Source organism: Rousettus aegyptiacus, unplaced genomic scaffold, assembly GCF_014176215.1.
Source record: "Rousettus aegyptiacus isolate mRouAeg1 unplaced genomic scaffold, mRouAeg1.p scaffold_m13_p_12, whole genome shotgun sequence".
Taxonomy (NCBI): Eukaryota; Metazoa; Chordata; class Mammalia; order Chiroptera; family Pteropodidae; genus Rousettus; species Rousettus aegyptiacus.
Genome location: NW_023416287.1, coordinates 1,643,220 through 1,713,406, shown reverse-complemented (window position 1 = coordinate 1,713,406; position 70,187 = coordinate 1,643,220).

Here is a 70,187-nt window from a genome sequence, read left to right as displayed (position 1 = left end):
CGCTTCCTTCCTCCCCGGTGGGGCCCACGCTCAGGTAATTAAGCCGCATTGTGGAGAAGATGCTTGATCCATCGGCTTCTCTGGGGTTTGACAATGTGATTGAAAGCACTGGGCTCCCCTTGACACTCGGCTGCCGCGGGCATCACCATTGCTTCGGCATCCGCAGTCATGTGAGCGACAGCGGCACCCTGCAGCCCGGAGGGCGGGCGAGCCGTGTCCCGGGCCACCCGCGGCAGCACCGGCTCGCGCCGCATCCCAGCACAGCCGACCCCACGAGCGCGGCGGACGCCGTGGCCCGTTTCCACGGCCGGGACGGCCCCGGGCCCTTCGCCGTGTTATTTTTCCGCACCTCGTCAGGCAGCGTGTCAGAATTCACCACGCCGGTCTTCATCTTTATAGCTGTTGTTTTTAATTCTTCAGTTCCTGGCTTCGATGGCAACTTTTCTGAACTTAAGAATTCAGTTACGTAGAAAAATGAGGCCGTCTTTTTGGACAGCCTTGGGCCGGTTTTCCTCTTCTTCATGGACAGGGACAGACGGCCTGTCCGTCTTCACCTAGTACGAACGGCGTCCGCTGGGCAGAACGCTTGCTCCGGCCGCTCGCTGTCGCCGGCCGGATTAAAGGGTTTCTCTTCGCTTCAGCCGTTTGGCCCCTATCCAGTCATTTCTGGCAAGGATAGTAAGAAAGGAAGAGGAAGGGAGGGAGGGAGGGAGGGAAAGAGACAGAGAAGGAGGCAACGTCGCCCGCTGTCCGCGGCAGTTACCCGCGCAGGCCGCGGCCGCGTCATCCCCGAGGGGCGGGTGGGCGGGCGGACGCTCAGACCCTCACTTGAGGTTTCCTCGCTCAGAGGAAGCAGGTGCGTAGTGACTGAAACGCCCATCGGTCCAGGTGTGACTGACCCCGAGGGGCCGCTCGCTCTCTGGAAGCAGCAAGACAAGGCGGCCACGTTTCTCAAGGGCCTCGTGGGGAGAGACCCGCCGTGCAGAGGAAGGACAGCCCTCGGAGCCCTCCCTCCCGCGCAGCCCCGGGCACCCGCGGGGCTCGGCCCCGGCCTCCACGCCGGCGGCTCGGGTCCCAGACGCATCCGCGTCCGCCTGGTGTTGCCGAAAGCGTGTTTTGCCCTGTAAAGAATTCAAGTTTGGGATTGAATCGTGGGCGAGGAGGCCGGCGGAATGCTAAGTCATCATTCTTACACTCACGCTTCAGAACCAGCAGCTGTTTTTCTTTATTTTATTTTATTTTATTTTATTTTATTTTATTTTATTTTATTTTATTTTATTTTATTTTATTTTTTGCCAACGAGTTTCCCGTGACTTTCGCCGGCGTCTCATTTCTGACCACTTGCCGTGCGCGGTGTCCCCACCCGCGTGACTACAGGACTCGCCGTTGGAAGTGGAGAGTCATTCTCCTCCCTCGGACGTCCTGCCCGTGAAATCGGAGATTGTCTTTCCTTTTCCGCGTCTCCTCTTCCTTTGTTGAGTCAAATGATGCTGTAATGTCAAAGGCAGCAGAACCAGGGCACGACATTGAAGTACGTACGGAACGCGGGCAGCGGCCCCGTGTCTGTGCCTTCGCGCCCCGCGCCTTCGGTCACCCGTGATCAGTCGGGGTCCGGAAAACATTAAATGGAAAACTCCGAAAAGAGCCGGTCCGTAGGCTGTGAGTTGCAGGCCACCTGAGGAGTGTGGTGACACCTGGTGCTGCCCGCTCCGTCCCCACCGGGGCGTGAGGCATCCGTTTGTCCGGCTCCCATGCGTCACTTAGTGGCCTCTGGGCTCCCAGGCAGACGGCCGAGGCATGGCTGGGCTTCTGCTCAGGCCACCCTTACTGTATGCAACGCTGGCCCCGGAGAGCCAGGCCCTTCAGCCTTCATCACAGGTGTGTGTGTGTGTGTGTGCGCGCGCGCGCGTTTGTATGTGCATGCGCACGTTTGTGTGTGTGCACGTGCGTGTGTGTGCGTGCATGTGTGTCCATGTGGGTGCATGTATGCGTGTGCATCGTGTGTGCACGTGCATCATGTGTGTTTGCGTGTGTGCATTTGTGTGTGTGCGCGCGTGTGTGCATGTGCACCGCGTGTGCACGCGTGCGTGTTTGCATGCATCGTCGGCGCAGGGTTTGGTGCCTTCTATGCCTCGGGCATCGGCTGAGGTCGTGGGACGCATCCTCTGTGAACTACAGTCATTTTTTAAGTGTAAGTAAGATCTTTCTTTTATGTGAGATAATGCTTCCAATTGGTTCTGCTTGCAAAGGAGCCCCCTTTAGTCTCCTGCTTCTTCTCTCCTTAGGGAAAGGGCTGCCGTCTCACTGGCTTCCTGGTCCCTTAAGTCTAAACCTACCTGGGTCATGTTGTTTGGCGTCTCTGGTTGTCAGATGGCCAGGCCGTGGGAAGACTTCAAATTAGAATGCAGATGTGAGCTGGTTGCCTGTGGAAACTTATCAAATCTTTATTAAGTTGAAAATGGGGGGAAAGAGCCGTTTACTTCGGAACGATACGGTCTTGATGGTCGGGCGCGTGTCCCTGGGCGGGCTCGGCACGGGCACCGCGTGCTCACGGCGCTGGGTTCTCCTGCATTCCGGTCGATCCCCCCACCCCTCTGCCAGAAACAGACAAACGTCTGTTGAAAGCGTCCCGTGGAAAAGAAGGCCGTGGCTTCCTCTGACTGGCCGGACATCCGTCCGTGCGGTAGGCGCGCTGCTGGGCGTGTAGGAACCGCCGATTGCACCCGGGGGACCGCGCAGAGCGCGCTCCGTGGTTCGGCAGTAACGGCTTCCCGAGGCTCAGGTCCTCCTCGCTTCCCTCCGCTCCGCTCTCGGTTTCTCCTCCCGCTTCTAACTCCCCACAGCCCCTGAGGTCAGAGCGAGCCCGCGGTGGGGAAGGGCGCACGCCCCCAGCATGCGCGCGGGGCTTCACGCGTGAGCCTCCCAACGCCCGCTTCACGCGTGGCTTAAGCCGCGTCCAAACACAGGCCGGGGAATCGCTGGGGCCGTGTTTACCCTCCCCCTCTGAGGGCAGCTGACCGTGATGCCCCTTCTGCGAAAGGTGTGGGGGCCACAGCAGGCCGTCAATAACTGTGCATTGATCTGCGGAAGGAAGAGAAATAGCGCATTTTCAAAGGTGGCTAATGAAACCTGGAGGCCTCGATATGCGTGTGTAGATCAAGCTCTCGTCTTCAGAAGCAAATTGGGAGAGCAGAGTGGGTGTCGCAGGCGCCGAGCCGTGCGGCATTTCTGGGGGTCTCCCTGCGCCTCCGAATGCCCCGCTTCACAGACGGTGACCGAGCCCCGGGTCAGGTGCTCTCCCCCATCCGTGGGTCCACCTGACTCCTGTCCGCTGAGCATCTGCTCTGGGCCACCACGCAGGAGCGGGAGCCAGGCCGCAGCCACAGGTCAGCCCAGCGCGGCCTGCAGGACGCGTCCGGCCCCCGGCGATTCCCCAACGCGGACACCGCTCCACGCCTGTCTCCTGTCACCGTCACCCAACCCCCTTGTTGGGGGACCTCGTGTCACGGAAGCACGCAGCGGGACTGTTTTGGCCTACGGCCATGTCATTACGTGCATCTCAATGGTTTGTACATTCTATTGCAATACCTTAAAATATAGAGTTCTTTACTCTTCTTTTGATGGATAATTGGGTTGCTTCTATATTTTGTCTGTTGCAAATAATGCTGCTATAAACTCTTGACAGATTTTTAGTTTACAGAAACGTGCCTTTCTGTTAAGCGCGTCCCTAGGAAGCAAACTGTTTTGTCATAGATTACGTGCATGTTCAGGCAGTGTGGACACTTCCAAGGGATTTTCCAAGTGGCTTGCAACATTTAATCTCCCACGGGCAGTACACGAGATCGCAATTTTGCTCCACACTGTCACCATTATTTGGTATTTTCTGTCTTTTTCGTTGTAGCCATTCTGGTCGCGGCAGCTTCTGAACGGGGCCCCACGGGTTCCATCCCGCGTCTCTCTGCTCTAAGCCGCTGCCCTGCAGCCGGAGCAGAAACCCGGGAGTTCCTGCCACACATAGCACGCACTTCGGGAAATCTAACGCTGTCGCCACGCGCCCTTCAAACAGGATGCCCAGTTTGCCAGCCGAGTCCACCGTGGCTACGCCCGTGAAGGGCTGATGTCTAAGTGGAACCGCAGGTTGACCCCGAGGCAGGGGCTTGGCGGGCTTCCAGCCCTGCCTCTCGGGTCTGTGAGAACACTTCGTCTGCCTTCGTTCACGGGAAGTACACTTGCAGCTCACATCAAAGTGACACAAAAAAGCCCCAGTAGCTTAACGGAAGCTGGCAGGATAAAGACAGGTGACCGACCGTCGTCGAGATTTCAAATACGCTGCGGACTCAGTTAATAACGGTCTCCGCCCGCTTTCCTCTGAAGCAGGATTCGACGCGAAGCCGCATGCACCTGGCGGCTGGGCCCGGCCACGGGGCGCGGCGCCGGCTCCTCGCGCTGGCTCGGGTCAGACGGGGAAGCTCTCCACGCGCGTGTGCACGTGCGTGTGTTTGGATGTGAGTTTGTGTGTGTGCACGTGTACATGTGTGTGCATGTTTGTGTGTGACTGCATGTTTGTGTGTGCGTGTGTGTACATGTGTGCATGTTTGTGTGTGCATGTGTGTGCATGTTTGTGTGTGCACGTGTACATGTGTGTGCATGTTTGTGTGTGCAACTGCATGTTTGTGTGTGCGTGTGTGCATGTGTGTGCATGTTTGTGCGCGCGCGCATGTGTGCGTGTTTGTGTGCACTCACACGTGTGTGTGTGCGTGCGGTGCGGCAAGGGTTTAAGCCACCGAGGTTAAAGGCATCCGTTAGCGCACGGGCGAGCAGCCCGCCGGCCGGCTCCGCCAGCGCGGGGAGCCTCCAGGAGCGGCCCCGCCCCGGCCCTCCGCGCCGAGCGGGAGGCGCGTGAGCCCGGCCTCGAGTCTGCCGGCCCCACGTGCGCGCCAGGGCGGGCTCACGGTCTCGGCGTTTGCTCCGGACTCACAAGTTCACGAGGAGGCCAGTGGGCTGGAAAGAAGCCTCCGGAGCTGGAGGAAGGCCCCGCGTGGCGCGACCAGAATGATGAGCCCTCCGGGGCGGCGCGTGTCCGCCCGCTGGGCCCCCCGCCGCCCCCCTGCCCGTGGAGGGCGTGTGCCCCGGGCTCTCGTTGCTGCGGCAGGTCCCCGCCGACCTCCGGGGGCCTGGCTGGGCTTGGCCCGGAGCGACACTAGGGGTCTGTCTCAGATCCTTTCGCTGTCCCCATGTGCGGAATTCGACTCGAGGCACCGACCGGCTCAGGCGCGCCCGGCTGCGTGGCCGCGTTCGTGTGACTCAGGCCGGTTGCCGGGACTTCGTGCTCTCAGCCCCCGCCGCTGGCCAGGAGCGGCCGAGGAGCCCTTCTCCTTTCCTCGCGTTTTCTCTCTGGTGTGTAGCGGGGGGCTCTGGCTCGGGCCCGGCTTGCATGCCGCTCGGACGCTGCTCGGTGGTCGCCGCGTGCGGGCTCAGCCGGCGGCCGCGGCTCAAGCCCCGCCCCGCCGTCCGCCCCAGCGCGTGCCCCGCTCCGGGCGCCCCGGCCTCTCGGGGCTCGCGTGGCCTTTCCTGTCCCACGGCCTCTGCTCCAGCTGCTCCCTCGGCTTCGGGCCGGCCAGCTTTCCCCCGGTCAGCTTCGGATGACCCTCCACGCCTCGGCAGCAGCGGCCCGTGCTCCGAGGCCCTCACGACGCCGCTCGCTTTCTCACGACGCTGAGCCTGACCGAGGGTTGTCTGCGGCCAGCTGGTTTCCCGCCCCAGACTCGTTGAGTTGGGTCGTCTTCTCATCCGCATCCTCAGAGCCTCGCCACGGGCCGCCCGGCCCGGATGCTGACGACCTCGAGTGCTCAGTGTGTCCCTTCCGCCCCTCTGCCCCCCTCCCGCCGCAAGGTGCTTGACCGAGCAGGCGGAGCGCCGTGAGGACTCGGCCACTCGTCACCGCCGGGGCCAGGGGTGCGATTGCGGCTGCTCTTCCTTTCGGAGAGAGCACGGGTCGGTCGGCTGCCCACGTGCCGGCGACCGGGCGCGGCGTCCGGCCCCGTCGCAGCTCGGCCGCTGTTAAAACCGAGGCCGTCGTGGCGTTCGCTTCCCACCCCCCCCCCCGCCCCGGCCCCCCCGCCGGTCCTACTGCCTCCTCCTTCTCCGGGCCGCTCTCCGGAGTTATTCTTTACACGCAGCGAAGGGCGCCAAGGTCACGCTGCAGTTTGATGAGTTTTACCAAGTGCGTTTCAACCACGAGCGTCACGTAGGTATGAAACGTTGTGTCGCCTCCCAGCGTCACCCTGTCCCTTTGCGGGAAGCCCCTCCTCGCCCCGGGGCCCTGGCAGCTGCAGATCTGCTTTTATTACCGCGGCGCTGCCTATTTCTGGACTTTCACAGGAACAGAGGCAAACAGTGTGGGATCTCCTGTGCCCGGCGACTGCCACTTAACCGAGTGTTTGTTCGGACTCCCCCGCGATGCTGTGATCTCGGCAGTTCGGTTTCTTCTTAGCGCTCAGCTGTGCGGATGAGCCGGTTTGTTCATTCAGTGGTCCATGGGCCTTTAGGCTATTTTCAGCCTTTCGCTATCATAAAACAAGTTTCCACGGACATTCGCCTGCAAACTTTCGTGTGCATATCCGGTTTCACGTCTCTTGGACAAATACCTGGGCGTGGAACCGCTGGGACACGCGATTGTTTACGAGAAACGGCCGGACGTGTCCCGGGCCGCTGCGCAGCTGCTTCCCAGCGGCGTGCGGCGCCCCGGCCCCCCACGGCCTTGCCAGCGCTCACGGCCTCAGCCGCGTCAGCCTGTGGGCGGGTGCGAGGCGCCGCCTCCCTGTGGTTCTAACGCGTTTGCCGGTGAGCGCTGAGTGGCGTGTTCCCCTTCGCCCATTCGCCGCCCGCGTAGTGTGTGCGCTGAACTGTGTGCTGAAGAGTTTTGCTCGTCAAAAAAAAAAAAAGTTGTCCATTAAAGTTTAAGTCCACTTTACGTATTCTGTATCCAAGCTCTTCGATATGCGTATTTTTTTCCCATTTTTTTCTGATCACTGGCTCGCATTTTAATTTTCTTTACAGTGGCTTTGAAGAGCTAAAGTTCTAAGTTTTGTTGAGGTCCAAATTATCACTTTTTTTTCTTTTTTATAATTGGCGTTTTCTTGTGTTCAGTTGAAGAAATCTTTGCGGAAGGCAAGTTCAGTACGACTTTCCTCTATGTTTTCTATTTCTATAAAAGTTTTATACTTTCAGCTCCCATATTGCAGCCTGTAATCTGTGTGGAGGTAATTTTTACACGGAGCATGAGGTCACGTTCGCGGTTCAAGTCCAGCTCTCCCAGCACCGTTTGTTGAAAAAGTCCATCAATTTTCCATCTCATTTTCCTCCTTCCTGCCTTCCCTCCCTCGTGTTAATTGATTATTGTCGTAATTCAATTAGCGTGGGCACCACTTTCCTAACGGGCTTCTCTAGGGCTCACGGGATGCGTATGTGAACTTGAGGTCCACGTTTAAGCCTCTCAGCCCGCACCGCGTGCATTAAAGGGGTTTCCATGCCAACGCCCCCCCACCCCCACCCCCACCCCCGCCCACTCCCCTTTACCTGTACTTTAAATGCTGGATTACGCTGTGGTTCTTTCTAAGTCAAACGGTCCCCTCTGAGGGCGCTTAAGCCCGGATGCAGAGCATCTTCGTCCGCTCCCACTCTCACGGGGGCGGGGGGCGGGGGGGGTGCATTCCCCCTGGGCTCTCCCCTTCTCCGCGAGGGTTTCTGCACCATTCCTCGTAGCGCCGGCATCTTCGCATCGCGTCCGCTTGGCTCCGGCTCGGAAAGGCTCGTTCCGCCTTCGGTCGTGGGCGACGTTTCTGACGACGCGGAATTTCTGGGATGGGCCGCTTCTCGGCGAGTTCGCGGCGACTCGCATCTGCGGCGTTTCCCGCGGGCCGCCCCGCCCGCGCCCGCCCCCTGCCTCGCCGCGGCCTGCGGGGCGGCCTGGCGTGGCTCCTGGCGACCCGTCTGCGCGGGGCTCGCTGAGTCCTGGCATCTGTGGCTGTGCCGCTGTTACTAAACCTGGCGGCGTTTTGGCCACCGTCCCCGCGGGCCGTTCTGGACTCGGGCCGCGCCCCCGTGCGCCCTGCTGGCCGGCTCCTCCGTCCACGGTTTACCCTTTCTTGACGCTTCACACTTCATCCTGGACGGTGTCTGCTGCCGGGACACCAGGCTCACTCACCTTCTGGCGTCGCACGAGCTGCTGTCATTCCCAATTGCTTTTTTAATCTAAAAGCCTGAATGTTTTTTGAACTTGTCTTCACTTCTCTCCTCGTCCCGCACAGGCCTCTGAGCAGCCGCGCTGCCACAGCGCCGGGCGACCTTGCCGGCCCTCCCCGGCGCGCTCCGCCTTTAGAAGCCGCCTCTGCGGAGTCCTCCTTTTTCTCAGCTTTTTTTTTTTTTTTCCCGCACGCCCGATCATTTCTGATTGAATGCCAGACTTCACGTATTTTACTTTTTTTGGTGATGGGATGTTTTTGTATTTCTTTAAACATCATTGGGCTCCGCTCTGGCGTAGGGTTGAATTTGCCTGTTCTGGGGCTTGTCATAGATGCCACTAGGGTGAGTCCAGAGCAGCCCGAGGTCTAGCAGGAATAATTCCCACCGTCGCTCAAGCTGCAGCTTCTGAACACACAAGCCGGTGTCTCCTGTTGCTGCCTGGGGGCGCTGCCCCCGGCCTGGGCGGGTCCTCACGTGAGGGGCCCTCTGAAGGGTGTGTGCGCCCGCGCTCCCTGCCCCCCCTTCTCTCTCTCTCCTGCTTCATTCCCTCACCTTCCAGAACTCCGCCTCGCCAACTGCGATCCCCTGGATGTCTGCAAACTCGGAAACCAGTCTCCCCCAGGCAGTGGGGCGCCAGGCTCTGTTTCAGGCCCCGTCCCAGGCAGCGGCGTGGGACACTCGCGAGGGGGACCTTGCCGCCCCCCTTGACGAGGCCGCTGTCCTGCACTCTGGCGTCCAGCGTGTGATCAGAGCCGTCTCGCGTTAGCTTCCCGTGTCCGCCAGCTGCTCCAGAGGAGAGGCTCGGCCTCGCCCCTGGTCCGCCGCGAGTGGGAGGGGAAGCGCCGTCTCACGTCGCTGCCTCGATTATACGGGAACGCGGTGTCGTTTCGGCTAATGGCAAAGCGTAATGATGTCCGTTGAGGAAACGGTGGTTGACAAGGTTCTAGTCGTAACTTTCGGATTCAATTATAATCTTTCTTTTTTATTTGTCTTTTAAAAAAAAAACTTTTAATCCAAGAAGAATGCTGATGTTTTCAAAACTCGATTTCTTTCTATGAATATGTTGACTGAGCATGAATCTTTGCCTTAAAACTTGAGTTAAATTGAATAAATAGAGGCCCACATATATATGCATACATATGTGTGTGTATACACACACATACACATGGACATACATAGATTTCTAGTTTACTAGGCAGCACTTATAATAAGATAACTTACCGACATGTGTAAAGTAATTGGTCATACACAGATTAAATTATCTCTAAAACACACGATAACATTACAATATTAAAATAAAATTACCTAAGGAATAAGGTGCTTTTAAAATTTCTAAATAAAAATGAACTCTTTTTGAAAAAGTGTTCTATTTTCTGAAACTAAAACATAATGATTTATATGAATTATGTAAACTCTCACTTCACTGGAAATGTTTTTTAGATATTTCTAGAATATCTAGGGAGATAGGCTGAGAATTTCTTTGGCAAAATTTTACAATTAACTGTGCCTTTCCTTACCCATCTATCTACTATGTCTGGCTTCCAATTCTTAATTTTTACTGCAGATTAATTGCCTGGTCATCTACTAAAAAAATCATCAACAGTATTAACACCTTGTAATTCATTTTTATTAGACATGGCGTCATATTTAAAAGGCTAATGCAACAGCAAAATAAATAAACCAGAATTTTGAAGGTTCAACTAATAGAGCATGATAATCTCTAAATTTCCCATTTCTTTCAGTTATACAGAAATAAGCCATGGGGGGTGGGGAGGGGAAGTATTTTTAATTTGAAAACATAATTCTCGGGAGAAAAACAGTTCCCCAGAAAAGTGAGGAGACGTCCCTGGAAATCTGCTTTCTGCAAACCGTCGGGATGTAGGGATGAGCTGCGGTGCTGAAGTCCCCGCGTTTGGGCAGCTACATCTTATCTGGCACTTGAAATCCGCAGGATAAATGGAGCTGGGTCTGCCGACTTATCTTCTGCTCTGGAAGCAACTGCCCATCCCCGCGGAGCCCGGTTCTGACCGGCACTGCAAGTCAGATGTAGCGATGAACATTTTTTCAAATAAATATGCGCTCCCTCTCCCTCAGAGAATTTATCTAAAAAGCCTGAGTTTGCACTGAGAAATGTAAAAATTTTTATTAAAGTACCCGAAACCACTCCTAGCCAGGAATGTGCTCGTCAGCTTTGAGTAGAAGTTTTAGATGTTCGAGTCCCTGCGATAACGAGAACCGACGCCCCTCCCCCAGCCTCTAACGCCCCTCCCACTTCTGGTCAGGAGGGCTTTGGTGGTGCCCGGGAATCTGAATGTTTATGTCCATGAGCGTTTTGGGGACCACTGTTTTGGGGACTTGCTCTTACTTGGGCAGGGACCTCATTGAGATTCTGCCTGGGTCCCAAAACGTGCACGTGAGTCACTCAGGGGCTCAGGGAACGGTCAGCGCAGCCTCGGCTCCCGGCTCAGGGCTCCCCCGGATCAGCCGGACCAAAGTCTGCATCTATTGGGCGAAACCATCTTTATTTTGGCTCCCGTCCTGGTTGAGAGCACCTGTCCGAGCCACTCCCTTGAAGGTACTTTGGTTCCCTCCAAGTGGCCACTGTGTGTCGCGGAAGCCCAGGGCTCCGCGGGGTGCAGCCCCTTTTCCTCGTGGGGCCAGCGGGTCCCAAAGGCAAGGCCTGGCCCCCGACGACTCTGGCCGCAACGCATGTTCCTTCCGAGCGCCGCTTCGTGGCAGTGGAGAATTTGACGTCGACGTTGACTCACCTTCCTTAGTGAGACACAGCGCGGCCCAGGTTAAGGAACATTTCCACGTTCCAGGTATCGTAAGAAACAGACCCTCGGAACGCGGTCCGCATTCCGGAAGAGGGCGAGGATGTGCGATGACCGGCCGGCGAGGCCAGGATGTGCTGGTCAGGCTCATCCGGGAAAACATCAGAGGGCCGGGCTCCTCCTCGGCTTTAGAACTCGGCCCAAGGAGATTCCTGAACATGCGTTTTAATAACTTACTTTTTTGCTTGTGTGACCCAGTAGGCAGAATTTTGTAGTTTTCGTAATGCTCTCCGACGGTAATAAGCTCCTGCGGTGTTGGTGCGTCTCTAACGACGCACGACTGTAATTACTATAGCAGGGAATTTAATAAGCCGCAGAAAGTGGAATGAATGTGACATTGTGTTTTCTGAAAAATATTCATTTCCCTCCCTGCATCTCTGTGATTTGATTTTTTTGATCAGGAAAGGCTTTCTCCTGGGTCCCTTCGCCTGCAGAGGCGTGAGCCGCGATGGGGGGAGGCGTGCGAGCACCCCTTCCCCGTGGGGACAGTTCTGCTCTGTTGCATTCCGTCCGTCAGTGCAGAGCGGGTCACCCACGGGCCCCGCACCGCCCGGAGTCCTCCGAGGGGTCCTCGGGCTGACGGCAGGAGGCCCGGCATCTCTGTACTTTGGCGTAAACACGACGTAGTTTTCGCATTAATTTGGCCTGTTTCTTATTCACGTCCAGAAGCCGGAGCAGCCCAGCAAGACTTCGCCGTCGTGCTCTGGCCCGCGCCGCCGTCCGGGCCCGCGCCGCCGTCTGGGTCTGAGCCGCCGTCCGGGCCTGCGCCGCTGTCTGGGTCTGAGCCGCCCTCCGGGCCTGCGCCGTCCGGACCTGCGTCCTCCTCCGGGCCTGCGCCGTCCGGGCCTGAGCCACCCGCCGTCCCCGCTCGCTCGCCCGGCCCGCCTCGCTGGCGTGTCCTTAGTCTCCACGCCGGCGTTCCCTTCTCCGGCCCGCCTGGAAGTCACTAAAGCAGGGGACGTGTGGGGTTCTTGTCGTCACACCTTTGGGTGGGGGTTTGGGGGGCCAGTACCAGCATCCCGTGGGTGGAGGCTGGGGCTGGGTGCTGGACCCCCGGCCGAGCACAGGGCTGCCCGCAGCGTGAAGAAATATTCAGCCCTAGTCAGCGGTGCCAGGGGTGAGGACGTTGCCCCCGGGGGGACTCCCCGGGGCTCAGTCCTGCGCTCTCCCGTGTGTACCCCTGTCTGCCCCCTGCCCCGTCTCACTGCCCCCCATCTCACCTCTCCCCCGGCGGGACTGGCAGGGTCACCTGAGGACGGAAGGTGAGCGTTCGGATTGCCGCTGGAACACCAGGGGAGCTCCGTTTCCAGCTCGGGGTGCTGGCAGCCGGTCGTCTGGGGAACAGGGAATGCTGGCTCCTGGCGGAAGTGAAACAGAATGCGTTGGACCAGAGTTGGAGGCTGCGCTTCTGTTCCAGGCGGCGCGGTGGAGAGGGACCCCGCCGGCGGCAGTCGCCGCGGAGGAAGGCGCGGCTTTCACCCCTCGCCCCGGCTCAGGGCAGCGCAGGCAGATCGGGTGTCTCGGGAGCCTGTCTCGGGGCCGCCAGACACTGGCAGTCACCCCAGAAACAGATTAATGGGTGTCTGCGGAACAGAATAGTGTGCAGGAAACAAATGTGCATTTGCCCGTCTGCTTCCGCCACCGGGGAATGAACAGACCGGGGGAAATCAAGGCCACGTGCGTGCCGAGTGCCTGGCCCAGCTTTGCATTCGAGTCGGGCTTTGTTTTCTGCTGCTATTTGTACTTTTGACGAGGAGTAGTTCCTCATAACATGCAGTGCCGTGTCACTCCAATCCTTTATTTTAATGTCTCCATAATGAGTTTCATGGGCGAGTAGCTTTTACCGTTTTTAGAACGGCCCTTGATGGAGACCACGGTGCGCAGGAAGGACCATGTTATCTGAATGACGCCACATTCGAATGCGCGCGCCGAGTTTGTTTCCAACTCGATGTGAGGCGGGACATTTTTGTGCTTACTTCCTCCTAGATTCTTATGCCGATGCCCTAAAAAAATGCCTATTTTTCAAATTTGGAAAAGTAAGATCCTTAAACGAGGGCAAGACTGTGACGCTGTTGCTTATTTCATATATTTTCTTTTCCTTATTTTTTGTAAAAGCTTTAAGATTGTTTGCTTGACTTTCTTGCTAGAATCAGAAGCAGACTATCTGTATTATATGAACTGTTAGTGTTAAAACGGTGAGGGGGAGGCAGGATGAGAGGAGCGTGTGTCCCCACGACGTGGCCTCTGGTGCTGATCGGATCCCGTCTCAGAGGAGTCGGCACCATCGAACCGTTGGAGGAGCGTTTGGTTCTCTCGGTGTGGCCGCGAGCCGTTTCGAAAAACCACGGGAATATAATGCTGCACACGAACCTGACATACGAATTCAGGTTTCTGACTCCTCGAATGCTGGTGCGTTTGGCAGAATCGCATCTGCATCTCCCGGAAGCATCGGTAGCCAGGGGCGAGGCCACCGCCGGGGGAGCCTCGTGGTCCCGGGCCACGGCCCCCGTCACTCCCAGGACGAGGCCACGCGCTGGCCACCGCTCCTCTCGGGTTCGCGCCTGCTCTCCCTTCCCGTGAGGACGGATGGCGGTCCTCTTTGCTCTGCTGGCTCCGCGGGGCCAGCTCCCCGTCTGCTGGGCAAAACCCGGGGCCGGCCCCGCCGCTGCTCATTCTTACACATGTGTGTGCAGTTTCACACGCACTACATTCTCCTTTGAGAAAATTTGAACCCCCCCCCCCCCACACACACACACGCTACCCGTACTGCCACCTCGCTGGAGCTCAGCACGACCAATATTTTGGTGGCATTTGTGCTTATTTCACTATATATTGTTTCTTTTAACTTTTCAGAAGACTAAAAAGCAATTTTTTTTACTCGAAAATACACGTTTCGGAAGTTCCGCAACCCGAGCCTGTCGCGTTGCATGCATTTGAGTTCGCCAGCCCGCTCCCGCTCTCCCCGCTCCTTCCTGTTGCACACGAAGCCCAGGCGACAGCCCGTGTGCCCGCCGTGCGCGTGGCAGGGAGGAGCAGGGAGGAGCCCGGCCCGTGTCCCGCGCCTGGCGGCGGCGAGGTCTGAGTTTGAGGACGCCAGCTCTTCACCCCCTCTGCCCCAGCTCCCCACATTTGCAGCCTTGTGGTGACGAGCCGTCCTTCGCAGGGTGCATGAGCATTAAGCGGAATAACCCCAGGAAGAAATTTAACATAGGGCAAGTGCAGTAAATGTTTATCTGAACCAACGAGCAAAGAAGCCCGCGTTTAATTGCTGGACTAAAAGATATGTAGTATCCTAAGACTTTCGATAGACCCGTTGCCAGCTTATCTTCCAGGAGCATCTTGTCAATTCAGACTTTCAGATACTCTCCGGGCTGCATTTCAGCAGCTCTGGAAACTTTTTAAAATGTACATGTTTTCAGCGTGGCACTTTCGCAAACGCTATTCGTGGCTGTTTAAACTTAAATTCCTTTGATCATCGATGAGTTTGAACATGGCCCTCTATATGTATTACCTACTTCTAATTTTTCTTTTGTCATTGCTTATTCTAGCGAATGGCTTGTTATTCTGTTTTTGTGAGGATTAGTGAGTTAACTTTACACATAAAGAGATGGACGTTTTCTGTCTCGTACGGCAGTATTTTTGCCAATTGTATGGTATCCCTTCCACTCTCACGGCGTATTCTACATAGGAAGTGTTTTGTTTTCTTCTGCAGTTAAATCCGAGGTTGAGGACGTGATCGCTTCTCCTTGCTTTTATAGTCAGTGTCTCCTGGGACTGTGAGCTACACGTGGACATGTGGGATTCTCTTCGGTTTCGTTTTCAACATGAGCCGCGGTCCGGGGAGGTGCTGATGTCCCCTCTTCTTTGCGTATGTGTGTCGTTTTGCTTTGCTTCGTTCGTGCGCATAAGCCGAGAGGCCAGAACATGTGTTAATATTCCGAACGCCGATCGACAGCCTGGGCCCCGCGCGGCCCGGTCCCCGCGTCCCCTCTGAGCTGACTCAGCAGCCTCGCTGCACAGCTTCCGTACCGTCTTTAATTTTATCATTTACAAACAAAGTTTTCTCAGATTTTAATCTCCACACTTTTCTTATCCATTATTATCGACGCATTCTCTGACACGAATTTAAAAAGACTGCGTCTAATTGCAAAAGAAAAAAATCTTTCTTGCTGTTTATTATAATTCATTAAATGCATAAATTATCAGGGTAGAACGGGCATCTTGAGAGTATTGTGAATTCCTCTCCAGCAACGGCACTCATTTAATTATTTAGCCTAAAATCGAATTTATATTTAGCGTGATACTGATCCTAGAAACGCCTCACTCAGTTGGTTTCAAACGTGTTACGCTGTCGTGTTTGCTGTGAATGTGATCTTCCGGTCGCGTTTCTCGCTTGTTAGCTGAGACAGAGTAAAACCGACGACCTTGCTTTGTCGTTTCTGCGAGGCGACGCATCAGCGAACACTTGTTATCCTGATGCTTCCGGTCGATTTACCAGCCTTTCAAGGTGGACGATGTCACCGGGAAGACGAACTCGGTCTTCTGTTTTCTAACAATTATACCGTGTTAATTGTCCCTCGTTTTATCGCATGGGCTGCGTTTTCCGAGCGACGTGGCGCGATGGCCGTGGTCGCGGGGAACTCGCATCTTCTCCCTTCGCCTCTGAGACGCGCAGCTCGCCCTCCAGCTGTCGGACAAGCCGGCGGAGAAACGAAGTTCAGGGGGAGAGAAGGCATCAGCCGGCCGGGCTTCCGGACTTACGCGTGAACACGTTATTTCGATTTTATTTAAGGCGACTGCGTGGTGGAAATAGCCAACATATCGCATGAGTGTAGCTGCACGGGACTGTCGTGGAGCCACGAGACCGAACCTTCTGCAGTCGCTCCGGTGCTATCTCGGCGACCAGCACAGGAAAGACTCCTAAGCGCACGGCATGAAGCGCAGTGCCAGGTCACTGAAGCGTGAGTGCCGCGGCCCAGCCCAGCGCGCGCCGGCCCCGTGCGCGGGACCGTCCGCGTCGCCCTCCGGACTCGGTTCCCCTGCCCGTTCGGTGGGGGCCATCACGGCGAGCACGTTCTCGCGCCCACAGATCACGACGCGCCTCGTGCCTGGCACCGCCCGCCCCTCAGGAGACGCGAGTCAGTGTCGCAGGGTCGCCGGCGCCCAGAGGGGCACATCCGGCCCGTGTCGCGAAACAGCGACTGGGTATCAGCGCGCGTCTCCTGGTTCGCGGCATTTAGAGCGAATTAAATCTCGTTGCTTCCTACTCTCCTCAGCGCTTCCCACGGTGCAGGCGCGTGTTTTGAAACATAATCAGAAAAGCAACTAAATAAAACAAAAGCACGTTATTCTGACGAGTTAAGACGATCGTGGGGCCAGGCATGAGGACAGGATAGAGTGGTTTCCGCTCTGGAGAGGGGCGGGGACAGGAAGAGTGTGGCCAGGGGAGAGGGCGAGGGTTCGTCAGGATTCTCCAGAGGGAGGGTAAGCCGGAGGATGGAGGTGAGCGTGGTCGCGCACACGGTGCGTGAGGTGATGACCGGATGAGCGGTTCCGGGGGGGGGGGTCCTCTCCCCACCTGTGTCCTGCTCAGGCCCTCAGCAGTCGGGGGACAGACACCCTCCCACATGGGTGGGGGGTGACAGTCTCCTTCACCGAGTCCACTGGCTCAAATGCAAACCTTCTCCAGAAACACCCTCACGGAGAGAGGCAAAAACACAGCTAAGTCTGGATGCCCTGTGGCCAGGCACGGTGACACCTGAGATTAACTCCCAGAGCGGGGACCCCCCGTCTGGTGGAGGCGCCGGGGCGCGGGAGCTGGTGCGGACCCTGCTCACGGACCGCGGGCTCTGCGGCTGGGCTCGCGTGACCCCGCGGACGCAGGGATCAGGGAGCGGGCGGGGCCCCGGGGGATGGGGGCGCCACACGCGGCAGGGTCAGCCCCGGCGCTGGCAGCAGCACGCAGACGGGGCCGCAAGGGCAAGGGGGCGGCGTCCGCCCGGCCTGACCGCGCCGCGCGCCGCATCAGTCGGTGGTTCACGACTGCCTTGCGGCGGACGCTCCGGGCTTCTCCGAGAGGCGCCCCCCGCACCTTCGCTGTCTGCCTTTTTCTGCGCTTTTCTTTCCGTAGAGACTCTCCAGAGGTTTTATCTCCTCTAAGAGTCGTTCTGCCTTATTTTCGTGTTTCCCGCAGCGGCCGCCCACGCAGTGCCTGGAAGGCCGTTTTCCCTTCTTTCCGAGCGGCGTTGCTCCGACGCTGCGTTTATTTCTCGGTTTTGCAGAACTCTGTCACACTGACCCGTGGCCATGCTAAGCAGATCGGCGTGTATCCAGTGTTTATTCACGCCTCTTCCGTCGCGGCCGTTTGGGAGACAGGAAGGAAGAGCCGCGATGGGCGCGTCAGAGGCGTAGTTGGCGTCGTCGCACCTTATGGTTAAGGGTGAGAAATGAGCTGCTGTCGGTTACAGACCCGGCCGACACGCGCAATGTCGTATTGCTAAACGCTTCGTTGTTTTCATGGTAAAGAGAAGCATTTTTATTGAAGAAAGTTTATATTGCAAAGATAAGTAGGGAAAAGTCCCTGATTGTCCCAGCATTCAAATATTTTCACTTTGAATATTTTATAAATTTTTTTTTTAACAGCCCATTTATGTGTGCGTGTCTGTTTGCGATTTCGCATAATCCAAAGTCATCCACAGTCTGGAACGAGGTGTGTGTGCCCCGTGGAAAGTTTCACGTAGCGCTCAAGCCGCAGACGTTTCGGAAGATGACCCTGTTGGTTCAAGGACAGCCCACGTCCCCCTTTCCCTGAGCGGAGCCACGGTGGGCTAATGGTAGGCGCCCGGGAAGTGTTTGGTGAAGGAATAAATGAGTGAGCCGCGAGACTTGAATCAGCAAAAGCCGCCGGCGCCAGGCGTGATAGATCAGTGTCGGCGCCGCTTCGGAAAGAGAGGTGGCCCGCGGCCCTCGGCCTTCCCCTCGGGAGAGCCGCCCTGGAAGGCGGCGGGGCGGGGAAAGCCGCGCTGGGCCTCTCGCGGTGGGCGGGGCAGGGGACTTTGCTTCTGGCTCAGGGCACAGGGCCCGTGGGGCCCGCACGGGGGCGCAGCGCTCTGAGGTCTCACCGGCATCTTGGGACAGGGCGCGGGAGACCCGGAGGGCGAAACCCAAGGTGACCCCTCGGCAGAGCGTCCCGCCGCGAGCAGCGCTCCGAGCCGTTTGGGACTGTCACACGAGGCCGCAGGGGACGCGGGGACAGCACCGCCCCTGGACGTACGGACGGACGAGGCAGCGCGGTTTCCGGAGCCGGCGCCTCCGCCCGGTGCCGCCCCTGGCTGTCTGGGACTCCAGGGAGAATCCCCGGGCTCGCATGGACGAAGCCTGCCGAGCGAAGGCTCTGGGTCCGCAGGGCCGCTCGCAGTTGGGGCGCGAGACCCCGGGCTCGCCCCACGAGGCTGTCAGGCCCCGCCGTCCACCCCCCCACGAGCCCCCGGTGCACTCCTGGTGCAGTAGGGCTCAGGGTGGCCTGCGGCTTGTCGCACACGCAGCAAACTTTCCCAAGGACCAGTCTCCCTTCCCTCGAAGTCAACCGTGTCACTTCCCAGGTGGCGGCCTGACGGGGGACGATTCCTCCAGAGCTGTGCTTTGTGACTAAAGTCAGGGACTCTTGCGGGCCCCCCAGGACGGCCTGCAGAGGCCACGAGGCCGGGGCGGGCGGCCTCTCCGGGCACAGAGGAGAGAGGCGGGCGAGGCCCGACCCAGGGGCCCACGGTCAGTGCCAGCGATGGACGTCGCTCCAGGCCTTACTGGGTGGTTCTTTTTTGGAAGAACACACTTTGCTCTATCCTGAATTAAATCCACAGGTAACACACACTACCTGTCACATACAATTTCCAAAAGAATCCAGCATAAAGCACCAGCTATAACATGAGGGAGAAATAAAAGGAGCCGAATGTTAATAAAATAATAGGTATTAAGCATTTAAGTGCTCAGTGTGGTGACTCTAGAATTCAAAGTGCTTCCATTGATTTCAAAATCGCCTGTTAGGGACATCAAGGCCCCTAGGAACCTCTGATGTCAATTAAGGATAAACAGCAAAGGAGGCAGGAAACCCAGGCAGCTGGGGACAATCGGGGACAGCGAGAGCCATCACCGCAGCTGTTCCCAGGGGCCGGGCCCTCTCTGCTCAGTCACTTTGGTAGAGGACTTAGCGGGATCGGCCGTCCTCGCCCCGGAGCTGTGCGGACGGCAGGCGTGGAGGGGGCCGGGCACGTCTGGGGGTGTCATTTCAGAGTCACTGATCACTTGTGCTCCCCTGACCCAGGCTCGCGGAGCCCCCCATCTGCGAGGGGCAGGCACGGCACGTGGTCAGGACGCAGAGTCCGCTGGGGTAGGAGACAGCGCCCCATCTGTGACCCCGTAGGCTGGGCTGCAGAGCAGGCGGGGCGACGGCCCTCCCCGAAGCCCCCCGCACCCCGTGGGGCCACGTGGGCAGGCTGTTCCCTGGCCTTCTGTTTACCATCAACTTTGGGGGTATCTTTTAAGTCTTGCGTTGAATTTGTTTTTGGTTTTCAGTCAATTCACACATGTTTATTCAGGTTCCAGTGTTTATTGATTGTGTTGTACTCGGCAAATGTTTGCGGAGCGCTCATTCTGAAAGAATCGGCGAGCCAGGGTCCCACGCAAATGAGATGTTTTCTCACTTAAGGGGGCCGGGGAGGCAGGGAGCCCCGGGCGGGCGCACACGCGGTGCAGGAGGAGTCGGGGCAGCCGGGGCTGCCTGGGCACCGAGGGGCGTGGTCAGCGGTGGGCGCCCCCCACCTCGGGCGGGGTGCCGAGGCCTCTGACGCGGCCTGTCTTCCTTCTTCCCTCCCCTCCCTCCCTTCCTCCTTCCTCCTTCCTCCTGTAGTTTTTCTCCTTCAAAGCAGAGTTGAGTTCATGGGACCCTTCAGGTCTGAGCACCCCCCTTCATCCATCTCTAGAAGTCTCTTTCCTTATGTTATTTTCCCCGCCACCCAGGAGCCTGCCTTTCCCCTCCTCTCCCTCGGGCGCCCACCCCGGCATTGCGGGTGCCTGCCCGTGAACTCGGCGTGTGTCCCTATAAGCACGGCTGCGGCCTCGTGGCCTTGCGCTCTGCGTCTCCCGGGCTTCCCGCCCACACGGCGTCCTGCGGCCGCGCGCCCGGCCCCCGCCCGCGTCCTCCGCGTGACGCGCCCCGGAGCGGCGTCGCGGCCCCCGCAGCCCCGGGCCACGGCACTGCGCGCGGAGCGCCGCGGGCGCAGCATTAGAGCCGCGGTGCGGGGACCGCTCCGCCCCGAGCCGCCCCGGGCGCAGGCGCAGAGCGCGCGTCCTCCCCGCCGGGCGTGCGCGCTGCCGTGTCCCCCGTCCCCCGACAGGGAGCGAGCCACAGGGCTCGCCGGCGGCGGGCAGACGGGGCCTGTGCAGAGCTCCCCGAAGGGCCGGCGTCCGGCCCCCGTTCCGTTTCCGAGCCCTGAAAAGGGCACATGCGCCCGCCGCGCCCGTCCCGCCATCGCTCCTGGGTCCTCTCCCTCGGCGCATTTTACGGCGTTCTCCAGAGATCCCCCCACCCAGAAAGGCCGTCACCGCGATTTGTAAACTGAGGGCGCGTGACTCCCAGGACCAGGGGTCTGAGCCTGGTCTTCCTGCCCTGGACATGCACGGGGCGTCTGTCCGCGGTGGGGTGGACGTCCCCACGCCCTGCGGGAGGCGGAAGGGCGTGCCCACGGAGCTGTGCCGCCCACCGCGAGAGCAGAGAGGGCTCAGGGCGACAGTGGGCCAGCGCAGGCAGTGAGGAGAGGTGGGAGCCTGTGGAGAGGGGGCCCGGGGGCGCCCAGCAGTATGGGTGACAGGCGCTCCGAGGTGCGTGCCTGCTGGGAGCAGGTTAGCTTCACCCCACCTCTTCCCCCAAGCGACTGTGGGCACAGGCCCAGGACCTGCTGCCCGAGAGCCCTGAGAGCCACAGGGGGCTGGGGGCTCGGGCTCCCTGGGCGGCAGAAAGCCCCACACCCCCCTGAGCAGCTAGAATGAGGCTGACATCCGCGGCGATGGCCCAGGGGGAGCAGACACACCATGGTTAATCTGCCTGGGCCGGCCTGGGGAGACGCGTCTCAATGAGCCCCCTGGGTGGCCTGGTGCTCGTGGGTGACCCGAACCTCCTCCCGGGAAGGATGGGTTTGCGCTGTCTCCGGCCCCACCCCACGTTGCAGGGCCCCCAGTGATGGGTCCCACCGTGATCCACGTACAAGGTTCATGGCCCCCCAAGGATCTAGCGAACAATCGAAACCCCCAACTTCCACTCCAAATCTTTCTTATTTATTTGCTTCAGAAAAGTGGGCCCTAATTGGCCATTAAGAAAGTGTGGCATCATCTACCCGATCGGCCTCCGGGAGGTATCGAGCTGACCCTCCAGCTGAGTGGGGCGAGAGGTCTGATTCAACGTCTCGGGGCGAGAACTAACCGCTGCATTTCCACCCTGACCCGAAGGAACCGCCGTGTTTATTAAAGCGTTTGATCCTTCGGAGAGAGATGAATACGAAGCTCGTGTCAGGTCTGCATGATAAAACGCGTCAATAAACAGACGCGGATCTGCCGGGCCCGAGGCATAGGGCGCGATTGTGTCGTCACAGAGAGAAGGTGCCGAGGAGGAGCCACGCGGAGCCGTGTGCCTGCCGCCGGGTGGACACGCGAGCCTTCGGGTCGCTCAGTGTGAGTGTGAGTGTACGTGTGAGTGTGCGCGCGCGAGTGTGCGTGTGCGAGTGTATGCGTGACTGAGCGTGTGAGTGTGTGTGAGTATATGTGTGATTGTGTGTGAGAGTGTGTGACCATGTACATGTGCATGTGTGTGTGAGGCAGAGCATGTGAGAGCATGTGAGAGCATGTGAGAGCGTGTGAGAGCGTGTGTGTGTGAGTGTGTGTGAGTGTGTGAATGTGTGTGTGTTTGTGAGTGTGTGTCTTGTGTGTGTGATTGCGTGAGTGTCAGTGAGTGTGTGCCTGTGTGATTGTGATATTGTGTGAGTGTATGTGATTGTGAGTGTGTGTGATTGCCTGAGCGTGAGTGTATATGAGCGTGTGTGTGATTGTGGGAATGTGTGACTGTGAGTGTGTGACTGTGTGAGCGTGTGAGTGCGTGTGTGTGTGACTGTGTGTGACTGTGCGTGTGTGTGAGTGTGTGTGTGCATGTGCTTATGTGCGTATGGGAGGATATACACGCACACACACGGGTCCATGTCAGCGGCGGGACACTTGTCCTACTGGCCGTGGTCAGCAGGACACTTACACTTAGTAGGTCAAAGGGCAGACGCCCTCTCAGGCCAGACCCTCCCATGAGCAAGGCCCTCAGGGCGGGGCGCTGCATGCTGCGGCCGTCACAGCAGCGGCCGGTCCGGTCCTGCCTTCATGCCCACATGCTCAGATCGGCTTCATGACCGGCCTCAGCGACGCTGGGCTTCCTGCTCTGGGCCCCAGTTGCCTGACTCGGGGCTCGTCCCCCGTAGATCTGCGGGGCTCCCTGTTTCCCAGAGAGACGGGGGCCACCGTCCCTGGCGACCACTCAGGCACAGGGTGGCATTTGCAGCTTCAAAGTCGTGCGACCCCTGACTGATTTTTAACTAGGAGCAGCAGCCGACATTTTAATTTCTGTGCCTAAATCGAGACTTTCCTAATTGTTTAATGTTGCGTTATTTTAGGGTTGCATAACACATGCCAGCAAACATGGCCCCACTGAACAGGGCACGAAAACGCCTCCTTTGAGAGACGGCACACATATTTTAACGTGCGCCGAGATCCACATTGGTTTCTCTCTAGGCAGTTAGCTCGTTACCATGACAATTGCTTGGGAAAGTAAACAATAGAAAAAGAGCCGATGAGAACGCTGCTCTCGAGGAGATCTCGGAAGCCAGCGGTGCGCCGATGAACGGCCCGGATGCCGCCACGAGAGGCCGCGGAAGCCCTCGGGTCTTCCCCAGGGAGTTTCTTGGGACGAGTCGGCAGAGGGTCCCGCGCGCCCTGGAACGTCCACCTCTGTGGGCTGGCGCGTGCCGCGCAGCTCCCCACGGCCACTTCCGATTCGAGACTTCGGATAGCGGAGCTGGTGGGGCTCTCAGTCACGCCCCTGGCCCCGGGAGGTGAGGGCGCGTTACGTTAGGAACAGCGTGCGGTGGACGGTTTGTATGTGTCAGCGTGGATGGGCCATGACGTTTGGTCTATCATTATTCTGGATATTTCTATAAGGGCGTTTTTCGAGGAGACGAAGACTTAAATTGGTGGACTTGGAGTAAAGCAGATTACGCGCCAGTGTGGGTGGGCCGCGTTCAATCAGTCGAAGGCCTAGAACACTCTGGCCTGCCCTGAGCAGAAAGAAGTCCCGCCGGCAGACAGCCTTTGGACCCGAAATGCCACTCTCTCCCGAGGGTGCCGCCTGCCAGCCCGCCCTGCCCAGCTCAGACTCACCAAGCGTCTGGCGTCGCGTGAGCCAGGTTCTTAAACTCCGTCTCTCTCCCCGTCTCTCGCTCCGCCTGCCCCCCCGCCCCCCCTGTGCACACGCAACCTGTTGGTTCTGCTCTGCACGCGAGTGTGGAGGGTCGAGCGCGCACCGCGCTTTCTGGGGCGGGGTAGCCCCAGCTGCCTCTGCGACACCAGCATGTTCCTCGTCCATTCCGCGGCCGCCTCCTGAGCCCATCGGCCTCCTGGTGTGCGGGAGAGACATGGCCCGTGCTCCCTGGGGCACCCCGGGGAGGCGGCCAGAGGTCGCCTGGGGCTGGGGGGTGGAGGAGGGGCCGTTCGCGGGTGTGGGGCTTCCGTTGGGGGGTCAGCGCGTCGGGAACTGGGTAGACGGGGTGTCCGTACAGCACCGTGAAGGTGCCGAATGCCCAGTGGTCGGTTCCATGTTGTGTGCCTTTCACCACAATGGAGAAACAGGGGGTGTCGGTCTGAGGGCCGGGGCTGTCCTGTGTGTCCTCCTAAACAGGCAGCTTGCTTAACTCCATTTAGCTTTTATTTTATTTGCTTATGTAAAAACCCATCTGCGAACTCCAGGCATGTTTTTCTTGGAAAATGACTAATTTCAAATTTTATAAGTGCAGGATGAAAGCCGATGAGTCTCCGTGTGCCACTGGGCGCCCAGGACCGCGACACTGGTTTCCCCATACGCCGCGTGAAGGAGCCCCTGGGCGCACCGCTGACCTGAGGGGGCCCACGGGAGGGGTGCTTTCCGGTGCCGCGTCCGCCTGGCGTGGCGACCCCCCTCGCGCCGCGGGTGTGTCGCACACACGCTATCCACGCACACTTCGTGTAGCCCTGTGCCAGCCCCACTGCCCGGCCGTGAGGCGGGGAGAGCATCGTGTGGACATCCACACTCGTCCGTCTCGGGACGCACGGCCTATCTGTCAGTGGCTGGCGGCCGAGGTGGCACAGATACCTAATGCCATCTGAACAGTAACACCCACCCGCGCCGTGACTTGGCGGTGCTCGCTGGCGCTTCTGCCTTTCCAGCCAAATGACATTTGTCACACTCAAGTAGGAACAATTATTAATAATTTTCATTTCATTAGAGGCACTACAATAAAATGTCAACAGCCTTAAAAGTGCATCAGAAGTGTACAAATTAATTTTGATTTTCTGAAGTGTAATTACTTCTGTAAGTACTAGACTGTGTAATCACTCTGGGCGTTATTACTTGTGCAATCAATTATGCTTAAATGCACTTATCTGTTTTCAAACATGATTTTCAGAGGTCACCTGTTGGTGTTTCCTGCCATCATAATAGGAAGATGTTATAATTCATATCGGACATGCAGTAACCAAGGCATGGATAAGGTATTGATGAGATAAATCGCAAGGTAATAGCGAAACTTGTTCCAGCAAGGGGTCGCCTGCTCCCGCCTGTGGCCCGTGGGCTCGGTTTTCCCTGCGGCCCGGCTGGGGCTTCCGCAGCGGGAAGGCGAAGGCTGCAGCTCGTGGCCATCCCAGGGTGTGGTGCTGACCTTGGCGCCGAGACCGGACCTTCCAGCTTGCCAGCACCGCCGAGTCGCTGGCTCCACAGCTGTCCTTCGAAGTTCATCCACGCGTAACATGCAGGTGACGTGGCCCCGACGCCCCTGAAGCCACGGGCCTCTCATCTCTTCACGTTTACTGCACGGCCAGGTGCGGAGCGGATGCTGAGCGAACGCTTCTTGAACGAGCAGATCAATCAGCATCGTGATGAAAATTCCACGACCCAACGCAGACGTGCCCCTCAACCCTTAGAGAGTATCGTCATTGTGGATCATCAGACTCAATGCTGTTAGTGATGGCAATTTCAGTCTTGGAAAAATCTATCGATTTCGCTTATTTGGGCCAGGAAACAGAGCCAAACTCAATAAACCCATGAGAAGATTCTGCACATCACTAATAAATAAATGCAAAATAAAACATCGATGGAACGCCTTTACTGCCTGTAAAATAGCCAAAGAAAAGAGCGACAGCGTCCCCAGACGGCGGCGGGCGCACGGCGCCTTCCTGTCCTGCTGGGAGGAATGACGATGGGCTCGGCCGTTCCAAAGAGCAATTCGGATAAATACATCGAAATTCAGCATGCACACGGCCTTGTGACCGAGGAATTCTACTTTTGGTGTCCCAGTTAAATATTAAACAAAGGTCTTTACACAAAGGATTTTTTTTTTTTTTACTGTATTAAGCCTATAAAATGGATGTGTCATAAACATCCATCTACAGGGAGTATGTCAATGAGTTATGAAATGTCCATAGAACGAAAATCCTATGTGTCCATTAAGAAGAAGAATCTTTATGGATATGCATGAAGAATGTTCCACGTCATCATGTTAAGCGGTGCGGGCGAGCTGCGCACCTTTTGAAGACTGAACTAGACAGACAGCAGGAGCCCGAGAAGGAACCTGGAAGGCGAGGCGGATCGAAGTGGAGAATCACTGCCTCTTGGGGAACAGGCTCACACGGCTGCAGTCGTGACTTTTATCTCTTATCTCGCATATTTTAAGCGGTGGTATTACATATGATTTTAGTTTATTTTTGGATTGTGAGACACTTAAAATAACTTCATCGAATTTTTTTTAAAATAGTTTTAAATGCATGAGAACTCTCTTGGGGAGTAACCGAGCAAATCTATAAATGAAGGGCAGGCCCACCCCTCTGATTCGTCCCCAGGCCAGTTCGTTCCGGCCCTGTCCCCGGAGTGGCCACTTCGTTGGAGCTGAAAAGCGAGCGCACCGACAGAAGGGGGAGCCTCGTGAAAGGCGGGGGTCCGCCCCGGTCGCGCGCACGGGGACTCAGTCCCTTAAACTCAACATTCTCGGGCCCTGCCAGCCACGCAAAGTCACTCTGGACGTAGGCCCGGCCTCGGAACTTCCCAACATACGGACGAACTCACCACATCATGACCTGGTCCTCAAAATGCTTTTCTTCGCTGTTAGCTAGACGCTCGCAAAAAAAAAGTTAGACTGAGACGCGGGCGTTCGGCCTACCCGGATGGCATGGTGACTCCAGCCTCCGGGAGCCGGGCTGCCAGGGCGGCTTCCTGCACCTGCCGGAACCCGTCCGCCCGAACGAGGTGTCTCTGCCTCTCGTTTACCGTGTCGACTCTTAAGAAAGAATCACATTTTAAAACATGTTAGCAGGTAAAAGCGTAATTATAAGAAAAATGATGAAACCATAAAACAAGAAAGTCAGCCCTATTTTTAAAAATTAATCTCCTGATTTAAATAAAATAAAACCTTGCATTGACCTGAGAACTTGGTTAATGAGGCATTCGCCAAATTGTTTAGCTTTTCTGGCTTGCCGAGTGTGTAATTACTTTGCTTGGCACTTTCAGAAAACGTTATTATAAACTCTTCTTCCAAAGAAAATTATGCAACATAATTATTAACTCTAGAATTGCACGCATTTATCCGCGAGAGTTTGCTTTTATGCTTCAGCTGTCACTGACGCATCAGCCGCCTGAACCACGCACCTGTTCACAGCGAGGTTTTCGCAGCGTTTCTACTCATCTCCCATTTTCTTCTCGCCGGGAAGAGAAAGTAACAAAAACTGGGCTTCAGCAGGAAACCACCCCTCACGGCGCCGGACGCCCCAGGGACATTCGCTCGGAAGAGCGCCGGCCAGCCCTCGTCCATCAGGGCCTCGTTCACGGCCCGTGACATCCACCGTCCGTCCCGACCGGAAGCAGCAGCACGTGAGGCTCACACACACCGAGGCAGCGGGCCCGTGCCAGGCTTACGTTTCGTCCTCGCTCTCTCGCTGTCTCGCAAAAGAAAGAATGCTTTTTTTTTTTTTTTTTTTTTTTTTTAAATGAGCAGGAGAGAAAATGCACAAGGGGAAATGCTTCGTAAAAATCGAAGCCTTTGTTTCAAGGTGGCCTGATCCCAGATTTCATCTTCAATGTCCTTTATATGAGACGCCTGCAGTCCACTGCCCAGGAAGCGCCCGGGGGCAGGGCAGGGGCTCAGGACAGCCCCCCCTCCGCTTCTGCTCAAGCTCATGGTTCCCCAGGGGCTCGGAGGTTATTTATTAACTGGCCGAGTGACCCACCTCCTTTCACTTCGACTCCATGGTGAATCAACAGACACGGAGCTGCCACGGACCGGACCGCGTCCCCCACAGACTCGCTTGCTGAGGCGCCAGCCGCAGGACCTCAGACGGCTGTATCTGGAGGCGGGGCTTTTGAGGAGCTGGTTAAGGCTAGATGAGGTTGTGCGGGGAGGGCGCCTGATCCCCTACAACCGGTGTCTGTATAGGAAGAGGACACGGGGACTCACACACGCACAGAGGGGCGACGAGGGGAGAAGGGGGACACCCACAAGCCAAGCAGCTGGTCCTGCCGACCCCCGACCTTGGACTTCCGGCCTCTAGATCTGTAAGGAAATGAGTGCCCTTGCCGAATGCCCGCAGTCTGGGGTCCTGGTCAGGGCCACCCCCGCAGACTGGCGCGTCGCCCCGCCCAGCACAGAGCCCCGCGCGTAGCTGCGGGGGGGGGGGGGTGCGGACTGGTTCCAGAGTCCGCTTCCAACTGCAGGTCATTGTGGATTCAGCCATGGCGGCACGCCGGGGTCCGTCCGCAGGGAAGTCCCGGCTCCCGGCCGCCGTGTGGCTTCCGAGGCCCCGGCTCCCGCCGGCCGTGCCCGGGAGGCTGGCCCACGGAGCCGACGCAGGGCCGAGAGCGGCCGTCTGTGTGCGGGAGCGGCCCGCGCTCGGCTTCGCTCGGTCCCTGTTCCACGCACCTCCCGAAATGTTGGTCAAAGAGCCACTGAACCGTGCTGGGAGTTTCTCCTTCGGCACGCGGCAGGGAGTTCTACCCCCGCACAAGGCCGTGCACGACGCTGGCCTCCGGGCCCGGGCGGCGGCCTTGCCTCCCTGCAGACGGCCGGGCCCCAGGCGCCGGGGCGCCCTCCGCAGGGGACGCGACGGCGGTCAGACCCCGGCCAGGCCTCGCGAGTGCCCCGCACGCGGGACCCCGCTGGCGGAGAAGCCGGCTTCGTGCACGCGCATCGTTGTAGGACGCGTAAACACAGCGCCCAGAATTCCCGGGGTGCCACGTGGACTCGTTCCCACTTTGACTGACCCGCGCTTCCTGAATCGGTCGCTGCTTTTGCTTCCGATGCGGCAGTTAGGATCCACGTCCAGTTCTCTGGGGGCAAGACACACAAGCAAAGAAGCTCTGACAACGTGACCCTTTTCCCCGATGACCACCGAGCGTCCTCAGTGTGGACTCGCCAGGCCCGGACGCGCTGCGGGCTCCTGAGAGGTCCTTCTGCTTGTTTGCTGCACGCCTCCCTGGCTAATCCGAGATAGAGATCACACGCAAATCTGCATGATGCATTCTTAGAAAACATTTTTAGGTCCCATTTTAAGGAAAGAGTGAGACATATTTTCACTTTTACACCTTCTGTTCCCAAACGAAAACATTGACTTGAAAGCCAGGCTTGCAGACAGCTTTCTACTTCAACAATCAAACTGCAGAGAGACCCTTCCAGTGCAACCGAGTCATGTGGGAGGCATAAAATCCAGGTGCTCGAAACACACAGGACGTATGGAAATGTGCTAAAGAAAACCAGCGCAGCTCATTACTTTTTAATTCAAAATGATGTATTAAAGAGGATTATGAGCATTTTCCATTAGAATATTCACTTAGCATTTACAGAGACACCAAATTAAGCAAAAAGAAAAAAAGATGGTTCTGCCCGTTATCCATTTGGTGATGGAGGCAGATCGATGTCAGACGGGGATCCGGCCCCCGCCTTTGTCCCGGAAGGAGTCGCCCTCCTGAGGGAAGGTGGAGGTTGAGGTGGGCTATGCTGGCCCCCGGGAACAGGCAAGGCGGCCCGGGGCTGCTCAGAGGTCCGGCAGTGACTGCCAGCTACGACCTGGGTATCCATTTTACTTTGCCAAATGTGTTCGTTTTCTTCTAGTGGTTAACTGGGGGGCGGGGGGAAGAAAGATAAAGTCAGGCACATATTAATTTCCAAATTCAAATAAAGTGGTGCGACACTCTCCCTGGCCAGGCTCATTTTAATTTCCACTTGGTAAGAAAACATTCTCTAGACTCGTACTTACGGCTCTTTCTTATTACATCTCAGAAGCTCGCCCAGCGGCGGGGAGCTCACGCCGCTTATCAGACGGCGCTGCCCTGGCGCGAGCCCGGCCTCGGGGCTCTCTCGCATTAACGCTTCATAAAGCCCGTCGGCTTTTACCGTCTGACTCAAATCAGGGGCAAAACGACGCGCCAGTTCCTTCCGTCCGTACCTGGCGAATCTCCCCAGAAACCCGTCGTCTGCAGGGAACGTCGTGTCGATTACGTCGTGTGCGCATCGTTCTGGGAAAACCTTGTTTTTTAATCGGCATGATATGCTTCGGGTTATATCTGAAACGGATCGACGTTTGGTTGCAGGAGGGGCTCCCAGTGCGCACCCTGAAGTCTCCCCGATGCCCCGAGTCGCTCGGGGTCGCTCAGAGACCACGCAGTCCTCAGGTGGAGGCGACGGAGCCCAGCCTTTCGGGGCTTAAGTCACACTCCGCCAGCACGAGGGACGTTGGGTGTCCGGCTGGTTCTCTCTTCAGGGCACGACGTGCCGGATCACCCCCCCGGGGGGGCTCGCTGGCGGCCGGGCGGGCGGGGTGGAGACGCAGCGTGGGCATCGGTGACTCACGGGCAGTTCGTTTGGTGCATGGATCGCGACGAGGCTCTGCCCGAGGCCGGCTGCCGGCGTCTGGATCACCGATCAGAAAACGAGCCCGCGTGGCTTCTAAAATGCTCCACGACCTCCACAGATGGCTTTGAAATTGCTCAGCCTTGTAAGCGCAGTGAACTTGGTCACCTCTAAAAATACATCCGCCAGAAATTTATTTGGACAATTGACAGTTTGTCTTCAGCTCGTTCAAATCTAATATTTACTGTGGTGCGTAACCAGGTCAAAATAATTATATTTCTCACAAATTTATTTGCCCCGGCAAAATACAAAATCCAGCTTAAATATCTCCAAGCCGTGATTACTTTTAGAGTCTAAATATTCTCTCTGCTACGAAATCAGAACGAATCATCAGGGGTTGGTGAAAAATGCCACACGGCCGTGACGCGGGCTCCCAGGGTGACAGATGACCGCGCCTCCCGAGTGCTGCCGAGAGGTGTCGGGCGTCCACGCATGTCAGGAATCCGTCCGCCCGAGGCGGGGAGAGGCGCTTAAGCCTCCCCGCGAAGGCCGTGCGTCCCCGTCGCCTCACACGCTCACCCCGCGTGTACGGGGCCTCGCGTGACCCCCCGCCTCCGTGCACGTGGTTACGCCCGCCGCCCTGCTGTCTGAAGGTGCGCGCTCAGAGGAGAGCAGGGCACAAAGATGCCGAGCGACACGGTCGTCCCCACCCTGAAGCGATCTGTCCTTCAGCACTGTGGGGCACTCCACCCTCTCATAGACAGTTCGCGCACTTTGAGAGCTTCGAATTTAAAAATACTAGTTAGCTAAATTAACAACCCGAGTCATCGGAAGCCAGGATACTGACGTCCAGGGGCATCGTTCGGGGAGCCGGTGACTGTGGAGCAGGGGCAGACGCAAACCCAGCCCCTCGACGCGCTGGCCGTGGTCTGGGCGGCACCAGTGCACTGGCCTGGGGCAGCCCCTCCCCGCAGAGCGCAGGGGGGCCCGCTCCCGAGCAGGACCGGCTGACTCTGCCTGAGACGCCTCCCGGGCAGGAAGGCCTTGGGCGGCCCGAGCACCTCGGACATACGCGCCTTCACTGAGGCTCCCCGAGCGATGGGGTCCTCCGAGCCGGCCGCGTGTTCAGAAGGTGAGACCCAGCACGTGGGGACCGAGTGCCTCCGTGGAGCAGACGTCGCAGTTACACTATATATTTTTTTTTTAACAGAAGTGAACAGGTGGTGTTTTAAATCTATCCGGGATTAACCCATATTCAACATCCTAAGCACCCAGGCTGCTGTAAGAAACATTGTCTCATTACGTATTCTGGGGAGAGCTTTTTATGCTGGTTTTCAAATTGGAACTTGGATCCAACCAAGTTATCTGCGCCGCGCAGCTCTGGGTGTGAGGAAGTGGGGATCCAACTCTCAAGCATCACTGGGGTGACCTTGCTCCGAGGCCGCCCTGTGGCTGCCGTCAGGCGTCGTGTGGCGGGAGCCGTGAGTCACGGGGACTCGGAGTGGCTTCCGGCTGAGGGCTGGGTGCGCCCGGCCGCCTTTCTTGGGTTCAGGGTAGCGGTGGCGTTTGCTGTCCTGGGTCTCCCTAAACCCAGCTCACCCTCCGTGTCTGGTGGCGTTATTAGCGGTTTTGGCACCGTGCGGTGGGGTTCCGCCAGCTTCGAGTTTAACCGCGGGAGCCGTGCGCTGACCCCGCCGGCGTGGGAGGTGTAGAGCCTCCTCATTCCTGCTCAACAAGCGCGACGCGGTGCCTGGTCCCCCGCGCGGCTGACAACACGACGGAAGACGTGGGGTGACGCCGGGGGCGGCGGAGCAGGCGGCGGGGCAGGCGGCGGGGGCCAGGGGCGTCCCACTGGCCCCCACTGCCTCAGGCTCCTCGGCTCCAGCGCAGCCTGTGCCGTGCAACATTTCGAGTCCAGCTCATGAGCAGAGAATTTAGATAAAGCTTTTTCTTTCGTCTTTGCCGCTGTGGTGTTTTCACCGCCCGCCCCCCAATCTCCCGTACAAGGCGTCGCCCGGAGTCCGCATCAGGAGGGCAGCGGGGGAGTTGGGGGGCCTGCTGAGATCTCTTCCACGGTCTGACTCGGGGCCCCGCCCCGCCGCCTCTGCTCCCTGGGTCTGCGCACACGCTTCTGGAGTACCAGGCGCCGGCCACAGGTTGGGGTTCCGCGCCTTGCTTCTTGGGCTGCAGACGAAACCTCACATGGGCCGTGTGGCTGACGCCTCAGAAGCAAGCTGCAGAGTGGTTACTGGAAAGATAAAGACGTTCCGAGAGCAGAGAGCAAGGCTCAGATATCCTGACGCTCAGGCCGATCCAAATCCTCAGAAGAATCTAAATTCACTGCGGCAACGTCAGTGAAAATCGCTGCCTCAGCTCCAGCCGCCAAATAAAACTCCTTCCTGACCCGCATGCACCTCCGCACTGTGTCTTGGACTTAAGAATTTAAACGTGAGTCTCCGGGCCCTGGAGAAGCCAGCTGGCCGGCTCTGAACTCCGGCACCGCTGACGATGGCCGGAAATGCACGAAGCCCGCCGGAGCGCCGGGGTCTGCAGAATGCCAGCGGCCACGCCTCCTCCCCCTCCGAGCCGTTTGCGGCTCTCACCAGCACTCCGGCTGCCGGGTGTCTCCCAGCCTCCGCTGCACCCTCCGCGTGGCGTGGGCTGGCACGCCGGTCACCCACTCACTGGGTCGCTCTGGGCAAGCCACCGGCCCCACCCCCAGCCTGGGCTCCCCGGACCCTAACCAGCGGCAGTGACACCTGATAGGCGGAGGGGGCAGGTGTCCACTGGCCGGGGCGCTCGGACTCCGGGGCACTCGGACTGTCGTGAGGGACGGAGACTCGCAGAGCCGGGTCTCCCCGCTGCTGGGCCCCGCGTTTCCACTGCCCCGTCCTCCTGTGTGATGCCATCGTCCTCGCAAGCAGGGACAGTGCCGGTCTCTGCGAGGTTTCCATGCGGACAGCCACGTGCGGGACTGACCCTGCCTCCCCGAGAACACCGACCCTGCTCATCACCTGTCACGGGACGGCCCACGGAACGAGGCCCTCACTGGCCAAGGCCAGCCCCGGCGGCTCCTCTCCGTCCCCGGGGGTCGGGCGGAAGCCGAGTGCAGGTGGTCATCTCCCCCCACCCCGGGGGCCTGCTTGGGGGTGGCTGGCCCGTGGAGAGCACAGCTGGGACGTGGGGACAACAAGACCAAGCTGGGGACAGGCGTTGGGGTCGCTGCGCCTGCTGCGACCAGGCCTGAGCTGCACAGAGGTCTGAAGGCGAGAAGCCAGCGCCTCACCTCGCTCGTGAAAGAATAAACACTGAGACAACCGGACCAGGTGTGCAGGGGCCAGGTGCCCGGAGAGCGTGGGTGCAGCAGGGAGCACGGGGCAGAGCAGCGGCTCCCCCAGACGCAGGCGGGGGGTGGGGAGGGAGCCCCCAGCGGCGAGGCGCAGCCCGGGGCCGGCCTTGGGCCCGGCGCGGATGGGCGGGGCTTGCCTGGCTCCACGAAGCTCGGATCCAGGCCCCACACCCCCCGCCGCAGCTCGGACTCGACTCTCAGTAGCTGTGAACACGGCGGCACAAAGGCTACGTGACATCGAATCTAACCCTGATGACAGTTTTCCAGAAAAAGTACTGCTTTTTATCTCTATTGTACAGACCGCATGGAGTGATCAGCCGAGGTAGGATCTGACCCTGACATTCAGCTCCAGCAGGGACATCTGTGCACTCTGCACGTCTGCACTCGAGGACGTCGTGTCCCGGAGAAGTGGCATCAGGCGGTGAGCATGGGGGACCGTTCCGTCCTTTGGAGAGGACAGGCCGACGGGGACCCCCGTGCCCTGCGGGGGGAGGGAGGGGGCACAGAGGGGCCGATACTGAACACCACGCACAGCGGCTGGTCCTCCTTGCCCTCCCGAATTCACGGACCAAGATTCGTCCTCCCCGCACGGCACCCCTCGTAGCCACCGGAGTCGATTTCTGAGTGTGGCTGCTCGGTCGTCCACCCCTGCCACCCCGAAGCCCGCCAGGGAGGCACCTGTGCCCAGTGGCCTGGCTCCAGCCCTGGAACGTTTGTAAATCAAATCCGTAGCCAAAAGGTGTTTAAAAGGAGCTAGACTGTTGCAAGAAATGATTTGTAACTAATCCACTGTGACAGCTTCGGAAAGTGATAAATGCAACTGTTATAAAAATGTCCACCTTGTAAATACATAAAGTGCAGTTTCCTAAACACGTCTAGAAAGTGCTTAATAAACGGACTTGCCGAATGAACAAAAGCAGAAACAGGCGCTTTGGATTTTCTCATTCGGCTCCCTCACGGGGTTCCTCCACGTCCGCCAAGACGTTCGCATACGTGTTTTTTCAAATCTAATAAAAGTTCTTCATTACGTCTTAAGCGCCCGCGTCATCGTGGAAGCGGGATTCGCCGGCGCCTTAGGAAGACATGCTTCTTTGCAACAAAACGAGTCTCTCTACTCAGTGTGGACGTCGAGCGTTCATTCATTACGGCCCGAGGCAAAGGAACGAGGCAAGAAAACACACGTCTCTCTGCGGCTGACGCCGAGGACGCATCGGCGACCGTGACCCCCACTGCGCGTGGCGCTGGCGCTGGCTGCCGCGGCCGGACCTGGGGCGCGGGACGGAAGCCCGGGCGACCGTCCCTCACACCGCCGTGCGAGGAAGCGCTCCGCAGCGAGCTTCCGGCTCTTCTTGCAGACCGAAGGTTTGAGACCATGTCTCAGAATCGTGATGATGTCAGCCAGGCGGAGCCAAACTCACGTGCGCGTTCCGTTACCGTCGGAGCTGCGCTCGTCAACGTTTCCAGAGACGACGGGAGACGTGAACGGCGCCGTTTCCAGCAGCTGCGCGGACAGCGCGGCCTGCGCGGCCGACTCCGGGCGAAGCGTAGTGTGCGCCGCGTTCGGACAGCGTCCTGGGAGGGGAGAAGCTCGGCCTCAGGCCGCCTAAGCCGACCGCTGACACCTGGACCCACGGATGGCCGCGGCGGACACGCTGGGTCAGGCGACCCTTTGCGGGGGGCCGCCCTGTGCAGTGGGGGACACTCCGCGGCCTCCCCGAATGCCATCGACGAGATGCCGGCAGCCCGCGCGTGGCAGTCGTGACAGCCAGAACTGTCCCCGGGCGTCGCCGGACGCCCCCTGGGGGCAGGATCCTCCTCCTCCGTGGAGAGCGACGGGCAAGTGTTCTCTCCTGCCGAGTCCTGGCCTCACTGCACGGCAGGGCTCAGCGCTGGCTGTCCCCAGGTCCACGTGGCACTCGGCACCGGGTCGTTCTGCTCCAAAACCAACACCGTACAAACCGTGTGTCCATTTACGATCCAAGTGACTGGAACCGGAGAAAGCAGACACACGTGTAGTCTTCACGTTTCTAACATTCCCCTTATAATACGTGACATTCTGTTTTTATTTACTCCGATATTCTCTATTAACCTGCACTTAATAAAAGAGTAGCGTGTAAGGAAGGCACACGCGGGCGCGCATACCGCCGCCCCTTCCGCTGTTCGTCTCGAGCGATTCTTCTCATTAAAAGTAACTCTCCGCCTCCTCGCCGCCTCCGCCGCCGTTTCCGCTCCCGCCCCACGCGGGTGCGGGGGGCGGAGGGGGGGCGGGGGGCGGGGTGCGGAGAGGACAGGCGGGTGGGGGGGGGGAACCTGCCCGTTCAGTGAAAGGCGCTCAGGGCCTCGCAGACCGACGCAGCAGGCGCGCGCTCCCCATGCCGGCCCCGCACACGGCAGGCCGGGCACCCGGCGCTGGGGGCCGGGGGGCTCAGCGGGGGGCAGCGGGGGCGCAGCGTAAACCGCCCTTCGCGAGGCGTGAACCGGGTCGCACGTGTGAGGGACAGCTTACTGCCATGTGTGTGCCCCCCAGCCCAGCTGCCCAGTCACTGGAAAGCCCCCTAAAGGCACGCTGATGTTTTAACAGCGGTTACTTGCTGGGAACGAGGGAGGGTTGAGAGCCGAGGGCGAGGAAAGGACGCGGCTCGATCCTCTCTGTGTTTTGTACTGTTTGGATTTTCCTTGCTGAGTATCAGGGATTATCGTGTAAATTAAAAAATAAGTTTATAGCTGGCCAACGGTCTGTTACTAGTAATTCATAAAAGAAATGTTAAATTCCTTTCTTAAATACACAGAAATAATCTTTAACACCTCTGTAAAAATATATCAAGTATTATAGGTTAATATAGCATTTAAAAATATTATTATCCAGAGATTAAAAAGTGAGGTGTAAGTTCGAGGCCGTTGGTATAGGGAGAAGTATGCTGAATAATTACTTATGAAAATTTAAAGTGGTACAGTATTTCTGCTGAGCCACTTGGAAATTCAAATTAAAATCTTTAAAAATACTCATATCTTTGACCCAGAAATGTGCCTTCTAATATTAGAACCTAAGAACTAATTATAGTAATATAACTTACATACACAGATTTATGTTAAGAGATGTTCACTGCTTTGTTATTTATAACATAAACAAATGAGAGCGGCATGAATGTTCTTTATTAAGAAGCTGGTTAACTACGCTACAGCGTCATGATGAAACAGTCTATAAATCATTGGGAATAATGCAGCATAACAAATATGTATTACGCTGAAAATGGACATGGCAATTTACTTAGGAAAACTATGGACTATTTCTACGGGATGACGCATTCCGGCGTCAAGGTCCACGGTCACCCGCCAGGGATGAGGCTGGGGGCGCTTTTCATTCTACTCTTCGCTGTCTACGTAGAGCGAGAGCTTCACATTCCTGGGGAAAAACGGGCTCGAAGCAAACGTGGAGGTGTGCCCCGGCCTGCGTGGACCGCCCGGCAGGCTCCCGGCAGGAAGTGGGGGGCCGCATGGACCCGCACGCGGCGGTGACCGAACCGCGGCGTCACCGAGGGCTGGCCGCCTCCTCCTCTGCAGAGCGTGGGTGTCGTCGGCCGTGGGGGCCACGGCGGTCAGAGGCCGACGCCTTGAACGTTTGACGTGTGAAAAGCGGACCGACCGACAAATTAGCTAAGGGCTGGAGGGGAAGAAAGTCAAGTTCACATTCTCTGGGGTTTCGGGGAGGCGGGGAAGTAAAGATGGCGGAGTGAGGGGTGAGGGCCATGGGCCTTCACGGGACTCAGGTTCGAAAGTCCCCGAGACGGTGGCGGGCACGGGGGCGTCCCCCCACCCTGCACGGCCCACAGGTGGTGCTGCCCCTGAGCCAGCCTCAGCCCCGCGGCCCTCGGGCGGGAGACCCGGGCTGCCCCCTGCTCCTGCCCCCCGCCCCCACCTGTCGCAAGCCGCCTCTCTGAGCTTACGCCAGCAGCGTCTTCACTGTCCGCGATGACCGGCTTCCCTTCCCGTGTGTCCTCCCCGCGCGCCTGTCGACAGTCCTCAGACCCAGGGAGAGTGGGACGGGGGAGGCGTCCGCCCTCAGAACGGCGCCGCCGGGGCGGCCGGGGGTCTGGCTGCAGGGCGTCCGCTCTCCTCGCTCTCCGTGGGAGAGGCCGCGAGGTCGGCGTGACGGATGGTGTGGGGGGGCGGGGGGCGGGGGGCGGACGCCGCCGCCGCGCAGAGAGGAGGTGCCCAGCATCCTCCGGGATGGAAGCGGGTGAGACCTGAGCACCCATCCCGTTACCACAGCGCCCGCCGGGGGTCCACACGGGCTTCCCACGCCGCGGGCGACGCCCAGGCCGCTGGCCTCCGGGCAAGGGGGCTGCAGGAACCCGCCCGGGCCACGGAGCTTGAGATTCCGGCGCGAGGCCCGGTGGCATGGTGGCCTCTTCCTCCAGCGTCTGACCGGAGGGGACGTGGCCAGGTGAGCGCAGGGCCGGAGCAGCTGTCCCCGGTGCCCAGGAAGCCCGCAGAGAGCCCGCCTCAGCCGCGAAACGAGAATAAGTCGCCATCAACGAGAATGTCGTCCAACGGGGCCGGGTAGTGAGTGGCGTCCATTCGTGGATTCAGAAGCATTGTTTCCCAGCGGCCGGGAATACGGAATCAAGGCGGCCAGCCCAGCCCAGTCACCCAGCGGCGGCCCGGAGCAGGACCCGCTGGCTCCCACGTGGGCTTCCTTGCCCTTTATCGGCCGCGTGAGCATCACTCGTTCACGTGGGCTCGTGGGCACGTCTGCGCATGCCCGTCTCGCAGAGCGTGAGAAGCCGGGAGGACTCAGGCGTGACCCAGCTGTCCCTGTGTGGGCTTCACGTTCTCCCCTGAACCGCGCCACAGGGCGGCGACGATTCGGAGCTCAGACCATGCATCCTCGTCCGCGGCGGTGCCTGGCCGAGCACACGGACGGACCTGGCGCGTCCTCGCCCTCAGACGCTCAGCTGTTGCGGGTCCGATGGCCGTGCCTCCCCCGCGTCTCGCGGCCCTTGGGGGTCTCCAAAGCCTTGCCCAGGGGGACGAGAAGGCGGTAAATGTCTGAGCGCACCCCAGTTCTCCGCCTCCTTCCAACCGAGGAGGAGGCGACGGACCCCGGCCCACGGTGCCCGGGGAAGAGAGAGGAGGAACTTCTGAGAGTCTGTGTGTGCGCATGTGTGCGCACGCGTGTGCCTTTTAATTTACATATTTGCGTGCATACGTGCTCCTTATTTACATACATATTCATACGCGTACCTATATCTGTATCCAGTCAGCTGTGTTTAAGTTGCTAATGGTCACGGCCTGTCCTCAGCTTTTAGATGAAAAGTGGATATTAATTCCAGCCCACGCACGCGGTCTCTGGTAGCAAAGCGCGTCTGAGTGAGTCCGTCTTCAGGGCCTCCAGCTGTCCCAGTGTGACACCATTAATTATCGCGTAGGACAGAGTGCGGAGTCCTCGCCCGACCCTCGGTGCGTCGCCCATAAATCAGGGCTCTTCAGTGGAGGTCAAATTGATAACCGCCAGGAATCAATGTCAATGTCCTCTAGAGCTTACACTACACGAAATGTGATTATACCACCCAATGGCTGCCGCTTTACTGCACTTTCAGAGAAAATCGGTGCTTCGGACTCTCCTCGCGGCTCACTCGAAAGGCGTCGATGGCTATCATGTTCATCGTCAATGAACAAAGACCGCGCGCCCTCCGCGGTCACACTCCGCGCGCTGGGGAGCCAGCTCTTCGTGGAGCGGTCGCCCTGTGCTCACGCTCCGACCTTTCTCCTGGGTCCCCTTCTCGGTGGCTGCTGGTCTGGGGCCTGCCACGGTCACACTTTAAACACGGACCCCTCCCCACACCCCCCCAAGCTGGTTCCCCTTAAGGACGGACCTGCAACGGGCTCGGATCTCGGCTTTTTCCAGCGGAGGACGTCCCGGCTCGTCAGGGGCGCAGCCGGGAGTCGGCGTTCCTGACCTCGGCGTTCTCTCTGTGCAAAGGTGATCGGAGACCCCGCGGCGTTCCGGAGCTGTTCTGCTCAGCTCGCCTTTAACGTGGACAAAACGGGTCTGAGAGCGCAGCGGTCGGGTCAGCGAACGGCCGACTGCGATCCAGCCTCTTCCCCCCACAGCAGGCGCCGTCAGGCCCCGCCGGGAAGCCGCCGCGCGGCGCGGCCCTTCCCGTCCTTCGCCCCAGGGACTCGTGTCCTTCTGGAAATCAGTTCTTCAGGGCTGTGCGGCCTCTAGCGAGTGGCTGGAGAAGGCCACGCTCAAAGGAGCGTTGCTTTATGTGAATTCCAAGGCCTGCAAATAACCCCATGAGAAAGGAGGCCCCCCTTAAAGGAAAAGGAAGAGCGAGTTCTCGTATCTTTTGCCGCGAGGCTCCTGTCTTGGGGGGGGGTTCCTCTGATGAGCGTAATGACGACAGCGTGTAATCGTACCAGCCGTGGGGGGTGTTGGACTGTTCCCCGTTATCTCCCACCCTCCCTGTGGTGGGATCGCACTTCCTGCCCCGTTAACACCAGGCTGTGCCCCGGATTTGCTTTGGCCCGTGGAGGGTGGGTGACAGCGGCTCAGGCCACCCTTCTGAAATCACGGCGTGGCGTCCACCGTGACGCCCAGCCCTGTGCTGGACGCGGGGCCCTGACGCTTCCCCACCACCGGTCAGGGGAAGGGGACGTGGGAGCTGCAGACGCCCCCGTAGCAGGGCCGGACTGAGCCCTGGTCCCTGCGAGGCCGTGAGGTGACGGGAAGAAGCCAATACGGCACCGGAAGGAGTCGCTGAGCCGGCCGTCACTCCACGTGGGCCTCCTGCACCAACGCGGTCCTCACGGCAGCCCGATCGCGCCTCCTGGTTTAGAGACGGAGTGACTATGCAGCTCGCCCCGAGTGACCAGTCGCAGGGGCAGCGCCGTGGCCACGGCGTGGGCAGGATGGCCAGCGTCCGCGCGCTCAGCCCCCAGCCTCCCTGCTGACGCTGGGTGGACGGCCGCCGCCACACAGGCCGCCTCCCCGGGGCTCCTGCAGATCTAGAGGACGGCCTCCTTAGACGAGTAAGGTCACCGCGAATAACAGAAGTCGGGAGCCAGGGCCCCGGAGCTCGGCGTCGGACCTGGGGCTGTTCCCGCTTCAAGACCTCGGCTGCCCCTCACCTGGAAACCCGTCACGGCCACCGTCCCCACCGGCCTCCTCGTCTCCCAGGCCGACGGGACAGGGCACGGGGCGGAGTCCGTCTGGGACCCTCTCAGTGCCTCCCGGCAGCCCCTCCCCGCCCCCCGCCCCCCAGGGGGGCTCCACAGGCTGGTCGCCCCCACCACGGCACCTCCCGCCAGCCGCCCAGGCGGCGTTCCAACCCGCCCGAGCGAGGCGTCCCCACGGGCACGTGGCCCTGCGCGGTTCCTCTCTGCGGCCGCCATGTGGCTTTTAAAGCTCTCGGTATTTTAAGACACAGAGGCTCAGGGAGCGTTTGTCAGGTCGGAGTGAGTGACATCGCCAGGCGGAGCCGCAGGGCTGGGGAGGGGACGGCGGAGGACCCGGAAAGGCCCGGGCGCCGAGCGGGACAACGGGGATGTCCATCTTCGCCGCCCGCCTTCCGCCCCTGAGCCTCGGTGCCCGGGGCAGCAATAAAGCAGGCGGAGGACTGAAAGCGGAAACGTAGATTAGGTCGGAGAGGATAAAGAGACGGCTTTTCAGTAGGCTTCAGCCTTCGGAGCTGGGAGGGCCTGAATTAAATGGCTCGGATGAAGTTCGATAAATCAGGTCGTGGATGGCAGGTGATTTATCCCGTTATAATGCGAATTAAACTCGAGCATCAATAACAGCCCTGACCCAAAGGTCGTTAAGAGACAGCTAATAAGGGGCCGAGCCTGCACACACGGTGTATTATTGCCGAGGATTTAGGACCCCGGCGTGAAGGGCTCGGGGATTGATTGCCTCAGAGATAAATTCCATCCTTGGTGCCGCCGAGCAGGTTGTGGGAGGGAGGGCAGCTCACGGCGTCCCCAGGCCACCAGCCTGCCACCCAGAGCCCGCTGGGCGTGAGCCCGGCGGCTTGAAAGTTCCCTGGGCCTGACGAAGCCTCACACTGGCGTCCCCTGACTGCGGCAGCCGCCTCCAGTGACGTCTCGGTGGCCCGTCGCCCTTCATCGGGGGGTCACTGACGACGCCCGGACACGTTTCCAGAAGCGTCCGCTGCCTGCGCTTCCGTTTGCATCTGGCGATCCGGGCTGCGTTCGAGTCCGTGAAGCCGGCCAGAGCCCTCGCACGGCGGGGCCAGGCCGGTCTCGGCAGGACCGGTTCCGGCGAGCTCACGTCCGGAGCCCTTCCTGCCGCCGGCGCGCAGCCAGGCTCCCAGTGCCCGCTCGCCCTGGGCCCCTGTGTCGCTGGGTGTGACGGCGAACTGTGGGCCGGGCGGGATTGCAGCATCGGGGCCGGCCCGCTGAGCACGTGCGCCCCCCCCGGGGGAGGCCCTGCCACCCCGTCCCTGGCGAGGAGGCCAGGCACAGACACACGGAGCGTCTGGCCGGAGGCCTCGTGCGTGGACAGAGCCAGAGCGGGGGTACAGACCCCGCCAGGCGGCCCCCAGCGGCAGCTCCACGGCGAGTGCGGCAAGGTCTTCCCTTCGTGAAGTAAGACGCCCCCGCTCCCCGGAGGGCCACTGAGGTGGCTGCCAAGGCGTCTGGGTCAGAAGCCGACTCCTGAGGGACCGGCCGGGCCTCGGGCTGAAGGGGAGGGGGAGGGGCGCACGGCGCACGGCCCGGGCAGGGACGCGGCTCTGCTGCCCCTGTGCCGGCAGCCTCGCCCCCTGCAGAGGGGGTCGTCCCCCAGGATTCCGGCTCCCGCAGGCGCCGCCAAGCCCGCTGGCTCCCGCGTGTGCGGTCCGCTCTGGGCAGCGGGCGGGCGGGGTCTGCAAGGGGAGCTGAGCTCTGCCAGGAGACTTGCGTGTCCGTCCGACCCGGCGCCCGGGGGCAGGCGCCGTGCTGGGCGGCCGTGTACCGTCCGGGCCCGGAATGCGCCCCAGCGAGTCGTTTTCACGCCCGCGTTCAGTCTCTGCTTCTTTTCCAAGGAGAGGCTGTTCGAGTAAGTAATTTAGTGGTGGAAACAAACTATGAATCCAATTTATACGTCCATTAATTGTACAATTAAACAGGATACTAACTGGCCGTAGAATTATAGCTAAATGCGACACCCCGGGTGGTTAGCGCTCGTCTGCTCGTCATCGTGACCGTGAGTTCTGGGGGTCTCGTCCAGCCCCTCCGGTTGTGTTTGGCTTTACTGGGGTGTAAATTGTCCTTCCAGCCCAAAGATCCGATGCCCGGGACAGCTGGGGCGTCACTCCCTGTCTCTGACGGGCGTCTCCTCATACAGGAGGGCGAGTGGGGTGCTGGGCTGCCCCGAGGAGGAAGGGCAGAGGCACGCGGCCAGGGCTGTGCGTCGGGGTCTGGGCTCCGCCACCCACGGCGAGGGCAGGGGCCTGGCGGTGGGCTCGCCACCTCCGCAGCCTCCGCCCAACGTGACCTCCGGAACCGCCGCTCGTCCTAACAAGGGTCACGGAGCCGGCACGGGCCGCGGCCCCAGTGGGAAGATGCGTGTGCAGGGAACGCGGAGCCGGCTCGGGAGTGAGGAGTGTGCGACACACACGGCCTCGGCCCGGCCACCGCCTCGCCAGGAGCCGTCCCTGCGCTCCGGGCCCCGCCGGAGTCTGCAGGTCAGCCGCGGCCAGTGGCCACCCTGCCGGCCGACTTCTCCTGCCCCGACCTCCCGGGGGGCCCGTGAGGGGGCGTCGTCTGGCGACCCAGGGTGCTCTCCCAGCTCAAGAGAGGTCCTTTGGCCGTGTCGGGTGACCTGGTCCCGAGATTAGGGTAGGGACGTGTGGGAGGGGCCCTTACGCTTCCGACCACATCCGCCTGGGGGAAAAGCGCACCCCTGCTGGGCCTCAGACCGCGGGGAGGGCAGGCCTGCTCTGGGAGGCCGCGCGCATGCCAGGTTCGCCGTCGCTGGCTGCGCAGCGTTCTGGCTTCGTGGCGTTATGTACAGCGGCTGTCCCCAAGCTTCGGGCACCAGGGACCATGCTCCTGTGAGCATCTGAGGCCCGATGACCTGAGGCCGAGCTGAGGCGGTGATGCTGGCGCTGGGGGCGGCTGCGGATGCAGATGAGACTTCGCTCGCTCACCCGCCGCTCACCCCCTGCTGCGCGGCCCGGGTCCTAACAGGCCAGGGGCCGGGACCGCCCACAGCCCGGGGGTCGGGGACCCCTGCTGTAGAGCACGCGAAGGCAAATTTCCACAGAAGCGATGTACTACCGTGGTGGAGGTTGGAGCAGGCGGCCCCAGAGGCGGCCGTGATCCGGGGCGGGGGGGCAGCCCGCGGGGGGGACACTTGGCCGTGCGGGCGCCCCGGGGAGTTCCAGCACAGCGGTGCGCGCAGGGCAGAGTCGCGCGCGAAGCTCGTCGCACGGCAGGTGCGGGGCCCGCGCGCCGGTGTCGGAATGTGCGGCAGAGGCGCGTGCGAGGCCGTCCGCACGCCTGGGGTGCACGCCCGCCCCGCCCGGCGCCCCTCCCGCCGCGATTCTTCGCGAGCGCTGCGCGCCCAGCGCGCTCCGTGACCCACGCGGGCGTCTTGTCTTCCTCCGGCCTCCTCGCGAGGCTGGGCACAGTGCGTTTCGTCCTCCATCCCAAGAACGAGGGAAGCGCCAAGCGCCTGGTATGGAGGGAGCTGCTGATGAATGTTTAGAGAGCGGCAATGTGATTTGTGATTTGTGTCACGTGATGAGTAGACTGTATTTATTTAGCAAAAGGGAAATAATCTCTCTGCGATCACATTAGACCCGGGTTTTCACTGGCGTTGGGAGGACAGGACCTTTTTAAAGTGTCGTCCGAGCCGGATGCCCGGGCCTCTCGCCGTTCCTGTCGGGCCACCCGCGGGGGGCAAGACGGTGGCGCTTGGCACCCGTCCCAAGGCCCCGCGGAGACGGTCGTAAAGCCGCAGAGAAAAATGGAGGCCGTCAGCCGCTCCCGCACAATGCTGATGGGAAAGCTGAAGACGTTATAAAACGAATAATTACAGGTAAGAAAACCATTGTGAAGAATTATTGATCTTTCTAAGGCAAATATCAGAACTCCCAAAACAGAATTAATCACCGATGTCATAATTACAGAAAAATTGCTGGAAACGCCGTAAAGATCTGAGGATGCAGGTGACAAGCCTTCACTGCGTTCCCAGGAAAATCAGTCAAAATGCGCCACGTTTGGACTCATCTCGGCGAGCGTTTGAAGTGGTAAAGGAGAGGTAAACGCGAAGACCACTGAAGTGATGGAGGACAGGGGAACGCGGGCGTTTTCAGAGGGCCCGGGATTCGCTGCAGGAAACGCACCATGGGCGGGCGGTCCCCAGTGGCGCTCTGAGGCTCTCCCCTCCTGCAAGAAGGAGCAGCAGCTGCAGTTTATTACGGAAAGGGGGCGGCGCCCCAGCCAGAGCCTCCCCCACAGGGAGGGGGCGCTCACGAAACACCGCCCAGACGCGTCTCCCTCAGCCTCGCCAAGAGAGGCCTGGAAGGCTTCCAGATCTCCCCAGAGAGCCCATCGCATGAGCCCCCCACCGTCCTGCGAGCCTGGCAGGGCGGCTCTCAACGCCGAGGCCGGCGGTCTGGGGCCCGGCCGCCCCGGAGAAGTGGCGCTGCCCTGCAGCCAGGCGGGCGAGCGCCTCCCGGAGCCGAGGAACACGCGTTAAAGCCGAAACGCGCCCCGCGTAAGTGACTGCCTCTCGTCCAGAGGGAAGAACGCGCCCCGCGTCAAGGCTGCTGCGCCGCTCGCAGGAGGCCACGCCAGGCCCCGGGCCCTTTTCTCTTTTGCATTTTTCAGATTTTTAAAAGAAAAAGTCTTTTCAGTGAAAACAACAATCAAAAAAAAAAAGACTTCACATGAAGAGAAGAGGCAAGTTTTATGGGTCACAGTGACCTGATGCCAATTCATTCTAACATCTAGTTCTAATTGGAACAGAAACTCTGTATTTTTATCTTGCTTTTACAAACCTCTTCAAATATGAACTTCTGCATCTTCTCTGAGACTCTCCTTCTGTGCCACACTCAGTCAAAATAAATCTTTAATAAAAAGACTGAAAATGACTTTTTACCTAAGGGACTCCTGGAAGCGTTGCCAGTTAATACTTAGTTGGGATAAAACACACACTCACACCAATAAGCGAAACGGGCCTGCCGGGCTCCGGACGCCCCTCCCCGCACCGCTGGCCTCGAACCCGTGCCGAGGTCGCGCTGGCACGCCGTGGCCGTCCTGAGTCACCGAGCGCATCTGGCGCGCGGCGGGCGCTCCGTAGGAAAGTCGGGGGCGCGGCCGGGCGCGGGGCAGCCCCGCGGCACGCTCCTGGCCACGAGCTGGGACTCCGGCCTCCCGCTCCACCGTCAGAAGGTCAGACTTCAGCGGTGGCACTGAGCGACCTCTAACGACGCCCGTGAATTTGCCGTTTGCCGTGCGGCTGCTCTATTGGTGGTGCCGGCTTGTCACCGCAGGCCTCGGGACGCGTGTGGCGAATCCACAGACAGGAACGCGTGATCAAACACGAGACACGAGACCCTGTTTTCCTACAGACGGAGGAACGTTTTCTGCCGCGGAGCTCACTGTGGGAGTCTGGCCCCGGGGCCGAGGCCGCCGGCATCCCAGGGGTCTCGGGAGCGGGGACTCCGGGGCCCCACCCAGACCCGTGAGCCTGTCTGCGCCTCGCGAGCTCCTCGGTGGCTTCTGCGCTCCGTACGGCCCGCAGTGCGGGTCGATGGCAGCCGCGACGTGCCCCAGGCCTCTGGGCCACGTCACGGCAGCCCGGTGGCAGCCAGACCCTCCCGTGCCGCGTGCCGCGAGCCGCTGAGGCAGAGGCCGGCACCTGGGGCGCTTCCTGCCGGCCGGCGGGGGTGCGGGGCGGCGGGGAGCTGGGCGGGATCGGCTGCGTCCAGTCGAAGGCTTCGCAGGAGTGTGTCTCCCCGGCCCCGCCGCCAGGCGGACAGCGAAGAAGAAAGGTGGGGACGCCCTCCGCCTGCACCGCATCTGCTTGCCTCCCGTCCGCCTCCAGCATCCGGGGCAGCAGCCTGGGCTGACTGAAGCCCACGGATCTGATTTTTCTGGCCCGCATAATGCCAGACCAGTCCATGGTTTTAATTTATTTGTAATATTTTTTTTTTAAGATAAGACATTTCACGTGAAAATCTGGGTTTTGGCTTATCCAGGGTCATGCGTAGCCTCACCGCCCTTTGTGTCTGGGTAGGGCGGGCCCCCCCCCCCGCCTGCACGGGGCTGCTTCGTCCCCGCTGAGCCCCACCCCCCAGGTCTGGGCGTCTCCAGGGCAAACCCTCACCCGTCTGATCCAGCCCCGTGACGTTTCCCGCCGAGGGGCCCCACGTGCACACCAGACTCGCCTCCCACCAACAAAGCCTGTGCTTGCCGAGCACTGACCACGGTGTCATCAGGAAGGAGAGCCCCTCGGGCAGGCCAGGCCTCGCGCAGGCGGCGGCAGCTCGCCTCTGCCTGGGCCCTGCTCATTCGCCCAAAGACTCTGCAGAGGAGGCCCAGCCGCCCGCCCGCCTCCCCGCCCTCCCCCCGCCCTCCCCCCGCCGTCGCCCCCGTCATCCTCGGTGCCGCCGCCGTCCGAGCCGGCACACGTGTCCCCAGACGGTCTGTGCCGGTCCCACTCCCACACGCGAGGAGCCGGCCAGCGCTCGCCCTGCTGGGCGCTCCGCCCTCAGAGACGGGGAAGCTGGAATGGACCCCGCACGTCCCAGAGGGAGACCCGGGCCGGCCACCGCGAGCAGTGGCGAGTCAGCCCTGAGGACTGCAGCGCCCGGGTCCGTGGGTCACTCGCCCCCGTCCCCTCCGAGGGGACGCGCCTCGCCTCATCGGCCGGTGGTCACCGATGCCGGCAGCCGGTCGGTCCAGGGCGAGCTGCCCCACCCCCGGGGGCATGCGGCCGCGTTCGGAGACGCTCCGGTCGTGGCTGCTGACGTTCGGGGGCTGGACGTCCAGAGGGGCAGCTGACGCCCCACGGCGGAGAAGCGCCTGAGCCACCTGTCGGCGGCGCCCAGGTGAGGCCCTGCGGCCGGGGCCGATGCCCGGGGACGGCGACATCACGGGACGTGGAAACCGCGCGCGGGCTGCCCGCCGCGTCGGGGGGGGCGTCTCGCGTCTGCCGTCTGTCCGCACGCGCTCGAGCTGTCGCCAGCGTCACTCGGCGCCGCTCGGTGTTTCCCTCCAGGCGGCACAGCCGCCGAGGTCCTGGCCGCGTCGCACAAGTGACCGTCGTCGGCCTGCGGTCGAGGGGCCGTTTCCCGAGCAGCTCGCCTCTGCTTCCCACTTTCGAGTCTCCGAATTCCGCTGTTCTCCAATTTGAAAAACATATAGTGATTTTTTTTTTTTTAAACTAAAAGGAACAAAGGAAATCAGAGCTTGGCCGTAGGAACAGGCGAGTTGGGGGAAAAATAACTGTGGCAAATGACAGTAGAGCCGCAGCGCCGGGAGGGGACGCGGGGCCCAGACGCCCACGGCCAGACGCGGGGCGCCCGGAAGCCTGGCGGCCGAGGGCCGTCCTGGAGCGCGTGCGCCGCGTCCGGCCTGCGCCTGCCCAGCGTGACCCCGTCGTGCCCTCCGGGGCGGTTTCCGCCTGGTCGCTGTCCCTAACTCTGCCGCAGATGACAGATCGGAGACTCGAGGGACGAAGTGATTCTCTCCGCAGCCAGGTAGCCATGCCGGCCGCAGCGTAGACCGTCTCCCCCAAATCCAGGCTCCTTCGTGAGACCCACGGCTGCTTCTCAAATGCCAGGTCAGTCATTCTCGCCACGATTTCAAGACATGCTGGTTGCCGGGGACCCCGCCTTAGAGAACACGCAAGAAGGAAAAGGCACATACGGCCCCTTGGGGAAGGGAGAACATGGTTTCTCTAGAACATGCATCTCTCAAAACCTGGTCAGGTGGGCAGCTTCTCAGTCCAGGCTTCCCGTGGCGCCCTTCGCCGTTGGCTGACTCGGGGCGATGCCTCTGCGTCGTGGGGGGTGGTCTGTGCGTCTCCGCTCGTCTAGCCGCACCCCCGGTCTGCACACTGAGATGCCAGGCGGACCCTCCGCCCCGCAGGGACCGTCAGAACCGGCTGCCAACGTCGCCACGTCCCCTGCGGGCCACAAAACCGCCCCCAGCTGAGAACCGTAGCCTTGCTTCTGCTCAGACTACAAGTTATAATCACTCACCGTTTTCACCACTTTCTATTGTTTAATGAAAGATTGGGAGCTTCCTCGCAATCACCGTGTCTTCATTCCAGACTTCGAAGGAGAAGGGAAACACGAGACTTCGGCAGACACCTGCCGTGCCGATGGGCTCGCGTCTGAGCGCGCAGCTCCGCGAACACGTTCCGGATTCAGATGTTCGCGAGGCTCTGCCCAATGATATGTAGCTTCGGAGTAAACACTCCATTTTTCTTCTAAATGAGCCCTCGGCTCACAGAAACGGAAAACGGATTCATTTTTCTGCCGCCAGGAATGCTCGCACGGCGTTCGGAGGTCTTTGCTGATCACATTTCGGCTGCACGGTGTTGGCATCACTCAGGCCAAAACCACCGGGACGGCAGGTGCGGGCTCTCCTCGGGCCGGCTTCCCTGTCCGGCTTTAAAATCCGGCTTCATGTCGAATCCCGAAATAAAGGGGAGGCACCTTGATGAAATGGAGAATTAGTCACCAACCAGATTCCTCCTGCAAGGAGCCAAGGAGCCGGTGCTCCGGACAGCCCAGGAGACGGAGCGCAAGAACCGGCCCGTTTAACAAGCGCGGTGCTCCCCGGGCCGCGTAGGTAACCCACGTCCTGACCGACCCCTGGGCGGAGCCCGCAGGTTCCCGGAGACACCGAGGGGGTCTGACGCGGTCACAGGGAACCAAGGGTCATTGAGGAAGAAATATCAAGTAGTTACTAGCCGGTTTCTCCCATCAGGCACGGAGAAGCCAGAGCATATGAAAACGAGATTGCTGGGCGACATACGAGCAGCGGCCGCACCCCCGGATACGCTCCCGGGGTGAGGGGGCGAGGGCGGGCTCAGAACCTCCAGACGCAAAGAAACCGCACACCTGTCACTGAACAAACGACGAACCAACCGGCCGATTCCGCAGCGGGAGCTCCGCATTGCTATGGTTACAAATTACCTTTGACATCTCGGCAGATTAAAGAAGCGAACGAGCCTTGGCTCCCTCTCCCCGCCCCCACTGCACGGGCTCGGGTGGCCGGCAGCGTCCGGGCCCTGCCCGCGTCAAGTCCTCGGCACGCGGGCCGCTCTCTCGACTCGCAGAGGGGGACGCGCCTGACCAGGGTCCAGACACAGACCCCGAACGTCCTCGCGTGTGTCTGAGGAGCCAGCGCACACGAGTGCTTACTGCTGCATTTCGATAAGATAGAAAAGTGAGAGCAGTCAAAAATCGCTGAATGAAAATTATGGTATCAACAAAATACCCCATGGGAGGGGTCGCCACGCCTCGCGGTCCAGAGAGACTAAAAAAATTGTCCCTTCTCCCCTCGGGAGAGAGTCTGCCAAGGCCTGCCTGAGGGTACGTACAATGCCCCAGTGCAAATGCATCTGAAAATGCTGAAATTATAAGGTGGCATGGGAGAAGAGCAAGGGTATAAACGGCCTGACGCACTTTAGTTTAGTTGCGTATAAAACATACACGACGATGCTCTACGTCACGGGCGGGCGCGCGTGGAAAAGGAGGTGAAGAAGCCTAAGGGAGAAAGCGCCTACAGACTCTGCGCGGGGTGCTGCTGGGGGAAGGAGAGGGACGGCAACACCCGTCGTCCTCCCGAGTCCGAGCGCGGACAGTCGCTAGAACTCCACGCGCTGGAGCCACTCCACGACTGGCCACTTAAAACCGCAAAATAGGACAGTAACTGAAAAGGGAACTTCCCGAGAGGAGAGCGGGCTCGGGACGTGAGCAAAACCGCACACACAGGGGAGGCGAGCGAGCCCCGGACCACGATCCAAGACGGATGTGCTTCGAGGGGGCGACGTCCCTGCCCGGCTCCCGCTCGTGTCCGGGAGGCGGGGCGCGGCCGCGCTGACCGTGGGGGCGAGGCGGCGCTGACTGTGTCCGGGAGGCGGGGTGTGCCCACGCTGACCGTGTTGGGAGGTTGGGGCGCGCCCGGGAGGTCGGGGCGCGTCCGGGAGGCGGGCGGGGCCGTGCCGATGCCCCGCGGGTCGCGCCGGCCTGTGGCGTCCTCGCCGCGTGCCCCCGTGGCCCTGCTGCCACGCGCTCCGGACGATCAGCTCTGCGCGGGGAAGGCCCGCCTCCCTCTGTCATCTCCTCGTCTCCGGCACCTGTCCCTGTACACAGCATAAATTGCCTATTGATCGTACCTGTGTTGAAATAAAGGCAAGATTATGTGTTGTGCTGATTTTGAAAACATCACCTGTTCAGGGAAAAAAAAAAAAAAACCTGGTTCTTTTCATCCCCAAAGTTTAGATCGCTGGTGGACTCTCAAAGCAGACAGACCGGAGTCGGAGAAGGGAAATCAGATCGTCATTTCCCGACTCGCGGGCGAGCGTTGGGAGACACTGTGGTGCCGCACGGGTCTGCCAGGCTCTAATTGCCTCCGACGGGCCCTCCAGAAATCAGAGACATTCTCTGCCCGCAGCTGAGTGCCACTTGGGGAGAAGGCGGCCTTTCGAAACGTCCGAGACCACGGGGCCTCTGCTCCCAGCCCGGTTCTCGAGCAGAACGATGCCGGAGCAAAGCCGGTCGCACGAGAGGACACTCCCGGCTGCGTCTCGGCAAGCGCCTGGGCTGGGGCACCCCGCTCACACCTCCAGTGGTGGCCGAGACCGAGGACCTGCCAGGCCAAGGGCCGTGCGGGCGGCAGCCGGGCCTCACCTCTGTGGGGAGGCGTGGGGGGGCACCAGGTGTTCCCACCTGCTGCTGGTCCCTTCGGCCTCCATTCAGGCAACTTTAACCTTGACAACAAAGTGCAAATAGTGCCCGGGAGAGGAAACCCTTGGTTTCAGGCCGGGCATTGACACCTCACGGGAACCGGTTTCCCCAGTCACCGGGCCCAGGGCTGAGCGAGAAGCAGAGGGACCCTCAGGGAAGTTTTATACCTGGGTGGAAGCTCGTCCCCTGAGGACCCGGCTGTTTCCCTTAGTCTCGCAGTGCGGCTTCTCCTTGCTGTCTGGTAGGAAGATTTGCTGTTTCGTTTTAGAAAACAAGTCGGCAGGGCGTTTTCCCTTGACTTTTATTTTGAGGCAATTGTGGGTCCACACACAGGTGTAGGAAATGACGCACAGAGCGCCCACCTTCTCTTGATCCAGTTTTCCCCACCGATAATATAGGGGAGAGAGGAGAGACCAGTGCCTCCACCCGCCTTCGTCCGGGAGCCCGACAGAAGACAGGTCCACAGAAGAAAGTCCGGCAGCGCCGGACCCGGCCCGCGGCCTCGGGGCGCTCAGCGGCGCGGCTCGCAGAACGGGGCTCGGAGCGCGGGCCGCTGGAGCGTGCGAACGGAGGGACGATGGGCCCTGGAAAGAGGCGACGAGATGGAAGAGGAGGAGCTCGCGTTTCCAGGGGCGGAACGTGGGGGGGGGACAGTGCGGGGAGCCGGGGGAGGACCGGGGCCGGACGGGGGGCCGGACGGGGGGCCGGACGGGGGGCCGGACGGGGGGCCGGACGGCGAAGCGCGTCACGCGGCAGCCTCCGGCGCCCCCTCGGGCCGAGGCCGCTGAGGGCCTCGCCCTGGCCACGAGTCTTCCTGTGCCCTAAGTCCCCGCGTGTGTGTGGCTTGGCCGGGGGGACAGCACCGTGAGCCGCGAAGGTCTGTGACCGGCCTCCTCGAGCCTCCGTGGTCACCCCGTCCGGCCTTCCATCCCGGGGGGCAGACGCTGAGCGTCACGCGGAGCCTGGAGTCGGCCCCGGGCCGCCCGGCATGGCCAAGGCGCCAGTCCACACCGGCGACTCCGACGTGCCTCGGCGGCTAGAGGTCAAGGCCGGCGTGCAGCACGGGGGAGGGACCGTGCGCCCCACGGGGAGGAGCGCAGAGCGAGGCCCCACCAGCGCGCCCCGCGGAGCGTCCACCCGAGGCGCGTGGGGCAGGCGGAGGCTGCCTCTCCCGCAGGGCCACGTGTGTTCACGGCGCATACGCAGCTGCTCCCGCTCCCGCGACGGCGGCCCCCTCCTTCTTCCAAGACAGCGAACCCCGGCGGGCGCCCCGCTTCCTGACGAACGCTTTGTTTAGGACGAGAGGCGACGCTCTTCCAAGCGTCCTGGGGAAGGGTGTCTGTCCTCTGAGGCGACTGATTGGGTCAGTAACGGCGGGGCTGGTGGTAGTGATGATACCTGCGAAGGGAGGAAGGCGCCTCGTGTGGCTCCCGTCGGGGCGAGGGAATGGGCACAGCGGCCGGCGGAGACCTGGCCCTGGCCGCGCGCCCGGCTCCACCGCCGCCCGCGGCACGAGCGTCGCCGTCAGCGACGGCCTCCTCGCTCGCACCGGGCCTGTCAGAAAGGGGGGCGCCGCGCAGGAGCCGGGGTCCCGCGCAGGCACTAGGGCTCAGCGAGCGCTGCCTTTATGATCCGCGAGTGGAAAACACGCGAGCTGGGTTTGCACGGCGCGGGCGCCGCCTGGGCTTCCCGGCCGCGTTCCCGGGCCATGCGGGAGGCTGCGCTTCGCCTTGGAGAAGACGGGCTCGAGGTGAGCGACGCCCCCGCGGGGGGCCTGGACGCAGGAGCCGCCGCGAGTGAGGCGCCCCTCGCTCCGTGTGATGGGAGGAGCTGGCCCGCTCGCCACCGACAACCAGATGAAGCGTTTCAAGCAAGCGTCTTCTAGACTGTTGATTTTCCGGGGGAGGGAAATAATGGTCGTATCCTGCCAAATGATTGCAGCACCTTTAAAACGGGAAGGTCATTTCTCCGCTGAAATGTCACCGTGAGATGTTTAAAATAGATTCCCGGCGCAGTTTTAATAACGTCGAGGTTAAGGATGAGGAGAGAGTGTGCTTTGCAGTGAAAGTGAAGCAAACCTGCACCGTCGAAAGCGGATTCGGGGGGGGGGGCCCTGATCACGTCGGCGTGAATGGGGCCCTGGGCGCTGAATGGGGGCCCCGTCCGGCCCCCCGTCGGCATGAATGGGGCCCTGGGCGCTGCGGCTGCGTTCGTAGTTGTCTTACCCCTAAGTAACGGCGGTCGGCCCCCCGGCCCTGTGCCGACGGGCCCCCCGCGGCCGCCCCGTGACTACCGTGACGGCGGCGGGCGGGGCGGTGTGGACGGCGGACCGGGACGGGGTGTGGGGGGCCCCCTGGGGGTGTTCCCCGAGACGCCCGTCCACACTCTCTTCTTCCGGCTGCCGCGCGTGACCCAAAGCCTCCAGCGGCTACGACCGTGCTGGTGACGCAGACTCACGCGCCGGCTGCCGCAGGCCCCTGTTGGAAGCGCGCCCCAGGCGGGGGGCGGGTCCGTTGTCCCCCGCGTTTGTGCCGGGGGCGTGTGGAGCTGGCACAGAGCCCGTTCGCTGCTCACGGAGGTCCCCAGCTGTGGACCCTCACGGGATCCCATGGGCGTCCTGGTCACTTGCTGGCTAATTGCCATTTACCCGAAGAGCGTGTGCTGATGAAGATGCTCGTCCCAGTGCAGACGATCAGGAGGGAAGGCTGATTCTCCTGCGCAGGGCGTGAGGGAGGCGGCCCGGGGTCACTGAGGAGCTGGGCGTGTCCCGAGTCCCGGGGTCACTGAGGAGCTGGGCGTGTCCTGAGTCCCGGGGTCACTGAGGAGCTGGGCGTGTCCTGAGTCCAGGGGTCACTGAGGAGCTGGGCGTGTCCTGAGCCCCAGGGTCACTGAGGAGCTGGGCATGTCCTGAGCCCCGGGGTCACTGAGGAGCTGGGCGTGTCCCGAGTCCCTTCGACTTCACCGACTTCACCGCATGGCTGCTGAGGCCCCAACGCCCCGTCCAGAGCTTGGCCAAGGAGGCGGGAGAAACGCTCTCGGCCGCCTCCCGCCTCCCCCCCAGCGGCTCTCCTCCGAGGCGGCTGCATGCTCCGCCCATCTCTCCCTGCGCAGAGGCCCGGAGGGCTTTGCTTTCTGAGCTCCCTGACAGCCGGGCTGAGAATGGCTGTCGGCCGTCAGTCACAGCGTCCCTCCGTCTCGGGCCGGTAGCTTTCTGTCCGCAGCCAGGGCACGCACGTGGCACTCTGAGCCGCGGGACGCGGGCCCCACCCAGCCCCGGCTCACGCGCCGATGCCCACCCACTCAGGTCCACCGCTCTCTCCCCAGAGGTCAAGGGTGTCGCCCCGCCCGCGGGTCTCGGGTCTGTCTTCCATCAGCACAAGCGTCCGCCGCACCGCCTGGCGCCGCATGGCAGACGGCTCCAAGACGCCGCGCGAAGGCGCCACGCGGCGCGTGCGGCCCGGAGCGCCCTCTCGTTCTCGCTCGCCCTTAAGCGTCTGAGCCCGGTTCGCGCCGGCAGGTGCGGCCCCAGTTCACGCCGCGCGCCTGACCGCTGGAGTGTGCCCGCCCCACGGTCGGGCCGTCCCAGCCGGCGCTGTGGCCCGCGGTCGAGGGTCGGGAGCCAGCTCTGGCCTCGTGCCCACGCGCCCGGAGTCGAGTTTAAGCAACGCAGCGCACCAGCGGGCCGGCCTCTCCTGCCGGACGACAGACGCCCCGCTAAACGCTCTGCCTGCCCCACGCGCAAGTCCCATTTCCGAGCGGTTTTCGTTCGCGGTCTCGGCGACCCGCGAGCTCGAGCCCCCTCGCCTGCCGCTCACACGCCCGTCCCGCACACTGGCTGTCATGGGTCCTGCTCGTCAGTCCTGTCCCCCTCTCGACTCCAGGGGACCCCTGGGTGGCCCACCTTTGCCGGCCCGTGCGCCGCCGCTGCGCAGCCCAGACCGCGGCTGTCTGCCGGGGGCTGGTTTAACGCAGCGCGCGGCGTGCGGCTGCTTCCCGCTTACATGTGATTAAATGCGCATCTTCTGTTTCCTCTGCGGTTTGTACCTTTTCAGTCTAATTTAAGAAAGTTGTCTCCATTCAGAAATCATAAACTAGTCTAATCGCTTTAAGAGATTTGTTTTGTTTTGTTTGGAACGTTTCACTTTTTCATATTTCAGTTCGTAGTCGGCCCGGGTTTACTGTCGGATGGCGTGGAAGGCAGAGCGTGCTGAGGGCGGCGTCCGGCCCGCTCGTCCCCGCCGAGGGGGCGGCGCCCCGCCTCGCCCCGGGGGCCCGTGCGCCCGGCTTCCTCCCCCACTTTGTCCCAGTGGCCGGTTTGTCTGTCTCTGAGCTGAGTCCACACGTGTTTTTATTCTCACAGAATGACTAATAAGCAGGCGTCGTGCCTTCACGTCGACTGTAATCGTTTTAAAACAAAGTCTGGTTTTTGCCCGGGGTTTAATCGCATGAAGACTGTTCCTTTTTATTCCTAATTTGCTAGGAGAGTCTTTTTAAAATCATATTCCGGTGTTGGATTTTATTACGTATTCTGTGCATCTATCGATATGACTATTTGTTAGTAAATCGAATTACAGTCATAGGTTTCATGATATTGAAATAACGAACGGTAGATGAAAAACACCCCTTACGGTTTCACCGTGCGTGTGCCCGTGCGTGTGCCCATGCGTGTGCCCATGCGTGTGCCCGCACACACGCACACGCGTGCAGGCATTCGGCTTGCCAGTGTTTCAGTTAGGATTCTGAGTCTATGGTCAAAAGCAAGGGATCGTAAGCTGACAAGGTCCTTGCAATCTGGGAGGTCAACCAAGGGTTGCCTCGTCTAAAAAAATAAAAATAAAAAACAAAATTAATTAACTAATTTAATTAAAACTGATTAGTCTGATGTGATTTATAAAGTGGTTCTAAGAATAAAAAGTAATTTGGAAGAGTTGGTACACACTTCAAGCCAGCATCTTTTAGGCCAACATTATTCATTTATATGTGTGTTTTGGCAGGATTTAAGAAAAACATTTATTCCATTTTTTTATAATTATATCCCGTGACTACTATACAAGGCAAACTGAGAAAATGATCAAAGGGAATTAAAACATTTCCAGGAAAATTAAATCTCATCGAAGTCTCCTCTGCAGCACTTAGCGACGTGCGCATCCGTGACTTGCTGCGACCAGGGGTCAGTCCGCGCCTGGGCCTGCAGCCGGCTGAGTGACGGCCCCAACGGGTGTCTCCGCCTTGCGACCTCTGGGACCTGTGTGTGTCCCCTCCTTTGGAAAGGGGGTCTTTGCAGACGTGATTCAGTTAAGGCTGAATCTGCAGGCGAGGTCATCCTGGACTCGGGGCGGGACCGAAATTCAGCGACAAACGTCCTCGGGGACACAGAGGCGAGAGGACGGGGACGGAGACCGGCACGGCCACAAGCCAAGGACACCTGGAGCCGCCCGCGGCTGGACGTGGCAAGGACGGACGCCCCGGCCCCTGCCGCCGCCTCGGCCGCGGCCTTTCGCCCTCCAGAGCGGCGGGAGGGCCGGTTTCTGCTGTTTGAAGACGCAGGGCTGTGGTCGCCCATGGCAGCCTCGGGGCCCTAACTCGGTCCCGTCTCGTTCCACTTTGTCTCCCATGGGTGACAGAGAGCCAGGGAGAGAAGCCCGAAACACCTCAGTCTAAGTTGCTGGGGGACTTTACCAAGCGGACTTACTAAGGCCACGTGGAACGTGACCCAAAGCAGCACGAGGGGACCACGTGAGCCCAGGACGGGCCAACGCAGGGGGCGCTTGAGGGTGACTTTGGGGCCGAGGTAACCGAGCCCGTGAAGGGGCCCGCGGAGGCCGTGGCCCCAGGGACCGTGGTATCACGCAGCCCCCACGGCCGGGGACGCTGGCCGCGCTCTCTGCCCGGGAGCTCTGCCCGGTCCTCTCGGTCAGTCTCCGAGACGGACACAGTGGAGGGCCAGACAAGTCACCAGGAAGAAAAACGCCTCGCATCCCGCCAGCAAGGACATCGGCCGAGCGTGAGAAATCCGCTCTGTGCCTGTGCACCGCGCCTGCGGGCCGCGGGCGGCGGGCGGGCGGGCTTTCCGAGGGCCTGGGCGTCCTGGGCGGCAGCGCCTCGCACGGCGGGTCCGGGGAAAACACCTCGGGGGGCTGCGAGGGGGCCACGTGCCACCGCGGAGAGCTGGGGACCCCAGGGTCGGCATAAATCTCTGCCGGTGCAAAATCCACTTGGGGCCGCACAGCCCGTTTCTGTTTTGTGGCTGAGCCACGAGAAACGGGTGGCCGCCAAGGTCACTGCGCCGGGGCGGGCGGCGAGAAGGGGAGGGGCCGCGGCGCCGGCCGTGGCAGTGGCCTCGCAGGGCAGAGGGCTCGGCCCGCCCGGCAGAGCTTCCGGGGACCCCCGCACGGCCGCCCCGCGGCCAGGTCCTTCCCGGACGCCCTCCAGTCGGCCCGCAGCCCGCGAGTCTGCGCGCGGGGACGGCCCCTTGGCCCGTCGGGTGGCGTCTGCCGAGGAACCGCGTGTGGCAGCCGCGCTCTGCTCCCGCTGGGACCGCGGGGAGCCACCCCGGCCCCGCCCGGTCTCCGCAGCATCTGAACGTCTGATCCGGACACATTCGCGCATCACTCGCTCAGTTAGGAGGGGCAATTGGATGAAACTTTCAAGCTGAAAAAGTATACATTATTGCTTACTTTTGGTGTTTTTTTTTTTTTTTAGCTTAAACACGCTAGAATCATGTGCTGGTTCCGTCGTGCTGCTGTCCTCGCCGCATGGCCGTTGGCAGCAGGAGCGCGTGACGGGCGGGTCCCCGCTCACGCTTCATTGGAAAATGAGGCGCAGATAAAACCTTTTTTCAAGTAATATATCTTGGCGCCGTTTGCTCTCCTTAGCCTCGTGCAGATGCATAATTAATAGAGATGGATTCACTTAACTACCGGCTGCTGCAGCCCGCCCGTGGCCAGCTCCTCCGTCTCGGAGACCCAGCGCGGTGTGACACCCGGTGACATTTCCGCCGTCTGAGCGCGGCATCGCTAATGCTGCGGGAGAGGCTGCTTGTCAGGGGAAGAATGTAGGAGGACGCAGGAGGCAGTTTGCGGCAATCACTGCCATTCAGTCGGAAGGCGAGAGCCGGACACGGACCCGCTCCTCCAAACGAACTGCTTATTATTCTGAGGGTTTTTGAATTGCAGAGGAAAACGAGAGGGTGGTGCAGAGTTCCATTCCCCACGCCCAATTTCCTCTATTATTTTTAACAGCTTTATTGCGATATAATTCACAGACCATAAAATCCACTCATTTAAAACGCACAATGCAATGGTTTTTGTGTATTGAGAATTGTGCAGCCATCACCAAAATCAATATTAGACGTTTTCATTACCCCGGAAAGAAACCCTGACCCTAACGCCCGTCACACTCTTTTTCGCCCCGAAATCTTCCAGCCCTGGGCAATTAATCTACTTCCTGTCCCCACAGATTCGCCTCTTTTGGACGTTTCATATAAATGGGATCACACAGTGTATGATTTTTGGAACTGTCTTCTTTCATTGAGCAGCATGTTTTCAAGGTTCAGCTATGTTTCTCGGAGAATTGATTGCTTTATCATTCTGTTATATTTCTCTTTATCCCTAATAATCTTCCTGGTCCTCAACTCTGCTTTGCCGGGATTCATTTCGCTGCTCCTGATGTGTTTGATCAGTGTCAGCACGGCACATGCTTCTCCGGCTCTTCACTTCGAGCCTCTATGAATCTTCATATTTAAAGTGGGTTTCTTATAGACAGTGTATAATCGGGTCTTGTTTTTTTATTAATTTTATTTTTTATTATTTTTAATACACTCTAACAATCTTTTTATTTTAGTTAATGTAGTTGAACCATTCACATTTATAATGATTGCTAGAGTTAGGTTAATATCTGTCATATCTGTATGTGTCTTATTGTCGCCATTGTTTTTGACTTCTTTAGTACCCCTCCATTTTTCTTTCTTCTTTAGTTGAATTGAGAATTCTGTATAATTATATTTGATCTTCAATCTTAGAATACCAGTTCTACTTCTTTCTAAATTATCTTCACAGATATTTAAAGGGTTTGCAATATGCATATTTAACCTGCACCCCACCTTCCAATAACGCTGTGCGACGGGGGTCTGGAAACCACCGCCATGTTTCATTCTTCCGTTTGCTGTGATCATCCAATATTTTTGTTCCTAGAATAGATTTAATTAACCAGTGGTACCCCAATAAACTTAATTTTAAAAAGTAAAAAAATAAAAAATAGATAAAATAAAATAAAATAAAGATACTTAGTAAAAAAAAAAAAGGAATAAATTTAACATCCAGTTGACACAGTCATCTCTTACATCTGTTGAGAATAAGAACGGTGAAGCGTTTTGTTTCTGTTTGTTTCTGCTGAAGAAGCCCGTCTCTGCCTGCAGACCTGACTCGGCCTGCGTCATTTTTTTCCCATGGAGAATTATCTTCACCACCATGCCATGCGCGGAAGGCCTGTCAGTGAAATCCCAGAGCTTTGTGTGTCTGAGAAGGTCTCGACCTCCCCTTGGGTCGGGGGGTAATTTTGCTGGCCACAGAATTCTGGGGGGCCGGTGTCTTCTGGGACCCTCCAAGTAGTTCACGCCGCCCTTTTCTCTCCTGTGGCTTCCGACGGGGAGTCTGCTGGAGCGGGTCCCTGTTTCTCAAGGTAATGCCACCTTTTTCTCTAGCACCTTCTGATTTTTTCTTTGCCTCGGGTTTTCCGCAGTGTAAGTGAACTATGCACAGGTGCCGATCTGTTCATAATTATCGCGTTTGGTGTCGTCTCGGCTTTCTGGATCTCTGTGATGATGTCAGTCATTAAGTTCGGAAATTTCTCGACTATTATTACTTCAGAATTTCTTCCGATCAGTTCTCTTTTCCTTCTCCTTCTGATATTCCAAATATTCACATTTTACACCTTCTGAAATTATCCCAGAAAGCATAGATGTTTCGTTCTCATTATCGTCTCTACGGTTTTTATTGTTTTTCTCTCGCTCCGTTTCCGTTTGGGAAGTCTGACTGCCGACGTCCCTCCAGGCTCACTGACTCCCCCGCACTCCCCGGCCTACCCGGGAGCCTGTCAAAGGCATTCTTTACTTCTGCGTTGGTATTTTCGAGTTCTGTCATTTCCTTTTGAGTCTTTCTCGGAGTTTCTATCTTTCTGGTCACAGCGCCTATCTATTCTTGCATGGTGTCTGCTTTTTCCATGAGAGCCCTGAACATATTAATCATGCTTATTTTAAATCCTGATCTGATCATCGAACGCCGTGTCTTACCTGAGCCAGGTTAGCTGCCGAAGCCCCGTCAGCAGCTCTGGGCCCTGCTTCACAGACGTTTCCTAAAATGAACCAAATGAAACGTCGGCCCTGTCAGTGATTTACGTAGAAAAATAAAAACGTTTGGAAAGGACACGAAATATCCAGTCCCTTATCAGAGATCCACGATTAATATTAGTGTATCAAGGGCTTATTGAATGTCGAATTAACTTTAGAGTTCTACAGTAAAGAAACCAGTTCAAATTTGTCTAACAAAGAGATTCCTAACTTATGTAAGTTTCAAGCCGTTTGTGGACACTCGCTAGTACTCCCTGAGTCTGATCTCCTCTGGAGAGTGCTCCGGCAAATCATGCTGCCGTCCGGATGTTTCCCCACCCACACGCATTCCTCTTTTTCAGATTTTGTTATACAGATACATAAATATATGTTTTACATGCGTATTTTTGCAAATATAGATTAAAGTATGATTGCTTCGATGGTCACCATGTAATTGTTCGGGAGATCTGAGATTCCTGTTAAGCCCCTGACTTGCATATTTTTAGTTATGCATTTTTTAAAACTAAGGTCACAGAATAAAAGTATGGGGTGTCCTCACCGAGTCAGTGTATGCAAAGCCTCGAATTTTCCAAGAAGGCAGCAATCCATCCCTTCTTTCATGCCCTAGTATCGTCAAGAGCCCGGGGCATGCCAGGTGTGGCTCCAAGGTCTCTGCTCCGGTCGAGGAAAAAAGAAACACAAAAGAAAGAAAAACGAGCGTCTCTTTCTGCTGGGGCTATGCACGCCGCTGAGCCCTTCCTGTGAGGCACGCGGATCATGCGTTTGGCTGTTCCTGGGCCTTGAGGCCCATGAGTCACAGCCGGGATGTCACGAGAAGGATCGATGACTCTGACCTTCACTCAGAGCAAGGTGCGTCTAAGTCACACAGAGCCAGGCTGAACTAATCCCCAGAGGTGGACGCGTCTGGCACCGGGCGGGCCACAGGGCTCCATCCCTTCCTCCCAGATGGAGCGTCATCAGCTTCGTGCGGCTGCGTCGGGCGGATCTGCATGCATCTGGGGGGCTCCAGCTCCCCAAACTCGTTTTCCAGGGAGCATCTCATGCCTGTGGCATTTCCTCATTCACACGCGGGGAAATGTTTTCCAATTTCCCCTGGGTTCGTAAGAAAAGCCAGCGGATACCCAAATGAGAAGCTGGTAGACGCGTCAATTTTAGACACCGCAAAACTAAGAAAGCAGAAAGGAGTTTTGGTGGGGAAAATGTCAAGCAAGGATTCTGAGAGACTTGAAGCTTGCCGATGCTTTATATATTCAAAAAAGCAAATCGGAAGGGGGAAAAAATCAGACCCCCAAGCTGAAAACAAGCCGAAACAAATGGACCTAATTTTATATCAAAGCGCTAACATAATAGCACAGAGAAAAATGATTTTGAGTAATTCTGAAAACAGCAACCTGATCTAAATCTGGGTGATTATATTCTGAGGATAGAAAAACAAAACAAAACAAAACAGATCTCAAAATTCACTCAGCAGTTTTACTATTAGTAGTGATTTCGGCATCAGAATTTTGATGTCGTGTAGCGTGTGCCTTTTAGAATGAATACGTATCCGTGTTAATATTATTAGTGCAAATATATACAAATACATGTAGCTATGAAATTTTAAAAGTCAGGAAAATAACTGTCGTGCTACATAGGAAATAGCAAGACAAATGCATTATTTCTCACGCGCGCACACGCACACGCACGCACGCGCACGCTCCTCTCTGCAGTGACGGTCAGGAGCCGCGGCACCCCAGGGCCAACGGCGCCGAGCCCAGACCTCGTCCCATAAACGCTAATTCCCACTAGAGGCAAGTGTGGCCCGAAGTCGCGTAGCAAGGGGTCGGAGAGTCGACGGCAGTTTCGTCATCGCCGTGGGGCTACTGGAGCATCCCGAGTCTTCCTCTCTCTTTCTTTTATTTTTTGGTGGTTGTAAAACATAGACTATAACATACGTGAGCCCCGAATGTCATTCAAATGCAGAACAAAGGCAACGCACACGGCCCGAACACAGAGTGGTGAGGGCCAGGCGCCCCCGCCCGACCCCTTCAGGAGAAGGACGCACAGGGCGCCCTGCAGCAGCTCCGCGGGGCCGGGGTGCGGGTTGGGCCGTTTCCGCCCCGCTCGGGGAAGCGGGGCCTCTGCCCGGCGGTGAAGGGCGGCGCCGGCTCGCCACCCCCTCCCGAGGCTCCGTTCACCCTCTGCCAACGGAACAGGAGGCGTGCGAGGGGGCATGGCGGAATTAGAAAGTCACCCTTCGCGGTCCCCAGGGACCTCGCCCACCCGGGCGGGAAACTTCAGGACACCCACCCTGACGGAGAGTCCAGCTGGGCTAAGGGCTTGGCTCGGTGCCGAAGGCCACCCCTTGCTCTTCGCAGAGGACAAATGTGCATTCACAAGGATAAGTCTTGGGGTCTCAGGCTTAACCAGGAGGCAAAAGTTGTCGCGGCTGTTTGTGGGACGGCCTTCTAGGCTTCACGGTGAAAACCAGTAAGGAGTGAACAGCATCACCCATGGAGTTTTCTCGCTGAAAAATATTTAATCTAGTTAATCAATACTTTGCAGCTCACTGTTGGTTTACAGGGAATCTGAGCTTAAAGGATCAAAACAAGAAGACAATCAAATATTCAGGAACGTGCGACATTCTGTAAGGCATCTGACATCGCATCAGAAAAACAGTTATCAGCGAGAAAGGCAGCGAGGAGGGGGCGGGGGGTGGGGGGCGGGGGGTGGGGGACGGGGGGCAGGGGGGCAGGACGGCAGCGTCTTGGCTGCTCACCTTGCGGCCAGTCATTAAGATGCACATTTAAATTTTTTACTCTTTTCTTTATGTATCATATTGATTATAGAAAGGGTATCTTTAAAAAAAATGAAATAAATTCTTTAAGAAAACTAGAATTTGAGTTAAATATCGTCTCAGGCAAATGGCTCCAACAAGACGACGTCTTAGACGGGGACTTCGATGGCGTCTCTCGCCAGATGGTGGAGCAGAGCCCAGGCCCGGGACAGCCCGCGACGGCTGCGGGACAAAGTCGGGCGTGGAATGTGCTGGAATATGCTGACGCGGAACCCGGTTCGACCCTGTTGTGACGAGAGACGGGGAGAGAAAGGGACACAGTGCCAGAGATTTTCAGTGTCCTTTTGTAGGCAAATCATCTTCTTTTTTTTTTTTTTTTTAAAGAAAACATACTTTACCAAATAAAAGGGATAAAGACTTTCAGAGTCATCTGACAATGCGGTACATATTTGATACCTCCGTATTATGTCAGGTTTTTTTATTTCTCCGTATCAGCACAATGCGAGGCATATGGGAGGTGTTCGATAAATGCTGTTTTGCTCCTTACCTTCATCACGGGAAATTGCTTTCATTATTCGGTTTGAAACCTGTAATTCTGACCCAGCGCTGTAACATGAAAGAAGAACAAGTTCTTTTTTTTTTTTTATTCTAAAACTTTGACATTACGGAATTGAAAAGCTGCTGGCTTTGCACGGTGCTTTTCGGCGACGCATATAATTATCGCCCTCGAAGGTGTATCGATCAGCCGCGGAGGGGCGGGCATCGCCCTGGATCCGAGGGGAGCAGCGCCTGAGGGAACGTGGCAACCTGCAGAGAGGAATTCGTGATGTAAGAAAGCAACTCTGCGGTCCTCGGGAGATGCTTAATTACACATTTTCCTGGCGACACGCTTATTTAAAAAGCAAGGAGAGATCAAGATTCACGGGCTAGAGTTCCCGGTCACGCGGTTCTCTCCGGCCGGCCGCCCCGTGTGCAAGTTGCACCAGCCCCGGGGCCGGAGCAGGGTGGGGGGGTGGGAGGATGGGAGGGCACGGACATGGACACAGTGGGTGGGGGGGACGGGCGCGGGCGCGGGGGCGGCCGCATCGCAACCCTTGCCGTCTGTCCGCAAGCTCCAGCACGTCCTTTCGCCTGCCCCAAACCGCAGGGACGGAGAGGAGAGAGCCGGGCCTGAGGCCGCTGCGCTGGAGTTGGCAGAGCGCCGAGCTCGGTTGTGCTCGGACCCTGGGGGGCACCGAGAGCCCCCGGGGCGCCTCACGCCGGCTCCTCTGCACGCCCGGCCCCAGGCGCGGGATGGTTTCTCAAGGCTGGTGGGTATTTGCAGAGCAGATGGCTGCGCGGCGCAGGGGGAACAAATATTTTTAAAATAATAAGTAACAGAAGGGAAGAAGGAGGCTTCCGCCAACATGCCACCGTCACACCCCGGGGTCCTGCGCCCCCTCCCCCCCCCAGGTCCCAGGCCGCTCCCCACTCCCTCGCGATGACTGCGGGGTTCCGTGCACCTCACCAGACCCGAGGAGAGGAAGCCTCAAGGGCACCTTCGAAAGCGTGCGCCCCGCCTCCCGCGCCCTCTGCCCCAGGGACCTCCAGGGTCACTGTTCACCCAAAGGCCCCTCCCTGTCCTCCGGCTCGTGTTTGTAGATCTTTCCTCCCGTAGCTCTGGGGGCCTCTTCCTTCCTCCCCGGCTCGTCGTCCGTTTCTGAGCTGCGTTCATTCTAGTTCATTCTACAGCTCCCTCATTCCTCTCACAGGGGGTCGTTCGTTCCCCCGCGGGCGCCCCGCACCCCTGCCCGTCGTTCAGCGCCCCTGCCCTCCTGCCTGGGTCCTCTGTCACTCCAGCCTTCAGGCCAGGGAAGAGGCCGAACTGTCAACTGAGTCGTTTCGGTGATAAAGAGGCCGGACCCCCCCCCGCCCCACGTTTTCTTTCTGTTCACGTATTTTGAAACAGAAGCAAAGGCAAGAAAAAATAACTCCCACACATTATTTCCCCAAATTCAGCCACTTATTTAATAATGTTTCCTTCAAACGAATCACCTTCATATTCTAAATGGAATTATGTCGAAAAAGGGCTTTACGTCATGGCCGAGAGTGGCGGAGCAGCGTCCCGGGGCTCGGGGAGGCCTCCGTGCCGAGGGGCCCCGAGCCGCACTCACCCCGCCGGCCCGGCAGCTGCTGGGGAGGCCCCAGGCCGGGGAGGGGCGCCGACCACCGCGCTCGCCGCCTGGGACCCCCGGCCCGAGCTCCTCCCTGGCAAAGGGGCAGGCCCTTCCTCTTGTCCCGATGGAAGACACGGTCTCACCTTGCTGCAAAGGCCACCGGAACCCCTGGGGACCAGTGGGACCCCCCCCAGCAGCCGCCTCCCCCCAGACTCCCTGGGTAAGTGACCCTGCTGGACCTCGCCTTTGCAGTCCTGGGCCACGTCCCTGGAGAGGCACAGACCCCCGCCCAGGGCTGCAGGCCGCGCTGCGTCCTGACCTTGCACACCTCTCCTCCCTGCGGCCAGGTCGGTGGCCCGAGGCCTGGCCAGCGAGACACGTCTGAGGCCTGGGCTGGGGAGACGTCTCTGCATTAATGTCTCCACGCCCTTTCTGGGGTCACTGCTGTGCTTCAGCACCTGGGTCCTGGAATCCCGTCGTTGAAATGCCGCCCCCCTCGTCCAGCCGGGAGGCCCCCGGGCACCTGAGCAGCAGAGGCGGCTGGCGAAGGGGTCCGAGCACGCACGGGGCCCCCTCCCCGCTCACCACGACGTGGGGGTCAGGTGCGGCAGGCTCGTCCTGGTCCCATGGCCCGGCCTCTCACCTGTGTGGGGGCAGGAACGTAGACGGGGGGCCGGTGACAGGCCACGCAGCAGCCCCGCTGTGTCGTGGGGTAAGGGCTGTCCCGGGCGGACCCCCGTTCCGGCAGGACAGCCGGGAGGGGCCGGTCACGGGCCACGGCCCCCGACTGGACAGGCTCTGCCCTCTGCGTCCCGTCTCGAGGACTGACAACCCGGCTTCGTGTCTGGCACTTCAGTGGCCTGCGGCTCACACGCTGGAACCGTCGTCATGTTTCGAACAGGGTCAGCGGAAAAAAAAAAAAGCACCAAGTGAAAGTCAGTTTGTCACCTCTAAATCAATGTCCAACACCTTGGTAAAAGAGAGGCGAATAAAGAAGGCCGCCTCAAAGAGAGGGGCAATTTCGCCAGCTCCTTTTCCCACCAAAATTCTAAAAATAATTTTTTCCACTTAGGAAATTGGTCAGCGAACACAGATCCTGGCGAGGGAAACGCTGCATAATTCATCAAGCCCACAGGCCTTCTGCACGCCGCGCTCAGGGCCGGGCGAGCGCGCGGGGCGGGCGCTTTCCCGTGCAATTAGGGAAATGGGTTGTGGCGTGCAGCTGTGAGTGCTGACCACCCGCGCCCGCGGCCGCCGCCTGCCTCGTTACGGTTCCACCCTCATATGTCACCCCAGGGGTGGGGGGGCATTGGGGGTGGCCGTGAGGAGGCGGGCGAGCCTCGGGTCCACCCGGCGAGACTCCGAGTTCCTTCTGCCGGCAGAAAGGGGGCTGGTTTTGCTCTCTCTCGCTTTTTCTTATTTTTTACATCAGTTTTACTATGTTTCTGGTCACACATCCTTCAGAGCGTCCGTCGTGGAGGGTCTTTCTGTGCGTCCCTTGCCACACGTAGTGACATCGGACGTATCGGTGGTCTCGGCGCTGCCTCGGATAGCGCTGCGGCCTCTGTGTCCCCCCCACCGACATTAATGCTGAAATCCTGACCCCAAAAGTGATGCTCAGTAGGTAGGCCCCTGGGTGCCCGCGTGAGCAGGGTTACACCCCTATAAAAGCGGGCGGAGAGCCCCGGCGCTCTCCGCCACGTGAGGACATGGGGAGAATGCGTGACCCAGAGCGGGCCCTTGCCCGGCCATGCCGGCCGCCTGACCTTGGACCTCCAGCCTCTAGAACTGAGAAAGTCCCGTTGTCCATAAGTCACGCGGTCTGGGGTGTTGCATTATAACACGGTGGTCCCCAACCTTGGTGGCACCAGGGACCGGTCCCGATGGTCTGAGGCGGGGCTGAGGCGGTGATGCCGGCGCTGGGGGCGGCTGCGGGTGCAGACGGAGCTTCGCTCGCCCGCCCGGCCCTCACCCGCTGTGCGGCCCAGTTCCTAACAGGCCGCGGACCGGTACCAGTCTGCAGCCCGGGCAGCGGGGCCCCCTGTGACGGCAGCCCAAACGGGCCGAGACGGACGGGAACCTGCCGGAACGCTGCCGCGGACAGACGGCTCGTCCTCCTTGGGAGGATGTTCGCATCCTCCCGATATTCACGCGCTGGAACCCCGCGCGTGGCGGTGACCGGGGCGAGGTGAGCCCGGAGCCCTCCCGAGGGGGTCAGTGTCCTCGCGAGAGGACGAAGAGACCAGTCCGGCTGGCTGTCGTCTCTCCACACACGCGCACACACACACACACACACACACACACGCCCCAGGGAAAGCCGTCCGAGCACACAGTGAGAAGGCGGCTGGCCACCCGCCAGGAACCGGGCCGGCCGGCGCCTTCATCTGGGACTTCGCGGCCCCCAGAACCGTGAGAGGGAAACGTGCGTTGTTCCAGCGGCCTGCGGCCCCCGCCGTCCTGCGGCCGCGGGTCGTCGGCTGGCGCCCGCGCTGCTGCTCCCCGCCCCGCCCGCCGCCCCGGGCGCAGCCCCGTCTTCCCGCCGCGAGCCGCTGTGTCCGCCCAGCGACGTGGGTGGCGCCCGTTACGTGTCGCCCTTGCCTGTTCTGACCAAGGAGCCGCGTCCTGCTCTGCGCACGCCCGTGCGCCCACGCACTCCTCTCTGGAGGTCGACCCGCGTACCCACTTTTTCTGCCACTTCCAAGGACGCCTCCGTGAACGTTCGTGTCCGTGCCCTGCGGGAGCGGCTCCAGGCCGACACTGACTTATAACTCAGGGGAGTGGCCGCGTGCTCCCCAAAGTGCGCGCGCGTCGTGGGCTGGAAAACGCCCCTAAGACGCCTGCTTCCCAACCCGTAGAATTCCTCACATGGCAAAGTGGACCTTGCAGTCGTGGTTGAACTTGAGACGGGGAGGGTGGTCCAGGCGGGAGACCAGAAGCCGAAGCCGGAGGCCAGAGAGATGGAGGCGAGGTGACAATGGGGGGCGGGGCCTGGGGGGCACTCCGCTGCCGGCCGCGGGGTGAGGGCGGGGACAGGGAGCCGGGGGGTATAAGGAACACAGCCCTCACCGCCAGAAGGGGCCAGGCTGGGAACACCCCAGCCCGGGGGCCTCAAGAGGGCCCCCCACCCCGACACCTCGACTGTGGCTCAGTGGGAGTGATCTATGCCCTTGACCTCCGGTACTGTACGGGTCAGAGGGTGGCGCCATCCCGAGCCCCGAGCTCAGGGCGCGCGGTCGCCAGGGCCCCCGGAAGCAGCGCCGCTCCGACTCCCGGGCCCCTCTCCGCCCGATCGGCGGGGTCACGGGCCGCTGCCCCGTTCTGCTGACTCGCCAGGCCAAGCGCTTTGGGTTCCACGTTTATCAGATGTTTAGCTTTCCCCCCCCATGGATTTCTTGTTAAAATATTTTCCCAGGCCCTTTTTTCCCCTGTAAAGACAATTATTTCCTTATTCTGCATGATCTGAGTGTCAATCTCTGCCTCCGTGCCTGTTACACATTCTCCCGATTTGTAAAATTGGCTTTAGCCTTTCAAATATTTCAGGTTTTGTCGTCGTCAGTCTTTATCGACCTTCTTCCCTAAGAATTTCTCTGCTACCCCAGCGAGAGGGAGGCAGGCGTGAGCCCCTATTTTCGTTTAGACGTTTGCGTTTCGCACGTAGGCCTTCCGTCCATCTGGAATATATTTTCGTACACGGTGTTATGCGGAGATCTAAATATATCTGTTTCCGAACGTCCAGCCAGTTGGCTCCGGACCGCGCATCAGGGAGCCCGTCCTCGCCCGCCGAGCTGCGATGCCCCCGGGCGGACCCCGTGCGCTCCCGGTCGGCTCGTCCGGTTTCACCCCGGATGCTGTCGCCTGGCTTTCGGGAGCAGCTGTCGAGCTCTGTTAGCTTCTGAGCGTGTGTCCGGACTCCCACTGGGTCGGCGCGCTGATCCGGGGTCACGTCCATCTCCCTGTGTCACCTGCTCGCTCTCCTTTTTGGTCTCCTTGGCTGGTTCTCTCCTACCTCCCCGCCCTGCACTCTGAGCCTCAGCAGCCCAGGCCCGGCCCGGCGCTCAGCCCCTGGAGCAGGCGGAGTCCAGAGCAGGCGGAGTCAAGAGCCCCGCCTGCCTCTGTCACCCCGAGGGATTGTTAAATAAGCTCGGTCTCAGGGCCCCACCCAGGGGGCTCTGACTCAGCAGGGCGGGGCGGGGCGGGGCCCGAGGACCTGCATTTCCAGCAATCCCCAGTGAGGCTGGAGCTGCAGGTCCTGTGGCCACTCTGGGAGCCTCTGCGTCGTGTCCTTTAAAATGCCGCCCGTACGCTAACGGGCCCCCGGTTGTTACGCTCCCCTCCTTCCGAGCTCCAGAATTTCACATGCGGCTAACAGGGCGA